The sequence below is a fragment of the Carcharodon carcharias genome, chromosome 6, assembly GCF_017639515.1.
Source record: "Carcharodon carcharias isolate sCarCar2 chromosome 6, sCarCar2.pri, whole genome shotgun sequence".
In the NCBI taxonomy this organism is placed as follows: Eukaryota; Metazoa; Chordata; class Chondrichthyes; order Lamniformes; family Lamnidae; genus Carcharodon; species Carcharodon carcharias.
In genome coordinates, this window is record NC_054472.1 from 34,272,716 (window position 1) to 34,344,804 (window position 72,089).

The window sequence follows — 72,089 nt, forward strand, 5'->3', positions numbered from 1 at the left end:
TCTGCAGGACAACAAAGACTGAGAGAAATTTAACAGCCACTTAGACAAACATAAACTAATAAAGGAGAACCACCTTGGATTTGTTGAAGACAAATAGTATTTAACTAACTTGATTGAATTTTTTGGTGAGGTAACAGACCAGGTTAATGGAGGCAATGCATTTCATTTTAAGCAGGTTGTCCTTCAAAAGACAGTTGATAAAGTACTGCATATTAGGATTATTAGCAAAATTGAAACTCATGGAATAAAAGGGACAGTAGTAGTATAGGGAACATTACTGGTTTTGATGTACATCAATGATTTGACTTGAGGATATGGTACGCAATTTCAAATGTTGCAAATGGCATGAAAATTGGAATTGGAGTAAACAGTGATAGTAATATAGTAATATAATAATAATAGAAGATAGTAATGCCCAGCAATGTGGAAAATTGCCCAATATGTCCTGTCCTGCCTGCCAATTTCTGCCCCATCAGTCTACTCTCGATCATCAGTGATGGAAGGGATCATCGACAATGCTATCAAAGGACACTTAATTAGCAATAGCCTGCTCACTGATGCTCAGTTTGGGTTCTACCAGGGCCACTCAGCTCCTGACCTCGTTACAACCTTGATCCAAACATAGACAAAAGAGCTGAGCTCTAGAGGTGAGGTGAGAGTGATTGCCCTTGACATCAAGGCAATATTTGACCAAATATGGCACCAAGGGACCCTAGCAATACTGGAGTCAATGGGAATCGGGGAAAACTCTCCACTGATTGGAATCATACCTAGCACAAAGAAAATGGTTGTAGTTGTTGGAGGTCAATCATCTCAGTCTCAAGCATTCACTGCAGGAGCTCCTCAGGGTAATGTTCTACGTCCAACAATCTTCAGCTGCTTCATTAATTACCTTCCTTCCACCATAAGATCAGAAGTGGGGATCTTCGCAGATGATTGCTCCATCCACTACTCCTCAGGTCCTGAAGCAGTCCATGCCCATGTGCAGCAAGACCTGAACAATATTCAGGCTTGGACTGATAAGTGGCAGGTAACATTTGCAACACACAAGTACCAGGAAATGACCATCTCAATAAGAGAGGATCTAACCATCACCCCTTGACATACAATGGTATTACCACCACTGACAACAACATGGGGATTTACCATTGATCAAATACCAAACTGGATTAGCCATATAAATACTGTTGCCACAAGAGCAGGTCAGAGGCTATGAATCCTGCAGCAAGTAACTCACCTCCTGACTCCCCAAGACTGGCCCACCATCTACAAGGCACAAGTCAGGAGTGTGATGGAATACTCTCCGTTTGCCTGGGTGAGTGCAGCTCCAACAACACTCGAGAAGCTTGACACCATCCGGCTCAAAGCAGCCCAATTGATTGGCATCCTATCAACCACCTTTGACGTCCACTCCTTCCACCACCGATGCACAGTGGCAGCAGTGTGTACCATCTACAAGGTGCACTGCTGCAACTCACCAAGGCTCCTTTGATAGCATCTTCCAAACCCACAACTTCTATAACCGAAAAGGACAAGGGCAGTAGATGCATGGGAACACTGCCACCTGCAAGATCTCCTCCTAGCCACGCACCATCCCGACTTGAAACTATATTACCATTCCTTCACTGCAAACCCATCTCTAACGGCAATATCTCTGCCTACAGTACATGGACCGCAGCAGTTCAAGAAGGCGGCTCACCACCACCTTCTCAAGGGCAATTCGGGGTGGGTAATTAATGCTAATCTAGCCAGCAAAGCCTACATCCCATTAATGAATATATATTTTAAAAAGGCCTCCAAATGGCTGTATGGAGGTTGGTGGAAAAGATGGAAGTATGGCAGTTGTAACTCAAAGCTGAAAAATATAAGGTGATACATTTAATAGGATAAATGAAAGATAGACAGTACAAGGCAAATGACACAATTTTAAAGCGGGTGCCTAAACAAACAGAACATACTAAGATAAGAAATAGGAGCAGGGTTGGGCCATTCAGCCCCTCAAGCCTGCTCCATCAGTCAATAAGTTCAGAGTTGAGCTGATGTCATCTGAACTCAACTTTCCTGCCTGCCTCGCATAACCCATGACTCCCTTGCCCATCAAAAATTTGTCTAACTCAGCCTTGAATATATTCAGTGACCCAGCCTTCTCTCTGGGGGACCGAATTCCAAAGGCAAACAACCCTCTCAGAGAAGAAATTCCTCCCATTTCTGTGTCAAATGGAAACAGTGCCCACTAGTTCTAGATCTCCACACAAGGGGAAACATCCCCTCAGCATTTACCCTCTCAAGCCCACTCAGGATCTTATATGGTTCAATAAGATCACCTCTCATTCCCCTAAACTCCAACCTACTCAATCTTTCCTCATAAGACAAATCCCTCATCCCAGGAATTGTGGATATTTATACGCAAATTTTCGAAGGTGGCAGAACAGGGTAACAAAGCAATTAATAAAGCATATGAGATCTTGGGCTATAAAATTAGAAACATAGAGTACAAAAGCCAAGAAATTTTTCTAAGCATGTACGAATCATACGTTTGTCTGCAGCTTAAGTATTGTGTCCAATTCTGGGCATCACAATTTAGGAAGAACGTTAATGTCTGGAGAGGCTACTGGAGAGATTTATTTGAATTGTTCAGGAGAAGAGAAATTACAACAAAAAACTGCGGATGCTGGAAATCTAAAACAAAAACAGAATTACCTGGAAAAACTCAGCAGGTGTGGCAGCATCGGCGGAGAAGAGCAAAGTTGACGTTTCGAGTCCTCATGATGCTTCAACAGAATTGAGTAAAATTAGGAGAGGGGTGAAATATAAGCTGGTTTTAGGTGGGGTGACCCCCCCCACCCCACCTTAAACCAGCTTATATTTCACCCCTCTCCTAATTTTACTCAATTCTGTTGAAGCGTCATGAGGACTCGAAACGTCAACTTTGCTCTTCTCCGCCGATGCTGCCAGACCTGCTGAGTTTTTCCAGGTAATTCTGTTTTTGTGTTGAAGAGAGATTACAGTTATGTGGATAAACTGGAGAAGTTGGGCTTGTTCTACTTACAGCAGAGAAGATGAAAAATAGATTTGATAGATGTGTTCAAAATCATGAAGGATTTAGTTAGAGCAAATAAAAATAAACTGTTTCCATTAGCCATAGGGCTAATATTCAAAGGATACAGATTTAAGGTGATGGCAAAAGAACTTGAGGCGAAATGGGGAAAAAAAACTTTCTAGAATTGGGTGTTAGTGTTTGGAACATACTGCATGATAGGGTAGTAGATACAGATTCAATATTAGCCTTCAAAAGATAATTGGATAAATACTTGAAGGGTAAAAAAAAAATTGCAGTGATATGGGGAAAGAAAGTAGACCAGCTGGATTGCTCTTCAAAGAGTTGGCACAAACTCTATGGGCAGAGTTTTACATGCTGTGGGCAGGCATGCGCCCCACCCAATGGGGTGTAAAATATCGCTTAATGACATTGGGCAAGCATCCCAACGTCATCGCACACTCGTACAATATTTCGGTTAGCGGGCACGTGCAAGAGTTGGCAGTGTGCCCGCCAACAATTAAGAGGCCTATTAAGACCATTAAAGCTTCAATTAACGTGGATTTTTCGCTGCCTGTCTAACGTTATGGTTGGCATTCTTGAGGAAATCTCATCCAAGGGCGGGATGAGAGTTCCAATGTTAATTTTAAAAAGATACAAATGTTTGCACAGAATTTTTATGATCTATATGTTCAGATGAGTCCTACATGGGGACATTTTTTTCAGAATTTCATATTGCTTCTTTTAGGATTTAAAATTCTTCAGCTCCCTGAGGCAGCTTTCTGCCTTCATGGAGCTATCATTGCACGCTCCTCCATCGCCCACGCTGATGTCAGCACTTGTCCTCTTCCCACCCCACCCCGGCTGCGCTGAGCTTCTCAGCGCACCTTTCACGCTGGCTGGCCATTAACTGGCCCGTCAGCATGAAATTGCGGTCAGGGGCTGATTGCAGGTGGCAGCCCGTTTCCTGGCCACTCCTGGGCCCACCCACCGCACCCACGACGACCCGAAAATCCTGCCCTATGTACCAAATAGCCTCCTTCTGTGCTGTACTACACTGTGATTCTAAGAAATTAGCTAAGCAGCAGACGGTGACATCACAAGCGAGTAAACATTATGGTGGGAAATTGAACCTCGGATCTTCAGAGATAATTAGAGTACGGCAGCAGAGTCAAAAGCAAGAGAGAGAGCACTCTCAGTTGTATTGAGTGATATTGGGGTGCAGGGTCCTCATGTGGGTGTTCACCGTCGACCTCAGTGTCACTGCTGGCATGGTCCATGTCTTTGGGAGTCAGTGCGATGGCATGCTCCTCAAAGTGAGTGAGGGGCCTAATGTGGGCCATTCCACCCCCAATTTGGGACCTCTCCCTGATGTTGTGACCAGCTTCTCCTGCATGAAAACAGATGGAGAAACTGTGCGCAGGATGCATGGCACTGCGTGGAATGTTTGTGTGATGAGCGGAACCATTGACGGAATAAGAACTTGAGCTCCAGATTATATGAGCCTGCTGGATGTGTGAGGGTGTGTGTGAGAGTTTGTGGTATTGACCCTTATGGTGTGAGATCCCTGTGGATGTGTGATTGGTTTGGGAGTCTGTGAGTTGAGAGTAATGAGGTGGTTGCCTTACCCTGGTGGAATGGATAAGATCATTCACCCTCTTCCTGCACTGGATGGCTGACCTCCTCTATGATCTGGTGGCACTAACTGCAGCTGCTTCCACCTCCTAGGCTGGCTTGGTGACTTGGTGGACCTACTGCAGCCAGAGTGGAGGTAGAAGATGTTGTGGCAGCCTTCCACTGCATCTAGCAGACACTCCAAAAAGGCATCACTAAATTTTCAGGCTGCCATCTTCTTTGCTTTCGGGGCCATCTGTCACCTGGAGCAGTCTTGGTCTGTAGACATGAAGTTGGCTGTGCTTCGATGCACTTTAAATATAGCACCAGGAGCGAGGAAGCACTGAGGTCACGGTGTGGTGGACAAATCTGAACCCACTCACCAGCGATCCAGCGTCTTTCCCATGAATGCATTATTAATGAGGCGGGAGTAGCCAGAAAGGGAACGATTGTGTGTGAAAATCCGCCCCCAGTGGGTAAAACATCATTTTTCACACCCACTACCGGTATGGGATTATTCCACCCCTAGTCTAACTTCTGAAACTTTTATAGCCAAAGATAGCTACTTTACATACCTATTTCTTTCAATACTTATAACCTTCCAACATTTGCCTCAGAAAGTCTTCCTACCAATTTTTCTTGACTATGAACGCTGATAAGTAGAAGGAAGCTGATCAGTATCTTAGATCATTTTACTCCCCTGAGGCAGTGTGGTACTGGATAATGACACTAGTGACCTTTGATTTCATCTAACTTCTATCGCAATGCAATTTCTGTGACTACAACATAATGTTAAACAAATGGCTGGAAACACCAGAACATCCATATTAAGCAAGTAGTGCTATGATTTTTATACTGGACTACAGAGGCTTAGCTAGATCCTAAAGGAACTTCCTCTAAGCTTATTTTGATTACCTTATGGATGTTACATGTCTATTTTGGATAGTAACACTCATTATGAAAGATATTCTTAGGTTTTTTTATGTTTGAAACTGCTTATTTCTGCATTGCTGTCATTTATTTCCACCGTGCTAGGTTGAGTATTTACAATGCTACCTCCCGCCCACTCCAGAGAGACAAAATAATGAGCCACCTCCCCATTGCCCAGCATAACTTTGGAAGAGCCGCAGATCACCACCAAACGTTTGCCACAATTACAGGAAACTGTGACTGAGTAAAAACTACCTAAAACTTCACCAGCTAATCACAGACATATTTAATTGTTTAAAGAAGACCAATTTTAAAAAAATACAAGAAAAAACGCTGATCAAAAAATGGCTGACATGGTTCACCTGATGTCTGCTACTGTAAGTTGGCCACTTCTTTGGAATGTTTCCATGTGAATTGCACTACAGAACTGTTGCAAGGAGTTTCACACCTTCGGTGGGTGGTGTGAAGGTCCACTTCCAACAAGGTCTCTCTCAAAAAGTATGCATTAAAAATGCAAAGTGCTGGACTTTAATCAACTGTCATTCTATCAAGACAATGGGAACTGCTAACCAGCCAGATACTCATCAGACATTCAAAACCTCCTGTGGAGGACAAAATAACTCCATCTCCTGTTGATTTCTACCTTGAAATGTGTCAAATGTTTCGAAGATGAAAGGATCAAAAAAATGCGATTACTTGGTCTGCAACAATGACTGCAAAGCATGCAATTCAAATTCCTTTTTCGCACTATACAGACAGGAGTTCTAAAAACGGGCTTTGCTAAGCAGAATCAAAAAGAAAGAAAAAGAAACATCACAGTCATCTAAAAGCACTGATGAAGGAGAGCAATAACAATTTCACTCTCTCTCTCTTTTTCTCTCTTACTTGCTCTGAATCTGAGAGAGTCTTCAACAAAGTACAGACCTGAACCAAGTCAATACCAGAATTCTACAGGAAACCAACTAACCTCAAATGGCCAAAACATTCAACAACCTATGTCTCAAAGACAAGCAAAGTAGTTAATCATATGTTCGTTTACTTTTTTTGGACTCTAACCTTCTTACTTCTGATATCTGTGTGCGCATATTGTTGCGCCATAATTATTTGTTCTCGGGTTTAATAACTAATAAACTTGCTCTTTCTTTGAAGAAAGAAAACCTGGTTTGATTAGCTCCTTATTAACAAATAAATAAATTTGGCTTGGATAAGGCATTTACAGGGAAAAGAAATTTTAAAAACCTTTGTTGCGACCATCCAAGGGGGCTGAACAGAAGGGGAGCCAGCTCACTCCTCCTCACCCTGTTGTAACACCTTAAAAAAAAACATACTTCTGGGATTTCCATGGCCCTTCCACTGAAGTTATGGCAGACAATTTGGAGATCCTCGGGGAAATTCACCCGAACATGTTTTCAGTCGTCAGATATTTGCCTGTTAATCACCAGTTGAGGGTGCATTCCATTCCATCCCACTTCTTTCCTACTCTGAGGTAGTGAGGCCTGAAAATGCCTCAGTCAGTTTCACAGTGAATGGAAGCTGCTACAGTTACTCACTGAGACTGCAACGATTGGTTAGAAATTACTATGACCGATACTAATGTACGAATCCTTAATGACATTCTTCTGTTTGCTATTTTAACAGAAAGATAAACATGATTATTTTAAATGAATTATTACCTTCATTGAAGTAGCAGTCAAAGGGATGTCACCAATAGATAATAGCTATTTCTATGGAAAATAAATTGAAGTTCCATGTACACCCTTAAAATGCTGTAAATTACAAAGCAGAGGGAAATTTTATAAGTTAACATTTTTCATCAGACCCACATGATTTAACCTACCTTTCTCTGTTTCTCAAAATTTTTATTTCACCTGTCCACTATCCTCTTATATCTGGGAAGACTTGCATCGAGATAGGCAGATTAGCTTGAGTGCAGGCAGGTGGGCAAACAAGGGCAATGAACCCTTTCCAGCCTCAGTGGAAACAAGACAAAGGAATGAAATTTCCCTTGCTTCAAATAACCTTTTATTCAGCTAGGAAAGCTGGACTCAAGAAAATTAAAATGTGTTTTAGATAATTAAGAAGATACTGATGACAGATGTTTTAAACACACTTTTCCCACTACACAAAGGGTTATTATTTGGCAGAGCTCCCGTTGCTTTACTGCATGGTGGACCAGGCATTTATTACAGAGAAGATTAATTGTTTGAACAATGGCAAGGGCATTGTGAAGGAGACTGATGATGGTGAAGATCGTCTTGTCAATTTTTGAAAGGTACATTGCAAAACCAGTTATATTTCGCTAGATATTAACTAAATCCTGACAATTTGGGAAGCTATTATGTTCTTACAGTTAATAATAAAAAGGCATTTTGTGATATGCTGATGAGGTTTGTTGTGTTGTTCTATTGATTTTAAAGGCTGAGCACACTGAAGGATCCTGCTTTTCATTCAGAATGCCTTAAACAGTGAATCCAAATCCTGTTGAATCATATATCCTGAAGAAGCTTTGAACAGATTTTATGCAATGGGCTGTATTTACTTCCTGAGATAAGTCCATTAAGGTACACTTTATATGAACTTATTTTTCTCTAACATGTCACAGCGTCACTAGTTGCTGGATCATGCTTATCTCTGGTAAGTATTATTCCCTTTTATTTGATTATTTCTTAATAAATCTTTTCTAATACTTTAAGCTTTGATTTATGTTACATTGATATACATAGATTTTAAACCCAAGGTTGCTCATCCATATATCATTGAGAAACTAAAGGCACATTTGGCACTAAAGTAGATTTTGAAGATCTGTTTGAAAATGTTTTATAATCTTTGCTGTAAAGTGCCATTTTAGAGTAGCAGAGTGTAGTCCGTGCCAATAACACTGCCTGTAAAAAATACATCATCCCCAACCAATCCAAACATCCTTTTTAGTAGCTTGCTATCCTATATTAGTGTTACAAAAACAAAATCATAATCTACATTTCAAGGGACAGAATGAACCATTCTAATAGATGGTGATAAATTTATTTTATTAACAATTTAGCCTGGATATTCCAATCAGGCATAAGCCTGGCCAGCAATAGGGTGATGTTTGCTTCCTACTGAAGTGTTGGCCACGATAATCACCATACTCAGCCACATTATGATATTCTGGGAGAAATCTAGGTAATAGAAATAGGATTGAGAGCTCACCTGTTTGGGAAGTATGAAATAGTGTGCTGCTGCAGCAATTAATGGCCTGCAGCATTTGCTTGCAATGCAACTCATTGCAAATAGACTTTAATAAATTGAGAGAGTGGAATCCTTCCTTGTTAATGTAGATTGTGCTTTGAGCAGAAGAGACCATGGGGCCAAGTGGGCAAAGTCAATTAATTCTTGAAAATTTGGGGATCTTGCAATTTGACAAAACTGCATTTCCCTCTTAAGTCACCACCAGTAATCATTCAGGAAGAAGATGAAGTCATTTTCTCTAGTAATTCATGTATTATTTGCTTAATGCACCTGTGCACATCAGACTGACGTGTGTTTCTTTCAGTCTGTTAAACAACATAATTAAGTGTGAGGTGTAGGATGAATAAGGAGGCCAAATATGCCTTGGAAAATAAGAGTATAGGTGCGGTAGATGTGCAAAAGAATCTAGGGGTACAGATTCACAAATCATTAGATATATAAACAAACCATCAACCATGCAAACAAAGCACTGGGGTTCTTTTATAGAAGAATGGAATTCAAAAGCAGAGGAACTATATAAAATTTAGACATAGGGCAGAATCTTGCCCTCAGATGGCGGGCGGGTCCCACTGGCTTGGCGGCCAGCCAACCCCTGCCACTGAAACGGGGCCTGCCACCATTTTAACTGGGCGGGCCAATTAAGGCCCGCCCAGTGGCATCCCCAACGGGAAGTGCTAGCACTTCCTGTTCCGGTGGGGGAGGGATTCCCCATCTGTCAAAGTGCAATCTTTCGCGCATGCGCACAAAAGAGGGCACTGCTCCCTGAGGCACAGCCCTGTCTCAGGGAGAATATTGAAAGTGGAAAAAAATGTTAAAAACAGAAACATTAAAAAATGATTAACTTGTCCCCCTCATTTGACAATGTCACACGAGTTGGGACATGTTAATAAATATCACAGAAACTTTATCAATTTTTTTAAAAACGGACATGAAACTTCATCCCACCAGTGGATGAAGTTTCATGAATAAGGTTGGCCGGGCAAGTCTTTAATTACTTTAATTATCCTGTCAATGGCCTCAATTGTCATTTTCCCCTCGGCGACCGGGCCCCGCCCCCAAATTGCCGAGGTGAAGATCCTGGCCATAATCTTGGTTAGACAGGATTTCGAGTACCATGCACAGTTCTGGTCTTGATATTATGAGAAAAGCATATAGAAGCACTGACGAAAGTACAAAAAAGGTTTACAAGGATAAATAAAAGAACCATGAGGGCACAACACTCAGTAAAGACTGAACAGGCTGGAACTCTTTTCTTTGGAAAAGAGAAGGCTAAGTGATGACCTAATAAATTTGAAATGGTTGGATACAGTAGGCAGAGAGAAGATATTCCAACTTGTAGGGAAGTCCAAAACCAGGGGCCATGAATATAAGATAGTCACTGGTACATCCAATAAGGAATTCAGGAGATGTTTCTTTACTCAATGAAGAGAATGTGAAACCTGCTTTACCACATAGTGTGAGTCATACAAATACCATCATTTTATTTGATAAGTACATGAGGGAAGGAAAGAATGATAGGATATGTGGATAAAATGAGATGTTGTAAGTTGGGAGAAGGCTGATGTGAAGCATAAACACCAGCTTAGGTCAACTGGGCTGACTGGTGTAAAATTCTATGTAAGAAACATTTGATATTATGGCATAAGTTCCATCTAATTTTGATGGAAATTGTTTGGGTAACTGCTGAAAAGGCACTTACCTCATGGATCATTCCCTTCTTGTCTGCCTTCAGTTATCAGGTTTCCAGAGCTCTGGGAAAACTAGCCAACAGCAATTGTATCCGTGGCTTAGTTTAATGGTTGGTGATAAGGTTTACAGCCACCTCCTCAAAACACAAGGGCTTTCATAATATTAACTGTCGTATGTTATCCTCTAAAGTTATGGAAGTTCATTTTAAAAATCTTCTGTGCAATTACTTGGTACAATGAGCAAGCAAGTACCAAGGTATTTTAAAATAAGTTGGTGCAAGGAAACTGAACTCAGAAGATTGCTCAGGTCTACTTTTCTCAGTCAGCAACTTCAGCACTCTGCAAATCTTATATCACTTAACCCAGTGATGTAATTACATAGCCCTATTTGGCAGGCTGCAGAGAAAACCCATTTCCTGCTCCTGACTCAGTACAATGCAAGGCCATTAAGGCCACTAGACTGCAGGAGGATGGTAATTTTTCATCTGTATACCAGAACCCAGTTAGTGTAAATATCCTACGGCAAGCAGCTCAAAACTATCCTATCAGAGTAAATATAAAGGAACATATTTCCAAATCAATTAATCCCTTCCCACCTGCAACCTTTCCCCCTCTCATGAAAGCAATAATGTGTGCTGGATTGTGGTGCTGTGGGCAATAGGCATTCTCTGGTACTGTGCCCAAATGTCTGTTCCCTATGTAGGCTGCTCAACTAGAGGCATTGTAACTGTGCCTGAACCTGTAACTTCAAATGTAGCAGGAGTCACTGTATAGAGATTAGGAGTGGGAGTGCTGACAATTTCCCTCTCTGTATCCCAAAGGGTGCTTCAGACAATTGTATTTACACTAATGTCTCTGTTTCCAATCAGCAAGTTCAGCACACAAATTGAACCTGGAACATTTCTGGCCTATGTGCACTTAACAAGTGAGACACTGGGGGAGAGATTGATTCATTTTTATAATGTTCACTGTTACTTTAAGGGACTCTTCTTGAGAGCATATTTCCTATTAATTATAAGCTAACATGCAGGAACAGCAAGCAATTAAGAAGGCAGGTGGTATATTGGCCTTTATTTCAAGAGGATTTGAGTGTAGAATTAAAGACGCCTTACTGCAATTATATAGAGACTTGGTGAGACCATACCTGGGGTATTGTGTACAGTTTTTATATCCTTACCTAAGGAAAGATATACTTGCCATAGAGGGACTGCAACGAAGGTTCACCAAACTGATGTGCCCATTATGTCCATGGCATCTTTGTCAATCTCTCCTTAGCCCCCACCTATCGCTGGCCTTCTATCCAACTTCGCCAGCTCCACCCCCCTTAAATAGTATAAATTCCATCATATTTCTACTTCTCTTTAGCCCTAAAAAAGAGTCATATGGACTCGAAACATTAACTCTATTTTTCTCTCTCCACAAATGCTGTCAGACCTGCTGAATTTTTCCAAAATTTTCTGTTTATATTTCACCAACCTTATTCCTGGGATAGAGGATTGTCCTACATGGGAAGAATAAATAGACTGAACCTTTATTCTCTGGAGTTTAGGAGAATGAGAGGTGATCTCTTTCAAACATACAAAATTCTTTCAGGTCATGACAGGGTAGATGCTGGAAGGATGTTTCCCCTGGCTGGGGTGTCTGGAACCAGGGGACACAGTCTTTGGATAAGGGGCAAGCCATTTAGGACTGAGGTGAGGAGGAATTTCTTCACTCAGAGGGTGGTGAATCTTTGGAATTCTTAGCCCAGAGGGCTGTGGAGGCTCAGTCACTGAGTATGTTCAAGACTGAGATCGACTGATTTCCTCATATTAAAAACATCAAGGGATATGAAGATACTGCCTGAAAATAGTGTTAAGTAGAAGATCAGCCATGATCTCATTGAATGGCAGAGCAGGCTCAAAGGGCATTTTACTTTGTATTCATTCATGGGATGTGGGCTAGGCCAGCATTTATTGCCCATCCTCTGAAGGACATTAGTGAACCAGATGGGTTTTTACAACTTTTAATTCCAGATTTTTATTGAATTCAAACTTCACCATCTGCTGTGGTGGGATTCAAGGCCAAATCCCCAGAGAATTACCCTGGGTCTATGGAATACTAATCAGTGGCAATATCACTATGCCACTGCCTCCCCTTTGAATGGCCTACTGCTATTTCTTATGTCCAGTGGGGCCTCTCAGGGGAGAGTGATTGGGAATTTGCAGATAGTGCAATTTAGGAATGTTAGTGGGTGAAAAATCAGATGTGTCTCCACAACCTTCTGTGAAGCACTCAGTGGAAGTGTTCCTTGCCAGTAGTAGTGTGGAATTGAGCCACATAAAAATACTGCCCGGAATTAGCCACCTTAGAAGTACACTCTATATCTGACACTGTTTGAAGAGATAATCTACTGGACAATATAATATTGGAAATGTTGCAATCCTTTCAGTTATAAATGTTTAATCGTTGTAACAGAAATTCCATGGTAGCACCAATAGAACTTTTACTCTTGATCACTGCAGTCAAAAAGCAGCTTTTAAAACTTCTGCAACTTCTTCAAAACCCCAGGAATTCCTGGAACCTGCCCTGCTCGTGCAAGTGCAGTGGAATGGGTATTTGCCTGCTAAAGTGACAGGCTGGAGACAACCTCTCAAATCCCAGGGGACAGAATCGTTTGCATAGCTGAGGGAGGTCACCAGTGCCTGTGAGGATAATCACCAGCGTTACCAAGATCTGCCATTGTAAGTCAGAGCAGCTCATAGTCACTTCATCTGAGGTACCTCCAGGTCCTTTTGGGTTTGAGTATAAAACTTGGCTTTTTGTGATAAAAGGAGCCTTTCTACTGTCAGGCAAAGTAATTGACGTTAACATAAAAGCAAAATACTGCGGATGCTGGAAATCTGAAACAAAAACAAAAATAAAAATAACTGGAAAAACTCAGCAGGTCTGACAGCATTTGTGGAGAGGAATATAGTTAACAGTTCAAATCTGTCTGACTCTTCATCAGAAGTTCATTCATCAGTTCTGATGAAGAGTCATACGGCCTCGAAACGTTAACTATATTCCTCTCCGCAGATGCTGTCAGACCTGCTGAGTTTTTCCAGCTAATTTTATTTTTGTTTGTGTTTCAAAGTAATTGATTCCTTTGCTGCAAATTCTGCTGAGGTCTTTTCATGGCATAAAAAGGATCTACTGGGAACTGTCCTATAACAAAGAAAAAAGGGTAGAATTCTGGCTGAACCAGATTCCAAACGCAGGTCAGCATCCTTTGGGAATTTTTGGGATAAGCGTGCTTATTCTGTTGTTTGTATACCATCAGTGGGATGGTTTTATTCTCTCCTTTTCTGTGTATTATTAGGGGACAAATTCTGTAGCAAATCTCTGCTACATTGATGTAAAGATTGTCACTCTTGTTGAGCACTTTTCTGACCATGATTTTGATTTGTTTTATTTTGTGTAACATTAAACATGCAATTAAAAGTCAGATAATGAAACAGTAATATCACTGGGCTGTCAGGCCATTCTTATTACACTTTTATTACAGCAGTGAAACTGTGAGAAATTTGTCCATTATTCCAATGCCTGGCAGAACAAACTCACTTCTTTTTCATCAGAATATGTAACTGCTCAACATCTGCTGCATTTATAGACTTGAAGTATCACAAAAATCTGCTGGGGTGGCTCCTTGACACTGTTCTGTCTTGAGACAAGTTGCTGCCATGGTTGATGGAAGCGCAATTCACGGAGGTGGGCAGCCGATTATTCCAGTTAGGGTCTCCAAGCAAGGACAATTAACCCATGCTGATAGAACTTTCTGTTGTCGGACTGGACCCTGCTGGATCAGGAGCTTGAGGAGGTGGCCTCCCAGCAGGAGGTCAGTGTTTCCTTGTGTGGCAGGGGTCTAGAAGTGGGTTTGGCAAATTGTTTACTCTCTCAAAGTATGCTACTCAAGTTTGTAGTTTCTTAAAACCATTGCTCTTTATTTACAGCAAGTATTTACACATTTGGACCTCTACATGAGTTTGGAGTTTCTCCTCCTTCCAAGACCTCTCTTTCTTCTTAGTCATGTGATCTGATATCATTCTTCCATCAGCATCATGTTCACCCTTTACTGTACAGAGGGCCAGCAGAGCCTCCTCTCAAATATCCAAAGATGGAGCAGCAAGACTTAACAGAAGGCGGTGGTGTAGTGATATTGTCACTGGACTAGTAATCCAGAGACCCAGGGTAATGCTCTGGAAAATTGGGTTTGAATCCCACGATAGCAGATGGTGAAATTTAAATTCAATAAAATCAGGAATTGGAAGTCTCATGATGACCACAAAACCATTATTGGTTGTTGTAAAAACCCATCTGGTTTACTAATATCCTTTAGGGAAGGAAATTTGCTGTCCATACCTGGTCTGGCCCAAATGTGATTCCAGATCCACAAGAATGTGATTAACTCTTAAGTGCCCTCTGAAATAGCCTAACGAGACACTCAGTTGTAGCAAACTGCTAAAATGTCCAAAAGGAATGAAACTGGATTGACCTAGACGCCAGGAACAACAGCAAACTCAGCCCTGTCAATCCTCCAAAGTCCTCTTTACTAACATCTGGGCTAGTGCCAAAATTGGGAGAGCTGTCTCATAGACTCGTCAAGCAACAACATAGTTGTACTCATGGAATTACACCTGACAAATAATGTCCCGACACCACCATCAGCATCCTGAGTATGTCTTGTCCTACCATCGACTCCAGAAGACTCATAGCATCAGGTCAAAGATGGCCAAGGAAACAACCTGCTGATTGGCATGTACCATAACCAACACTCCCACCCACCACACCCTCGCCACCACCCTCCCAGCACCCAACCTCAGCTGATGAATCAGTGTTCCTCCATGGTGAATACCGCTCTCCACGGTGTTGTGTGGCACTACCTGACAATATTCCGGCAATAGTATTGAAGACTTGGACTCCAGAACTTGCTGCACCCCGAGTCAAGCTGTTCCAGTACAGCTACAACACTGGCATCTACCCGGCTGTTTGGAAAATTGCCCAGGCATGTCCTGTTCACAAAAAGCAGGACAAATCCAACCCGGCCAGTTATCATCCCGTCAGTCCACCCTGATCATCAGTTAAGTAATGGAAAGGGTCATCAGCAGTGCTATCAAGCAGCACTTTTGGACAATAATTTGCTCACTGATGCCCAGTTTAGGTTCTGCCAGGGCCACACAGCTCCTGACCTCATTACAGCCTTGGTTCAAACATGGACAAGAGAGCTGAACACCCGAGATGAAGGGAGAGTGATTGCCCTTGCCATCAAAGCCGCATTTGACCAAGTGTGGTTTCAAGGAGCCCTAGCAAAACTGGAATCAATGGGAGTTGGGGGAAATCTATCTGCTGGTTGGAGTCATACTGAGCAAAAAGGAAGATGATTTTGGTTGTTGGAGGTGAGTCATCTCAGTTCCAGGAGATCACTGCAGGAGTATCCTCAGCCCAACCATCTTCAGATGCTTCATCAATGACCTCCCATCATAAGATCAGAAGTGGGGGTGTTTGCTGATGATTGCACAATGTGCAGCACCATTCACGACTCCTCAGATACTGAAGAGTCTATGTCCAAATGCAGCAAGATCTGAACAATATCCAGGCTTGGGCTGACAAGTGGCAAGTAGCATTCATGCCACACAGGTGTCAGGAAATGACCATATCCGACAAGAGATAATCCAACCATCACCCCTTGATGTTCAATGGCATGACCATCACTGAATCCCCCCACTATCAACATCCTGGGGGTTACCATTGACCAGAAACTGAACTGGACTAGCCGTATAAATACAGTGGCTACAAGAGCTGGTCAGATGCTAGGAATCATGTGACGAGTAACTTACTTCCTGACACTCCAAGGCCTGTCCATCATCTACAAGGCACAAGTCAGGAGTACGATGGAATACTCCCCACTTGCCTGAATGAGTGCAGCTGCCACAACACTCAAGAAGGCTGACACCATCCAGGACAAAGCAGCCCACTTAGTTGGCACCAGATCCAGAAACATTCACTCCCTCCACCACCAATGCACAGTAGCAGCAGTGTGTACCATCTACAAGATGCACTGCAGGAATTCACCAAGGCTCCTTCGACAGCACTTTCCAAACCCATGTCCACTATCACCTAGAAGGACAAGGGCAGCAGACAAATGGGAACACTGTTACCTGTAAGTTACCCTCCAAGTCACTCATCATACTGACTTGGAAATATATTGCCGTTCCTTCACTGTTATTGGGTAAAAATTCTGGAACTCCCCTCCTAACAGCACTGTGGGTGTACCCATACCACATGGATTGCAGTGGTTCAAGAAGGCAGCTCACCATCAGCTTCTCAAGGGCACCTAGAGGTGGGCAATAAATGCTGGCCCAGCCAGCAAAGCCAATATCCCATGAATGAATTAAAAAAAACTACCACCATGCTATGTGGGGTAGATTTTGAACAGATCCAGCAACTCAAGACCGGGCATCCATGAGGCACTGTGTACCATCAGCACCAGCAGAATTGTACTCAAACACAATCCGTAGCCTCATGATTGGCATATCCCCCACTCTACCATATCCACAAAGACAGGAGATCAACCCTGGTTCAATGAAAAGTGTAGAAGGGCATGCCAGGAACAGCACCAGGCATACCTAAAAATGAGGTGACAACCTAGTGAAGCTACAACACAGGACTACTTGCGTGTCAAACACCATAAGCAGCAAGTGATAGACAGAATTAAGCAATCCCATAACCAATAGATCAGATCTAAGCTCTGCAGTCCTGCCACATCCAGTCATGAATGGTGATGGACAATTAAACAACTCACTGGAGGAGGAGGAGGGTCCAAAAATATTCCCATCTTCAGTGATGGGGGAGCCCAGCACATCAATGCAAAATATAAGGCTGAAGCAATTCCAAGAATCTTCAACCAGAAGTACGAAGTGGATGATCCATCTCAGCCTCCTCCGGAGGTCCCCAGCATCACAGATGCCAGTCTTCAGCCAACTTGAGTCACTCCACGTGATATCAAGAAACAGCTGAAGGCACTGGATACTGCAAAGGCTATGGACCCGAACAATATTCCGGCAATAGTAGTGAAGAGTTGTCCTTCAGAATACTCCGTGCCCTAGCCAAGCTGCTCCAGTACAGTTAAAGTATTGGCATCTACCCAGATATGTAGAAAATTGCACAGGTATGTCCTGTACTCAAAAAGCAGGACAAATCAACTCAGCTAATTCCTGCCCCATCAGTCTACTCTCGATCATCAGTCAAGTGATGGAAGGGGTCATCAACAGTGCTATCAAGCAGCACTTGCTTAGCAATAACCTGCTCCCTGACACTCAGTTTGAAATCGCCAGGGCTACTCAGCTGCTGACCTCATTACAGCCTTGGTTCAAACATGGACAAAAGAGCTGAACTCAAGAAGTGAGCTGAGAGTGGCAACCCTTGGCATCAAGGCAGTATTTAACCGAGTGTGGCATCAAGAAGACCTAGCACAACTGGAGTCAATGGGAATCAGGGGCAAAACTCCCTGCTGTTGGAGTCATACCTAGCACAACGAAGATAGTTGTGGTTGTTGAAGGTTAATCATTTCAGTTCCAGGACATCACTGCAGGAGTTCCTCAGGGTAGTATCCTAGGCACAACCATCTTCAATTGCTTTATTAATGACCTTCTTTCCATCATAATGTCAGAAGTGGGGATGTTCGCTGATGATTGCACAATGCTCAGCATCATTCACGACTCCTCAGGTACTGAAGCAGTCCATATCCAAATGCATCAAGACCTGGACAATATCTAGGCTTGAGCTGACAAATGGCAAGTAACATGTGCACCACGCAAGTGCCAGGCAATCACCTTCCCCAACAAGAGTGAATCTCACCATCACCTCCTGACATTCAATGACATTATCATCGCTGAATCCCCCACTATCAACATCCTGGGGGTTACGATTGATCAGAAACTGAACTAGACTAGCGTTATAAATACTATGGCTACAAAAGCAGGTCAGAGGCTCAGAATCCTGTGGCATGTAACTCACCTCCTGACTCCCCAAAGTCTCCCCATCTACAAGGCACAAGTCAGAGGTGTGACGGAATACTCCCCACTTGCCTGGATGAGTGCAGCTCCAACAACACTCAAGAAGCTTGACACCATCCAGGGCAAAGCAATCTCCTTGATTGGCACCCCATCCACAAATATTCACTTCCTGCACTACAGATGCACAGTGGCAGCGGTGTATACCATCTACAAGATGCACTGTAGGAATTCACCAAGGCTCCTTCAACAGCACCTTCCAAACCCCAACCACTACCATCTAATCTAGAAGGACAAGAGCAGCAGACAAATGGGAACCCTGCCACCTGGAAGTTACTCTTCCAGCCATTCACCATCCTGACTTTCCTTCATTGTCACTGAGCCAAAATCCTGGAACTCCATCCCTCACTGTACTGTGGATGTACCTGCACCAAATGGACTGCAGCAGTTCAAGAAGGCAGCTCACCACCACCTTCTCAAGGGCAATAAGTGCAGCCTAACCAGAGACGAACGAATAAAAAAGAATTGAAATGGCTGCATCCTGGGAAGAAATTCCCCCTAACACCTCTTTTTTTTAACATATTTCACAGCCATCCAAGAAACTGTTGTTTTCAGGTCCCCATAAGCTCAGGTGCCTTCTAGCAATGCCTACTTCTCTTGGTGGGGCTGTCATTGGCCAGTGCTGTAAGCCCTCTCATTGGGCCTCCCCACAATGCTGCCACCATTCTTCATTGGATGGTGAATGAGGAAGCTGCATGTTTATTACCCACCTCCCATAAGATTGTGATGCCTTGTGGTCAGGACCTCAAAATTGTCTCAACCCTCATTTATTGGCTATATTGGCCAGATTACTGCCCTGTATATCAAACATGTGGCTCATCAAGTGCCTCCAATATGCAAATGCCTTGTTTCCATGTTAGGTCTTTGATACGGTGATAGCACATAAGGAGGTGTGTGAAGGAAAATATTTATGGAAAATGTTGGAGTGCGAAGAGCTTAGTGCTGCCTCCTGGGCACGATGCTAAGCAACTCAAGCTCCTAGAGTGATGTTAGTGTAAATAGCAGTGCATGGAATCAAGGAGCTGGCATTACAGTTCTAGATACCTCCTTCTACCAGAGCTGCCGTCTTCAAGCCTTTCTTTCTCTGTTCCAAAAGAGTCTTTCTGTTCCATAATTCCAGCAGGATCACTTGTATATCTGCATTTGCAGATCTGGGGGTTCTATGTTCCAGAGATCCATGTTGTAGGTTTTGTGATCAACATGAAAACTTTTTTGAAGAAGGCTCCTGCAAAGTGTTTAAAGCCTGCAGCACCATGCTTTTCCGATCAGAAGTTTTACAATGCTTGGATTTTACCCATATTATCTCAATTCAAGTCACGTCAGAGATTTCAGCCGGGTCCTGCTTGGACTGTCAGTTTTGACCCAATACACTCCCAGCAAAAATTGTACCATCCCCCTCCTCAGGAAAATGTTAAGTGAAAGTACACCATTTTTGATATGTTAGCACTAGAGGGGATCACTAAAAATTGGCTTCCATCATTTTCTCTTCTTACCTGTCTGGCTTCTTATCCACACTGTTGCGTAGACAACACAGAACAGACCAGCTAGTTTGTGCTGGTGTTTATACTCCTTATAAGGCCCATTCCATCCATGTCACCTCAATCGTTCTGTAATTAAAGTAACTGTGTGCAGGGATCATTCTGCCGCTCTGTGGTACAGCTTTTTACAGCTCCAATGCACTGAACCACTGCACAACGCAGATTGTACAATCATATATTTGTATGAAATTCAAAGCTTCTTATCAGGGAGACCTCTGCAACAAACCATATTCTTAATCTAACTGTTCCTATTCCGTAATCACTGAGAAGAGTATGTGTACTAATCCTTATTAGTAATAAGATTTTAAAGACATACTATGAATCCCAATATTTCCTGCTGTTCCTCACTATGTGCTTTGTTCAGACCACAGGCAAAGATTTAGACATAAGCCGGCATTACATTTGTCACAGCTAGTTTAATTATGTAAAAACACAGTGAACCATGTAAAGCTTCTTTACAGTCCTCAGCAAACTTACAGTATCACAGATATTCAGTCATAGCCATGCATACCATTAGAGCCCATTACTGCATTCTTCCATTGGATAGTTTATGCAGCTATCTGTTTGCTGTTACACTGCCATAAAGGTTTTTCTGAAAATGGTCCCTGCATCTTATGATGGCTCCTATGATCTTTTTCCAGTTTACAGTCATCACCATCTGAGAATACTGATCTTCAGCTATGTGATACAGATACTGTGTCTATCATAACCTTCCCCACCTTACACTGTCTGTTACTGGGGAGGGGGGATGATTTTATAGAGTTGACTGGGGGTGTTCTCTGCTGCCAGCTGGAGAGCCGACAAGATACCCTCCTTGCTCCTTTGGGGAAGGTCTGCATATGAGCCAATCAAGTGATTTAACAGGCCATTGGCAGGTACATGGGGCTGCCAGCCAATTAGATGTCAGCAGCTCCTTTGCTCAGCAGCGCCAATTGGGAAGTGGTGGCTGCTACCAGAATGACAACCACCAGAGTCCCAGGATCACGAAACGACCAAGGCCAGAGGTAAGTGATTGCAGAATGGATTTTGCGGGTGGAGCTCACAAGGGGAGTGGGTGCAAAGAGGGTCAGCAGCAACAGCAGGGTGTGGCTCCCAGTGGCATCCCCCTTCCCAATGTCCAGTCCCTTCATCAAGCACTGAGTGCCTTTGAATGAGGGACCAGCCCTGGGAACCTGCAAGCAATCCTGCATGGCAGTAGGTCTGCATGCTTCTGGTTTAATACCAAAGGTGGCAGGACAAGGCCCTTAAGTGAGGATTAATTGCTCACTTAAGGGCCTCCATTTGAGATGGGGCAGGAAGGGCATTTAATTGGGCAGGATGGTGAAATGGGTCTTACAGCTATAATTTTAAATTAATATCAAAAAATGAAAACCCTTAACTGCAAATCAGATAAAGGATGGGTGTCAGAGACATACAAGGCTGTAGTAAAATTGAAGGGGGTTCTAGGGTCTTCAGAATCTGAAAGAAGGAAAGCCTTTAGCTATAACAGCACTTATCCTGACATCTGTATTTGATGGCATTGCTTTTATTTACAACTTCTAGATAGGGATTGGATTTAAAGAATTAGTTTGTGAGGTAGATGGATGAACAGGGAATGTCAATAGAAGTGATGTTGAGCGTGGAAGTTCAAAGCACTGTGTGACAGGCATGGCACTTAATATCGGACCTGGAAACTTTTCTGATCTGCTCCAATGGCTCAGTGAGTAAATGCACCATGTGGTATGTGAACCATTTGGACCAGGATGTTTTGGACATTGGAATAAGTCCTCATTCCAACATTCAAACACATGAAGGAGTCACTGCATAGTATGGTCAGCTATGCACTAGACAAACTCATTCAGACATTCACACATGCCACCCTGTGGTCTCTCTGAGTGAGATTACCAATTAATGCTGAATAAAATCCTGACCCCTATTGCCCAAGTTAATCTCACATAGGGCTCATGCAGCTAAAGTGAGCTTTCCTCTGATTGTATTGCAGTCCAGATTCCAAAGGTGAAAGCTGAAGGCCTCATGCACAATGCTGTGAAGTCCTCTAAATATATCCTTCAAATAGAAGAAAAAGATGGTTCCATACACTAAATAGAGAGAATAGACTGTCTACCTGTTGATTTTGATCTAAAAATCTCCAGGCCAATACTCATGAATTAAGGTTCAGTACAAAGATGAAATAAAGGAACATACTTATTTTAGGCTTGCTCTGTAAACAATAAAATTATTGATTGGTGCCTTCTGATTCATATGCATGACTCATTTATGCTTCTATTTTGATGTTCATAACATGCTATCTATCGTTTCCCTTCCACAGATAGTGGGAGCATCCTTTATACAAGTACAGTTCAGTAGTGCACAGCTCCATCTGTTTTGGGATAGAGGTACCTCCAGGACAACATTCAGAAGCAAAAGGAACTGTGGTGCCTGCTGCAGCCCAGCATAAACTTATTAAGGCAGATGATGGATCAACAGAGGCAGAAGCTCCGAGCTGCTGCCAACTTACTTGGCAGGTAGGTTACGTCTTAAGCAGCTGGCTCATCAATGCTCCTGTAAGGAAGAATGATGACCAATACAGAAGCATGGTTGCAAGTCAGCTGAACTGTAGCCAGGGGAAAAGGAAGAAGTCTGAGTGAACCATCACTCAGAGGAACATAACATAAATACCCTAATGCTAATCACCATTTAAAAAAAAATGTGATAACTTATTCTTATTATTAAAAGTTATGCTCCAGTAAATTTCTATATTTTGACGGAAAATATTCTAAAGGAATTTTCATGAAGTGTGTGTAACTGCATGTGGGTGTGTGTATATTTGTGGGTGTTTTCAAGTGTATGTGGGTGTGCCAATATTTGTGTGTCCATATGTGTATGTGTGGGTGCATTTATGTGGGTGGTGTGTATTTTGGTGGGTGATGTGTTTATATGTAGGTGGTGTGTATCTATGGGTGGTGTATATTTTTGTGGGTGATGTATATGTGTGGATGGTGTATAGGTGTGGCTGCCGTGTATATGTGTGGGTGCCGTGTATATGTGTGCATGGGGTGGATGTGTGGGAGCATTGTATATGTGTGGGTGCTGTGTATATGTGAGTGGTGTGTATATGTGTGGGTGCTGTGTGTTTGTGTGGATGGTGTGTACGTGTGGGTGCTGTGTATATTTGTGGGTGGTGTGTATGTGTGGGTGGTGTGTATATATGTGGATGGTGTGTATATGTGTGGGTGCTGTGTATATGTGTGGGCGGTGTATATGTGTGCATGGTGTGTATGTGTGGGAGCATTGTATATGTGTGGGTGCTGTGTATATGTGGGTGGTGCGCACATGTGTGGGTGGTGTATATACATGTGGATGGTGTGTATGTGTGGGTGCCGTGTATGTGTGGGTGGTGTGTATATGTGTGGGTGCTGTGTATATTTGTGGGTGGTGTGTATGTGTGGGTGGTGTGTATATGTGTGGATGGTGTGTATATGTGTGGGTGATGTGTATATATGTGGGTGGTGTGTACATGTAGGTGCTGTGTATATTTGTGGGTGGTGTGTGTATGTGTGAATGGTCTGTAAATGTGTGAGTGGTGTGTATATGCGTGGGTGGTGTTATATGTGTGGGTACTGTGTATATGTGGCCAGTCTTTCCAGTGGTGGCTCAGCTGCCTTAACAGTGCCATTGGGAGTGATGGTCATGCTGGGGCTGCACCTGGAGGAGGACTTGATGTTAGGGTCAGTGGGAACCTGATCCAGTTGGGCAGGCCAGGCCAGGGGGAGAAGTGGAGGTTTGCGGAGAGCAGGCAGCGGCAATGCTGCAGGGATGGCCATTGGCGTTGATGTTTCCCTCCATGTCCTAAAGAGGGCCCACACCATGAGCCCACTGGGAGAGTTGCATGATGTAGTGGAGGACCACACCGCCACCCCACGCTGCTGATAGAATGCAGCAGTGGTAGGGGGAGGCCGTTACTTGGCTACTTAAATGGTTCAACTCAGCTCCAGGTGGGTGGGAAAACCCATTGCCCCTGGTGCTTTGAACCAAAAAGCATCTGCTTCAACAGTGAGCAGCAATTCAGTCAAGGGGAAGACATGTTTTTAAGGCGATGACTCGCTCCCACATTGGGCTTTAGACCTCATTATAATACTTTCGATGAGCTGCAGTACCTGTTAGGCCTCCAGAGGCAGCTCACTGAGTTCAAAAGGGTCAGTTTTGGATTGCTTGCTTGAGTTCTCTGAATGGAGCAAGCCCTGAAATGATTCCTAAAACAAGCATTAGGCCTCTGATTTATATATGCAAAGTGCCTAGTACCAGTTTTAGGTGACCACTAGGTACTGTGTTATGGGTTTGATTGATGTCTCAATGACGAGATCTCGAGACATGTATGTTTGTGCATGAACCATTTATTGTTAATCATTAACTACAGATCCCAGTTAATGTCATGCATGGTGCTGCTACCATGCAAGTAGGCTGCTTCTAGAATGTTCTTTCTAGACTGTTCTCTCAATCTATTAGCATGTGACTCTACACATCATACCATGGATGGTGCTATTCTCCAGTCCCACATTAACCTTTGCTCTGCAAAGCACCTTTACATTACAATGCAGGCACACACATCATACAGCACTAGGGGATGCATGAAAAATCGTCTAACCCAACTTGAGATCAGATCAAGTTCAGCTTATTTTATGGATCTTGGAGACACCATGAAATTGTTTTTTTTTTTCTCTATTCGGCCTTCATAAACAGGCACAACAGAGAATAATTTCTCCATGAAGGCACTGAAAAGAGGCCCAACTTAGCAACTCAGGCTTTCTAATTCAGGTAAGCCCTGTCTGCATGCTGTTGGTTATGAAATAGGCAATAAACAACTTCTTGGCCACATTTGTCTAAGGGTGAACTAGTTTTTTATGCATGCATTAGGGTGAATTCAAAGCAACACAAAGCTTTATTGTGATGTAGTCACTGTTAAATTGTTTAGCATTTCTTAAGTAAATCCTCCAGGATTAGCCCTACAGTAGCAATTCCATTTGTTAAAGGATAATTATAAATCTTATGTTTTTGAAATAATAAACGCACCCTCATCCTGCAATAGCTGACCTCCTAACCTGAGCCTCCATTTTTATCCTATTTCCAGTCAGCTACTTTACAGCACTTAATTTCTGTCAAAGGTTTCCTGTGCAGTGGGATTAATGGCTCTGGCTGAATACAGAAAAGTCAAGCCTCAGTGTACAGCCTTGGATATAGTGAAACAAAAATCTCTGATAAGGAGTTGTGCAGCTTATAAGTGCTGCTATTATTTTCTTAAAATAATGGCAGGCTAATTCTGCGAATGAATGCTGAACAGTAAGTATTCTTTTAAAACTCAGCTCGATTTGGGTATCTGTTCATACAAGCAGTTACACTTGAGGTTATAATTTGTGAAGGGCTCACATTCCTGTCGATTGAGGTGAATTGACGAATGTGCATTTGGTAGTTAGATAATTGATTAGAAAGATTTACTGTCACATAAAAGGAATTAGTGGGTTTGAGGTTTTCAAACTATGGTCAGAATCTTGTACTGGGACAAAAAAGAGCATGTGGGCACACCTAATTGTGTGGGAGGTGAAATGCAGATTCCTGATGGTGAGATGAAACTAGGGAATTAAGGATGCAGTGGATTGAAAGCGGTTTGAGCTTCCCAGCGGCAAGTGGCAGGAACCTATTTTTAATGCATGGTGACTTTCTGGTACCTCCCTGACTCCTGGAGGAACTGGGGCATCTGCAGGGAGATCGAGGTACTTTGTCTAGCCACCACCAAATAGAACCCATGGACCGAGTGACAGAATGCAGGCCTCAGTCCGTATATGGGAGCTACTGAGTGTTCTGCTGGACCTGTCTTTCCATGGTGCTTGTCAGCCTCTCCATGGAGGAAGCCATGCACTTTCATGCTAGAACCATGGCAGAACTCAGGACCTGGACGGACTCTTGCACCTTTCTCTTCAGGCTGTGCATGGCCTCGGGCTTCTCCACCAGATGTTCCCCTGCCTGTCTCTGCATCTTTATCAGGAGTGGAATCTTCTGATCCCGCCAGCAGCAGGAAGCTTGGTGGGCAGGGGATCTTAATTTGGCTTGAGGCCAAAAATCAGTTTCCCAATGGCAGGATGAGCTTTAGAAATTAGGCTCTCGGGGTTCTAAAGACAGGTTAAAGGCGGGTCAAGCTTCCTAATGAGCAATGAGTGGAAGCCCTTTTGCATGCATTAGCATGTCATGCATGCTTACTAAAGGGCCAGCTCACTGGAATTAAGCTCCCTCCTCCAAATTAAGTTCCCTGTCAGCAAAAAATTAGAATGTTCACTTTTATGACTGTACAAAAGTGGCAAACACCTGGCAAGGTAGACTTCTTCCATGATTAATGGTGAGATGCCGCTGCTTTGTCCTCTTTGGAGATTGTCTGTAAATGCCAGCTTATGCTTGAGACCAGATGGTAGCAGTGCACTTTGCGTGGAGGATAACCAAGGAATGAAAAAGCGTTAATGAGGAAGGGTGAAGCAATGGCCGGGCAAAGGTGGAAGAGATAGTGGCATTTGGACCTTCGACCCCATGAGGTAATGGTGGGGAAAGGTGACTTCCACCACCACCCCCCCCACCATGAGAATTGGCGAGCTCCTGACAGATACATATTTAATGAGCTGAACAGTGCAAGATCATGCATCGCCAGCCATCCCGTCCCTGGAAATCATTGCCACTTCTGTGCTCACCACCGAACTTAGGCTTCAGAGCAGAGGTTAACGGCCCAGCTTTCTTAAGGCCATTTCAGAGGCATGTTAACAGAATGGGGCTCAGCATGGGCCTGATCTCCAACAGTCTTACCACTGCCATGGCTGTTACATTCTTCATCGTCTGCAGGGCTGTGTCCATGATATGCTCAACAGATTGTGACACCAAGTCTAATCATGTAAAGCTGAGGTGATAGTCCCTGCACTGTTGAAGGGTGCAGGGGAATGATGTGATGATGGATCCTCTGAGTGTTCCATTTCATCATCCTCGGGGCTGGATGTCATGCATGCTGCAGGCAGCTTTCATCATCTCGTGACCATGAACACTTGCAATGGAGGTAACAAAAAATTAGCTGACGGTTATGCACATTCCCTCTCCCCATCAATGTATCATATTTGTACCTGTACGCCCAGTCTGAATTCCAGGCTGGACACATCCTCACCCTGAAGCACTGAAATGCCACTATCTCCATCGGCAAGGATTAGCACTGTCCTCCCCTACCAGTTCCACAGCCTCTTCTTATGCAGGGATCAGGGTTCTGATTTCTGGGATGCCTCCCCAACCCCCGACTTTGCCTGCTCCCTGGTGTTATGCTCTTTTTTGTCCTACAGGCAGAAAAAAGGATTGTGGCATTGCCTCCTTGGTGACCATTCAGGTCTATGACAGTTCCTGTCACCTCCCTAGTAAGTGTTCCACAAATGCACTCTCCAGCAACTAGTACAGCTTTCGCAGCATGAACTGGCTCCCACATTTTAGTCCACATATTCCATCTGGTACTGAGGGCGAGAACACAATCTCCTGCCTGGCATCTCTCTTCACTCTCACAATTGCATTGTTTGATGCATTTATGAGTGTCACTTTGTAGTGGCTACACCGTGCCATTTAACCTTACAGAATACTTGGAGGTCATTGACCCTTCTGTCCTGGACCCAGTTGCGTTTGTGGATCCCACAGCAGCTAACCTCCACTGTGACTTCTGTCCAGGCTGCCTTGGTCAGACAGGAGGGCCTCCTGCTGCTATCACTGAAAAATAGCACCTGCTGCACTTCCCGGATGGCCTGGAGGAGAATCTGCAGTGAGGTATCGCTGAACCCCGGGGCCACTTGTTGCCTATTCTGAGACATCGCTCCAGAATTGCAAGTCCAGATGGAGAGATAAGCAGATGGTAGCAACAGTTGAGGTTATCCAGGTCGGGCGGGGAATATCAAAAGGTTCTAGCAGTAGTCTCAGGGCATCCACTCACACAGCCAAACTGATGTTGCTGGATTGCAAGGAATGAATGCCTGTCTGGGTGCCTTTTGAATTTGGTGCCTAGACCTTTGACCCCATGAGGTAATGGTGGAATTGTCGACTTCCTGCCCATCCCTGCTGTGCGATTGGCTGGGTTAGACATCCATGGATATCTAACTGGCTGCCACTGCATGATCGCACATGCTGTCCTGCCTATGAGCGGAAGTTCTGCACACTTCCAATCCCACCATCAGGATACTCAAAAAGCTACAACAAGATTCTGGCTTGTGAGTTTGTTTCATTGTTTTCAACATATCTGACTCGTACACCTAGCTTTCTTAGCGGAGGTAGTAATTAACTGGCCCTTGTTCTTTGGTCTTTTTAGTGGTGATTCTGTCAGTGGCTGGGGTATATAATTATCAACTTCCTCTGTTTATGTCAACCTTTCATTCTCCATAGCTGCAGCCTCTACAGAACTTTCTCTTCTCCTAAAGTATCCTTCAACAGAGACCTCTCCTTTCTTTTCCTGTGCAATCTCCACTAAGATCCTGTCTTCAATCTCCATTTGTGCCAGTCTTTCTCCTCATAGCAAGCCTGGAACCTTTAATTCTTTTCTTCACATTAATTTTTTTGTTGGTTCCTGTTGTGAAAAACACGTTGGCCCATAACTTCCAAGATCCAGGGCATCTGGGGGGTACCCTGTTGAGGAACCCCACCCCCACCAGATGTCCCCAGGTAAGGGTTGCACGCCAATAGTCCAGGAAGTTCAAACTTCAGTTGGTCAATTGCCCTGCACTGGGAACCATCCAAAAGTATGATATAAATCACAAACTTAAAATGGTTTTGACTGTCTTACACTAATGGTTACCCAGGAAAAGTTAGAAGAATTAAAACCACTTTGAACTTATGGGTAACTATAGTACCGACCCACACACTCCCACTAACCTGCCTCCCAACCCACCAACAACACAAACCCCCTCCCCCAATGACCTCTCTTCCAACCCCCCCAAACCACCTGATGCCCCCCCCCAACCCCTGACAAATCTGACCACCTCCAAATCCTACCCACTTAGCTTTCAAACCTACCTTCTCCCTGGCTTCTAAAGTGACTTGACCTTTAAACCTATATGCTTTATGGCAGCTAATGCTGTAAAAAAGAGGGTGTGGCTTCCTTTCCTCCGACTTCCCTGCCCTCGGCAGAAGGCCTCGGGAACCCGCTGCACTACACAGTACTCACTCAGCCTGAGTCAGAAGGTCGGGTAAGAAAGGAGCAGCTGGAATTCAAGGGAGCAAACTAAGAGCAGAGCGACAAGCCAACTCTGATTGCCACTCCACAGAAGTTATTGTATTTTTAGTTTCCACTTTGCGGTGAGTTTAAATAAAATGTTGTTTATTTGTGTACAAGAGGACAATTTGCATGGCTCTGCTTCTAGTGAAGACTGGAAGATAGGGCACAAACTTCAACTCAAATGATTCTCTGATCCACACACCTCTCAGGTGAGGCTCTGTAATGAGCCTCACACAATTCTCCCTTAATTTTTTAAAAAATTTAAATGCTAGCTTGCCCTTTTACAATTGGATTCAGGGATAAGGTAACTGAAAGTTAAACAAGCTGGTAAATGAATGACTACCGCTTTGAGTAAACCTGCTTATTAGTGGGATGCCTGTGTTATGTTGTATATGGTCTGGGGTGCTGATTATTAACTTGACTGTCTCTTTCTCATGACCAGCTAGGAATTTAAGGAGCCTCCCACCTTCTTACAAACTCTCTCATAGACAGCGATGTCAACTATTTCTCAATATTTTACTTGTTCTGTCCCCAACAAAATGACGGGACGTCCCACTCTAGAAGCTCAGCTTAATTATGTTTTAAGTGTCTAAAGCACTTCATAATTATAGCATTGTATCATGTGAGATTTGTATATTTTAATGATTTACACAGCAACCTTGCTCTGTGTCACTGTTCGCAACTTATTTTGAGACAGATAATTTAAGTTTCATTTAAATAAAAATTAAAAAGCTTTCATTTTTCTTTCTCCTTCCCTACTTTATACTGAATGTTGGAGGTGAAATTGGTGTTCTGCAGTAGTACAAAAATGGATGCTAACAGATCAACAACCCTTTTATACTCCGTGGAAAGGAAGATCAGACAGGGTGTAAATTGAGCTGCTGATTCGCTATCACCTATTTTGATCCCATTTTTACTTTAGTACCTTCAGCTGAGGCAAATAACCTCCTCTGAGGTCTGCAGTAATGTTGTTATATCACTGGCTGGTAGAAATTGTCTGAGAAAGGCTAAGTTGTAAAGGATGTATTTGGATTATGGAAACCCTTCCGTATATGGGTTGAATGCTACCCTCTTCTTCATTGACAAAATCAGGGCAACCATCACACGGAACAACACCTCACCCAGTTGGGAAAAGTCGGCAAGATGCAATTCTCAGCACATCGATTTAAGCTCGACATATGCAGAAATGACATTGCAGTGAGAATTATTAGCATTGCATTTCTGCAAGGAAATATGAAGCATACACTAAAAATCATTGAGCTCCCACAGTGGTTTTGTGATATTGGCATCCAGTAACATCTTCTGAAAAATGTGTAGGCATGCAAATATTGGCTTTGGGGAGGGTCAGTTTTGGCTTTGATGTCCCACTTATAGCCAATTGTCCCTTTTAAAGTTGACACAGATAGTTTACCCGCCTGGATAGGGTGATGAAGAATTGAATGGAATGTCTTCTTAGCATGAACAAAGCAAAAGAAAGGAAACAATCGAATAAAATGTCTCATACAATATTACATTTTGGAATAAAGCTAAATGGGGAAGGGGGAAGAAAAATAATGTATTTACAATTAATTCAGACCTGTTAATAGCAAATGTGAACCACAGACTTTAAAAGATCTTTAGTTTGTTTAAACTAGCACTTAATTCATTGATTATGTAATATGTCAGGATAATAACAGTGAAATGTTTAAAAGGAAAAAGCTGATTGGCTTGAACTACGGATATTGAGAGATGGAGAACAGATGTTTCAATAGTGGTAATAAAGAAGTGCCAGTGAGGCATGCTTTGGAGCTGAACAGTTGATCAATTGCACTAACTTCATAACTTCACATCTCTCTTTTCCCTGAATATCAAAGGAGGCATAATGCAAATCAGTAAACCAGCTGTCATCACCTGAATATTTTATGGAGAGCTCATCCATGTATGTTACAATATCCCATTTAGCAGGCTGCATCGCAAAACTGTCAAAATTCAATTAAATTATACATGGGGGAGAGGGACTAATCCTTTATTGATCAGGCAGGAAGCATCACAATGCATGATATAAATGCAAGCATTCATTCTAATTATTAAATGAATGTTCTTGGCCTTTCCCAAAGTTCTTTACAATTTTAATTTAAAATATTACACACGGTACTAGACAAAAAAATAGGAATTGTGTTTTATGAAAACTCAATTCTTAAATTCAGGCATTAATTGCACTCTAAACATTGGATAACAGATCATACCATCAGGTTCCCCTTGATGAGTACGATAAGTGGATCAGAATAGATAAAACAAGAGTAACAAAGCTATATTTTTGGCCAGCTGATCATGTTTAAGAAAAATCTACAGCCAACCTATTGGGATTTCATTTGCCTTATGAGGGGTGCAGGTTCTCTTTCCATAGGAACACATGCCACTTGTCTACCTTCAGAAAGTTTAGATACAGGCTGACAGTGGTAAGGATTTGAGGTCCTCATTTGGATCCAACAAGTTTAACTGGTTAACCTGGGCTGCATCCCATGCTTGTCAACCAGGATCTCTCTAGCTGCTGGGGCACTGGCTAGCAGGAATATGTGGAGCAGCATAGGAAGTATCCCAATCCACCATAATGGGTGTCACATCTTCAGATTAGCATGCCAGTCTGGCTGGTCAGTCATCACAATACCCTGGAGCACTGCAGACCTGGTTCATATCAAATTGCAGACTCTGTCACAGAGGGATGGCTTAGTTCAAGCTTTCAGTACTAGCATTTCAACTTGGAAATACCTTGATCTCAATAAGACTCTGCTTGTCAATCTCCAAGAGTGAGTTAGTCATTGGACAACTGGCAATTGCAGATTTTAGCCCTTGTGTGAACAGTAGATAATAGGAGCATTGCGTCGATGACATGGTAAGTCACATGACGCATTATCAAATGTATGAATGGAGTAGCTCCACCTTCCTGACCACAGTGTGGGTACCAGACGTATCCTATTAAATGGTATTTCTATCACTTGGTTGTACAGAGCTTCAGCAGCAGTTGCTTGTTTCTTCACAGGCCAAGTTATGAATGGATGTTATGTGTTCTCTGGTAACCTTGCCAAGTAGTTGCTGTTAATAAATCCATATTAATCATTTAACAACTTGAGCTGGAATTTGCCGCTCCCGTTGGCAGCGGGTCATGGCAGGCATGAGTGGACAAAATAGCGAAGAGGCCAAAAATTGGTTTTATGCCTTCATGAAACCAGTCAGCGATCGTCTGCTCCACCCACCAATGGTGGGCTGCATTTCTGAGAACTTAATTCCATCTTATCATTGTGGCCGCATACAAGGACCACCCCGCCTCCCCCCACAACGCCAAATTTACTTCCCACATCGGTGTGACTTCAGAATGGTGTGAGATACAACTGGCTTAAAAAGGCATGCACCCAGCGAACTAAACTTCGAGGGGAACTCAGAGATGAGTGCACACAACCCTGCACAGCGCTCATGAGGATCGCCCGTAGAATCTCAAGAAGAAGAACTGCACGCTTGGCTGGTGGGGGCTAAAGGGGGTGGTGGAGATGAACAAGCAAGTCGCTTTTTCCCAGCTGGCTTTCAATGCGGTGCCGGGTCAAGGGCTCCAGTGTGGGTGAGGCCATTGGGGTGGGGGGGGCAGGGTGCCGGGGTGGCGGGGGGGCAGATTGGTGGGTGCTGGGTAGAGGTGAGGGAAACGGCCACGTACATGGAAAAGCTTGTCAAAAGTGAGCATTCTTCTACAGCTGAGACCGTTTAGCAGCAACTCCATTGACATGCTTGGAGTCAGGCCTCTGAAACACTTCTGCCCACTCAATCAACGCAAATGTATGAATGTGCCGCCAAATGCTCCAGAACTTTTCACCCCTTGGGCGCAGATTGCAAATTAATGTGCATTTTAGGGGACAGCAGATCAAGTGGATGACTGGGCAAGTCATAGAACCACAGTCACTGGTGGAGGCCCTCACAGAGGTGAGTGCATTTTCGGACAGACAATGAGCGCACCACACATTGCCTCTCCAAGTGGTGACTAGTACTCTCCTGCGTGCTCGAAGGGGCCCTGAGACTTAATCAAGAGAGGTTCTTAGGACACGTACACTAACCCATGTGTCTGTCTGTTTGATCCTGCAGGAGGAGAACATCAGGATCATAGAGCCTGGTGATTTAGTGCCTTATGGCTTACAGGGAGCAGAGAAGAAGAGGAGCCCGACGGAGTCACCTGGCTTGCAAATGGGAGCAACACCACCCTCAAGATGAAGGGGCAGCAGGGCCTGCTGCTCACACAGCTGAAGATCCACAGTGAGCTGTCTCTCGTAGGCATCTCACTAGACCCAGGGTCTATAGACGGCGCCTGTCATTCTTGCAGATGACAAAGAACCAATGTTGCTGAAGACTGCACGTCTAGGCAACTGGTCGGTCACATATGCAACCAGCTGCAGAATTTGGCTCCACGGGAACATACGGGGCATCCACTGCCAGTGGGCATATAAGTGACAGCAGCACTGAATTTTTACACCAGTGGCTCTTTCCAGGGCTCCACAGGCAAGCCTCCACTTACAAGTGTATCCAGGTGATCACGGGCCCCATCTTTGTGAAGGCACACAACATTTTGCATTTCACCCAGGATCAGGAAAGCCAGGAAGCAAGAACTCTGGGATTTGTGCAGAACTCAGGTTTTTCAAAGATGCAGGGTGCCATTGACTGCACTCACATAGCACTTAGATCTCCGTGGCAACAAGCAGTCAACTACATCAACCGCAAGGACTTCAACTGGTCTGAAACCACCACAAATCCATCTTACAGATCTGCGCACGAGCAAGCATCCATGACTTCTGCATCCTTAGCAGGTCTCAGATCCCTGACATCTTCCAGGGTCCATAGAGGCTGCAGGTTTTGATCCTCAAGGACAAGAGCTAGCTGCAGAGGACGTGGCCGATGATGTCCATGCAGCGGCCTTGGACTGCAGCAGAGCGACGGTATAACAGTCCCCAGAGGGTGTCATGCATCACTGTATCTTGCTGCATGCTACACAACCTGGTGCTGCAACGAGGGGAGGACCTGGCTGAGGAGGAGATGGAAGAGCTGCATGTTCCCCCGATGAGGAGGACATCGAAGAAGATGAGGGTGATGAGGTCCTCGAAGGCAAGGGTGTCGGCAATGAGGCCATCGCACTGGCCAGGTGAGGCAGGCGTGCTCGTGAGGCCTTAAAAGTCACAGGATTCATGGAGGATGATAATGATGAGATGCAGTGACATCCTCACACTGCATCTGTGAATGTTTGACTCCAGTGTGGGTGATGGCAGCACACATACCCTCAGTGCTCAGGCTCCTGTCATGGAGATGCAGCAGAGGCCCTGATAGTCGTTTGATTGCAGGAGGATGATGATGACATATAGTGAGGACGCTCCATAGATCTTCACATTGCCTCTGTGAATGTCTGACTCCTGTCTGGCCAATGGAAGCTCGCTTGTGCTCTGTGATCAGCGTCATATCATAGAGATGGAACCATGAAACCTTAATCTGGTTTTTTGGCAGCCTTCAACACCTGACCCCTTCAGGACCACACGGCTAAAGGATACAGATGGAGATAGGGGGCCAGCCCCACCTCAAAGGTGCTGGGAGCACACAGAGAGAATGACAGAACTCTCTGACACCTGCCCACAATATTCTGGCAGCAATCGTGGTACAGGCAAAACTAATGTGTCCAGTGAGTGTGAAGCTGGTCTGAAGGTTACACACTGCACAGGGAAGAGGCCCTGGACTGAGACATTTGCCTTTAGCTTGTGCAGGAACCAAGGTTTCACATCTGAGTGACACGAACACTGCTCATCTTAACAAGAAGCCATGGGCAGGGAGTCAGTCTTGGAAGTTTACTTACAATAGTGAACATTATGTACAAGTGATTAACACCCATGTCCAGGCTGTTCAACTTTATCTTCTTCACCTTCCTAACACTGCTGCTACGTCTTGGTGTTTCTCCAACATACACAGTGGAGGTGGAGACAGCCTGTTGACTGCTACGCCCTGTCTGTGATGATTTTGGGTGGGCGTCCTCTGGAGGGCCGAGACCCGGAGGGACCTGTTCTGCTTGGGTGTCCTGCTGTGGGCTATTTTATTCCCCTAGGCCTGTGGAGCTGGAGATGGGGTCACATGAAGAGAGGACTTGGATCAGCCAGACACTCCCGAAGTCACATGGCTGGATGGCCCAGGAATGTCGAGCTGCTGGTGCTTCTCCCCATGTGTGCTCAATGGTCTCTAGCTGACTCCTTGAGGAGAAGGGGAAGCTGAAGTGTGATCGGGCTGCCCCACACCCCTCTCGCGTTGACACTGTTGGAGGCCAACTGTGGCATCAGTGGTGGAGTTCAGCCTGCAGAGCAGTGCAGGACTGATGTCCTGGACCAACATCTCCATGGCAGCCACCATCCAGCCAGTGTTGACCTCGGTGCATTGGCATGCAGGTGCTATCACCCCTTGCAATCTGAGGAGTGCATCAGGCATCCCTTCCTGATGTTCCCACGATTGTCTTGTCAGCTCCAACAGCGGCTCATCATCTGACTGGGACTCAGCAGATTCCTTCTCTCCAGCAGTCCTCCGAGTGCCGACCAAGGATGTCCCTACCTTCACCTGCTGTGGAACAGATTGTGTGCTGTCTGCGCCAGATTGTGATCCTGAGGCTACTCTACATCTAGGTCCCACTGAGGCGTGTGTCGCTGCGCTGGTGGACGGTGTGGGTGAGCACTGTGACAGGTCTTCAACAGTGCTGACCTTGGGGTCCTCATCTGAGGCGCTCTCGGCATTGGGGTTGGATGAAGGTTTCCTGAGGGCAACGTGGCAGATGTGCCTTGGAGAGAAAATGGAGATTAGTGCTTGGCAGCCTCATTACACACAAATAGTGGACTCAAGTTAGTGTTGACAGTGGTATGATGCAGTGCAGGATCCTCACGTGGATGCTTGTCACTAAGCTTACTGTCACCCCAGAGCAGTCCATATCCTCTCCGGTCAGCTCCAATGTGCGACTCTCGAAAAGAGTGACGACCTTGATGTCCAGCAGCCTGCCTCCGGTCTGAGACCTTTCCTGTTGATTGTGCATGATCTTGTGCTGCATAATGATAGATGGAGAGAGCATGAGCAAGGCGCTTGCCAGGCCAAATGAGAAGGATGCCAGGCAAGCGTTGGTGCTGAGTGGAGCCATGGACAGGATAAGGAGTGAGGTCAGATGGAGATGTGGGGGTGTGTGTGAGAGAGTGAGTGATGATGTCCCTTGAGCTGGTAGTGAGTGAGATGCCAGTGAATGTGTGATGGGATTGTGAACAGATGCGTTGAGATTGATGAGATCGTTGACTTACCCTTGTAGTACGGATGAGAATATTCATCCTTTTTCTGCACTGGATGGTTGACCTCTTGTTTGCAGCATTGGCACTGACCACCTCTGCCATCACCTCCCAAGCCAGATTGGTGAGTCTGATGGGCCAGGGCAGGAATAGAGGACAATATGGTGGTCCTCCACAGGGCCAGAAGCCATCCCAGGGATGTATCACTGAATCTCGGAGCTGCAATCCTCTTAGCTTTTGGGGTCATGTCTTCGCTGGGGCAGCCCTGGGCTGCAAGCATTGAGAAGTGTGCACGCGGCTACAGTTTAAATATGGTGCCCAGAATGAGGAAGCGGCGAGGTAACAGAGTGGCGGGCCAATCGGAGGCCAGCCGCTAGTGATCCTGCCTATTTCCCATGACTGCATAATTTATGAGGCAAGAAGGGGGTGATACGGCACGAAAATCCGCCATTGCAGCCGAGGGCTAAAATGTCTGTTCTCACGCTCACTACCACACAGTGCAAAACTGGGACAATTCCACCCTTAGTTATTTCTGTTGAGTCCATGATATTATAATGAATAAATCATTTTTATATAGTTTTGAATCATTTGCATAAAAAATTTAGATGAATTTAAAATATTCTTGCATTGGCATAACTGAGGCAACGTTCCCTGTATACTTTAAGTTCTAAAGAGCTTCTGAAGTGCCTGATAGGGGCATAAAGCTGCAATAAGCGCTTAGCCTGTGTTTAGAAAAAGACACTATCTTAGTGAAGGAGTTGAAACGTGCTCAGAATGAGTGCCTGGAGGATCACTAAGGGGCTGATTGATAATTAAGTCTGCTGCTAACATTATTAAAGAGGTCATTTTGCTGGTTGATGCCTCAGTTAATGGCCTCTTCTAACAGTGACCAGCTGAACAAGAGTAAACATGTTGTTGAAGGTGCTGTTCACAACCAGGCTCTGCTTTCAATGCTCACACTTTTGTTGATTGAGATTATACGATTACACTTCTTTTGAAAAGGAGTTTTGAGACATATCAGGAGGCTTTCTGGGATACTTCGTCAAGACTTCCCTAACACTCCATCACCATCTTTCCCAGAAATTCTCTCAGAGCTTCACCTGTTTGAGTTGGTCCAAGTCAAGTGGAATGCCATCGCCCCTAAGGCCTCGCACCTCATTCAACACAACAAGCATCACACCACCTCGGCCAGGGAGATCCAGAGTGCCGTCTGCCTTGTGCTGCCAGGGGGATTTGCCAAAAACGCTGTCTTTGAATGCACGAGAGAGGTCACCAAATACGCCAACTCCATTTAGGTCAATCATTCTAAAGGTTATAAAGAGTGAGTGCTGTGCTATTCTACCTGGTGAATAGATTATAGAATGGGAGCACTTGGTTAATGGTAGCTTGATCTGCATGAAGAATTGGAGGAGGAGATGTGGTCAGGCAGAGCAGCATCAGCTGCTGCAGGAGGGAGGGAAAAGAAGGCGTGGAGGGCCCTCAGCAGGATGCCCTATCCACCGAGGGTATTCATAGGACTGAACTTCTACATTCACATGGTCAAAGAGGCTTGCTTTTATAAGAAGGTTGTAATATCTGTGGCCTCGCAGAATGATGACTCAGGCATCAGAGCATTGCCTGTGGTAGTTAACATCGCACTTAATTTTTGTGCTACTTGTAGGAAATGGTGTTTTAAGATTATTGAATTAGGTGCCTTTCAGAACCTTTCAGACTGGCACAGGTGAAATCAGTCACATCTCACAATCCTCTGTGCATTTCTGCTTAAGGGAGCTCTCGGTGTCTCTAAGCACTCTGAAGATTGCTTTTATGTTATTCTCTATTGCCAGAGATGGCCAAAGGCAGAGAGCTCTAGGATTCAACAGGATTATGTATTCCCCATGGCCCAAGGAGCCATTGAGTGCACAGTTGTGATTTCACAAGCTGTTCATTTAAACTCTGAGGAGCTCAAGAGCAGGAATAGATTCCATTCATACAGATGCAGCACATCATGCAGGTGAAAGTTTGCTATCCACAGAGCTGTCGTGATGCATATATAATGAGACAGTCATCCATCTCACTGATTTTTGAATCCGAACGCAATGTGCATGACTGGCAATAAGGTGACATGGGATATCCTGTGATGCCACGGCTCATGACCTAATGAGAAACCCCAGGCACAGGCTGAGCACTCATACAATGAGAGTCACTCAGCCACCAGGAATATCTTTGAGCAGACCATTGGGGTTTTTGAAGCAGAGGCTTAGATGCCTTGAGCAGTCAGGAGATGCCCTGCAGTACTCAGCTGAGAAGGTGTTAGATTTCTGGTGACGTGCTGCATTCTCCGTAATCTAATGATCATTAGACACCGGCCATTACCCCTGGCAATTATACCAGAACATTTTATTGAGGTGCTGGAAGAGGAGGAAGAAGAAGAGAAGGACACCAGAGGTTTCCAAGTAGATGGCCTGCCACCTTGAGGGACACTCGACCCTATCTAATTAAAGAATGTTTTTGAGAAACGTGCTCCACAATCAGATTCTGGAGCCACATGATGTACCTTTCATGACTTAGAATACATCATCTGCACTCAATCGTTTCAACACTTTTTCCATGAAGACCACAATAAAAAAAATACAATACACCATAACCCAATTGCCATGATCACTAGATATATATGTATATAATACAAGCAATGTGAACAAGACACAAAATACTGTCCTTACAAATATTAATGGGTACTTTCCCTCAGTGGCTCTTGTGTAATCTAGTGCTTCTTTGGAGTACAGCTGCAATGGCAACAGCAGGCAAGATGGGTGGCTCTGAGAATCTGAGGAGGGCATTTCAAACATCCTCCTGGGATGCCCTTAGACCAAGTGGGCTACAATAATCTCAAACTATACGATCTCAGAATGGGTTTCATTGAGGGGGAAAAGGGTGAGTCATCAATAATGCTTTAAGTTTAACTAAGGTTGACTTTGTAAGGATGAGGCAGGAATTTACCTTAGTAGACTGGGCAGAATTATTAATGAAAATAACTGTCAATGAAATATGAAGGGAGGGATGTATCTGGTAGAATTAAAGATCAGTACAAACCTTTAATGGGTAAGGACTCTACTTATGTAATTAAACAAACTTGGTAACAAGGGAAGTGAAAGATAGTAGAACTAAAAGAAAGAGCTTTTACAAATTTAAAGAACAATAGAGATCCTGAGGACTCGGAAAAGATATAGCAAACAGCAAAAAAGGATATTATGTAAGGAGTAAGAGTTGCAAAAAGACAACATGAGAAAATATTTGCAAAGCTAATGAAGGATAACACTAAGTATTTATCGTGGCAGTGTGGGTCCCAGCTGATTCCAGTTTCCCCAATGCTTCAAATTTAAATTTATCACAATTCACTGTCCTCCAGCCTTGCAACTCATCAGAACTCTTTGTTTCTCCAGCTTTGGTCCCTTATGCATCCCTTACCACTTGTTTCACCACAATAGGCTATGCTTAAACTCCTCAAGGCCCAAGGTCTGGAATTCCCTTCATAAACCTTTCTGCCTCTTCAGCTCTTTTCCCCCTTAATGGCCCTCCTTAAAACCTAGCTCTTTGACCATGCTTTTCAGCATTCCTCTTAAACTTTCAAAAGCTATTTGATTAGGTAGCACATATTAAGCTTGAAAGCAACATTGAAGCCTTTGGGATAAAAGATCCAGTAGCAGCTTGGATATAAAATTGGTTAAGAGATAGAAAACAGAGAGCTGTGGTGAATAGCTGTTTTGTCAGACTGGAGGGAGGTATAGATGTTCAGTGTAGGTAACATTGCTGTTTTTTGATATATATTAATGACCTAGACCTGAGGGTAGAAGGCACAATTTTCAAATTTGAAGATGACATGAAACTTGGTAAGTGTATTAAACATTGAGGAAGATAGCAATAGACTTCAAGAGGATATAGTCAGGCTGGTGCTATGCGTGGACACATAACAGATGACATTTAATACAGAAAAATGTGAGGTAGTATATTGTTGGTAAGAAGAATGAGGACAGACAAATCATATTAAATGGCACAATTTTAAAGGAGGAAGCGATCTAGGGATGTTGTGTACAAATCTTTAAGGTGGTAGGGCAGGTTAACAAAGCAGCTAATAAAGCATATGGGATCCTAGGATTCATATATGGTGGTATTGTGTTTTATACCTCCGAAGTTGTTGTGTGTGTGTTTATTACAAGAGCTTTTAAAATGTATGCAGTACGCATAATTCCAGTTTGGTTTCTGTTTGTCTTTTCCTATGACCACACCCACAGGCTTAACAAATGACACACAGCACAGACAACAGTCAACAGACACACACAATCAAACGCCAAACAACTGAACACAATAGTTGGCATAGAGTACAAATATATGCTAAACATATATAGTATACGACTTCAGTCCCAATTGGAGTATTGTGTCCAATTCTGGGCTTTACACTTTAAGAAGGATGCAAAGATTTTGGAGAGATTGCAGAAGAGACTTACTAGAATAATTCAAGTAATGAAGAACTGCAGTTATGGTGTTAGACTAGAAAAGTTGGAGCTGCCTCCTAAGAGCAGGGGAGGTGAAGAGGAGATTGATCTATCAAGAGATTGATGTCTCATGTGAACTTAAAGTTGGAACAGGATATAAGAGAAGCCTTCTTTCTCATTCACTGTATTGCTGTTGGGTACCTTGGCTGTTTAGTTGACTGCAGCAGTCAGATGGCTTTTGATGATGTCTCGTGGAGTCTCTCATTAGAATTCTGCTGCTATGTTCTATAAGCAGGGAGCAAAGCCTTAACCATATGACCTCATTTCAAGTAGTGCCAAGTCATCATCCAAATAAGGCAGTATGTCAATTTGATAAGCTATCTGAACTAAAAGGAAAATACTGTGGATGCTGGGGATCTGAAATAAAAACAGAAAGTGCTGGAAAAAACTCAGCAGGTCTGGCAGCACCTGTGGAGAGAGAAACAGTCTTCAGGCAGAATTTTCCCATCCTGCCCATGGAGGGTTTCATGTCTGACAGGAGTGGAAAATCTAGCGGCAGGTTAAAAAGTCAGAAATCCACCAACGTAAAAACAGTTTGCCATTCTTCTGATGGTGTGTTTATGGTGGGTCAGTTATCCCACCGACTAGTGGCGTGAACACCATTTGCATTCAATAACATCTCACAAATGCTCACTGAAACAGCTTCTCACTGAAATCTTGTCACACCTTCCAATCTTGCATCATGCCAGTGGGATATTACACTGGCCTAAAACCCATTTGAAGAGATGTGGCATGCACAAGTTGGACCTCAGTTCACTCATAACTTCGAGGTGAGTGGAACATACATAGCCTACCGGTCATAGCACTGCACCGGCCTTGTTGCGATGAACGCCACACTGCTGGAGCTGTAGGTTGGTCGTTCCTGCTCTTTGCCTACACTGTCCTGAGGAACATCACTGTGCTGTGGTACTCATGCAGGTCTCCACTTTCAGGCAGTGACCAGTACTGTGGCTGGGGTTGGGGAGCACCGGTGTCTTCTACTCCCAGTAGCGGAGACCGTTGTCCACAAGGACACCACCGTGCAGTAGTAGTCAGGCAGAACTCACTTTCAGAAACTAACACTTCAACCGGGGGAGTTGTTGATGAACACAATGGGGACAATAGGGGAAGGAAGGCTATGGAATGGCTGTGGGAGGAAGGGTGTGGGCCTTTCTGGGGTCGCCCTCCAACTTCTTGTTGCCGCAGGAGTGAACAGGAGTCTGCTTAGAAAGAAAGGATGAAGGCCTCCGTGGGATGAAAGCCACTGAAAGCCAATGTCTTTGTTAGCACTGTTAAAGGGCTACTCAGAATTCAGTGGTTTCATATCATATTCGCTGCATTTCAGGAATTTCGGAAATATTGAATTTGGGAATGCAGGCAATAGTGAAGGAAGCACAGCTGTATCATATATGTCATTCCATCAATGAAGGCCTGTCAAGCATTCACCAGATCTGGCATTCCCAGGGGGCCAAAGGGCATCCACTCATTGACCGTAAGCAACTGATTGGTCATTAATATGCCACATCAGAGATTGGGGCACAGAATTAGGTTGGGTCACTCATCTCAATTAAATATTACTATCCAACGCAGGGCTCAAGATGTTACATATCTGCAATGCCATCTTGGGCACCTCGATGCTTGTGTTAGTGTCTCAGGGACAAGATGGCATCAGCCACCATGCAAGTAGGGCAGGAACAGCCATGGACCCTTACAGTCTCCAAACGTGTCATTTTCTGAGCTTCACTTTCTTGCCCCTTGAATCAATAATGTCTTCAATTCACCCTTTCAGAGAGAAGGCAAAAGCACATATGGATCCAGGCTCAATGCTGCCTTTGTCAGAGTCCTAACGCAATGAAGGAGAGAGAGGCGACTCCGCGCACAGCTCCAACAGGAGGCCACACCTGAGGGACATGGTCAAGTAGAGCCAAAGCATGAACAGGACAATCAGGACCAGAGACCAACACAATGAGGGTGAATCACCAGACCTAGGGTTTATCATTCAAGAGTGTCCTATTTACAAGTGAGTGAGAGGTAATGCTGAGGATGTCTGGATTTGTCCCGAGCTCTGGTACATCACATATGCCACATTCTTTGTGAAGACCTGACGCCACGGGGGGTTGGAGGGTATCCCCTCCCAGTGGCTTTGAAGGTGGCTGCAGCACTCAATTTCTTGAACTCTAGTTCTTTCCAAGGATTAACAGGTGACCTATGCAGCACCTCTCAGTCTGCAACATATCAATGCATAAAGGAGGCCACAGACGCCCATTACAGGAAGGCCATCATTATGTCAGGTTTGCTTTGGACGAAGATAGCCAGGCTGCAAGATTCATGAACTTTGCTGCCATCTCAGGCTTCCCAAGAGTGTCGGGTGCAATAGACTGCACCCATGTGGGTATTCGGGCTCCATGGCATCAGACCCAGATGTTTAAAAACTGCAAGGACTATCATTCTACCAACGTACAACTGGTGTGTGATCACCGGAAGCACATACTGCATGTTTGTGCATGGTACACTGGGAGTTGTCATAATTCCTACATCCTCAATCACTCCCAGGTGCCTGAGATTTTTGAGAGGCTATTACATCTGCAGGAAAGGCTGCTTGGGAATAAGGGATACCCACCGAAACGCTAGCTAATGACACTGGTGCATCGCCCTCAGAGTCATTCTGAGGAGAGATATAACGTTGCTCACAGCTCCACAAGCTCCCTTATAGAGCAGACCATAGAGCTTCTGAAGATGCAATTCAAATGCTTAGATTGCTCACTACACTACTCTCCCGACAGTGTTTCCCTCATCATTGCAGTGTGTTCCGCCCTTCACAATCTGCAATGGAAAGAGGTGAACTCCTGCCAAAGGATGAACTGGAGGAAGATGAAAGCTCATCAGAGGATGAAGATCTGGAGGCCCAGAAACCTCAGGAGGCTGCTGACCGTCAGTTTAAGTTCGATCATACCATGAGGAAGGAAGATGCGGGAGACATGCCCGTGATACATTAATTGCTGACAGGTTCCAGGAAGACTAAATTCAGGTGAGGCAATATGGCAAAATCACTCCTAGTCCTCAATGCCATTCTTTTTCATCTCAGGGGCTATTCACCTACTTGCAGCGAGAGCGAGTCCTGCATTCACACTTGCGTGCTCTGGCTGCATGAATCACCAGGCCATGATCTCTGCTTTGGTCCTAGGTGTCCTGTGAGTGAGCTCACTCTGGGAACTGGGAGTCCACTTAGGAACAAGAGTGATGCGAGAGAAGACTTGACAACATCGCCACCATCAAATGATGCAAGCACTGCTGCGACTGAGTTGTGGACATGCCTAGGGATCTCCTCCTCCCGTGCATGTCTTGGCTTCTGCCACTACCAATGAGGAGATACAAATGCCACTAGATTATCAGTGCTGATGAGCTGCCCTTACTCACTGGTGCTCCTTGAGGAAGAAGGGTGAGAAACGCTTACATCATACACTTTCAATAAAGATTTAAACACATTTCCCTGACATCACACAAGGATGCGAAGACTAGTTCAACTGAGGATGACATCACAGGAATGTGAATCTCACACTGGGCCATTATCACTGTGTAGCTGGATGGCTAAACCTCGACACAAGAAGATTCCAGTGTACAAAATCACAATGCCTTCAGTTGCCCCAAACATTCACATGACCATCAAATGTATTCACAAAAATGCAATTTCTTTACATGTATAGCAAACCCTTGGCCCAAAAGTGACATCAATTTTTCTTAACTTTCCTAACTCTATCGTTACACCTGGGTAGGTGTAGCATCAACATCTGCAGCAGAGGTGGAGGCAGCCTGCTGACTGCTATATCCTGATGGCTGCAATGGCCTGGGCGGAGGTCCTCTGGTGGCCCGAGGCCTGAAGGGCCTTGGCCTGATAAGGGTCACCTGCTCAGCGGCAGAAGTGCCCTCGGAGGCCTGAGAAGCTGGAGTGGTTGGGGTCACAGGCAGAGGGGTCTTTGAGCGGCTTCACATCTTTGGAGTGTCCTGAGAGGAGGCCCCCAGGGTGTCCAGTTGATGCTTATCCTCCCTGTGGGTGCTGAAGGGCCCCGCCCTGACACCTGCAGGATATGGTGCACCTGGAGGGAGGTCAAGGTGCCTTGTCCCCATTGTTATGGCATAGCCAATGGTAAATGCTGAGCTACTCAAATCCCAAAGAGAAACTTGAAACAACTGCCAGAGTGATTTGCAATGTGTATAACTTTCGAGATGCAGGCCTTGAATTTAGTAGTAATAAGACCACCGAGTCTTGTAGGTTTCTTACAACATGAAATGAAACCTTTATTAATAGAAGATGTGACTTTAAGCACACACATAGATCTACGAAATACTACTATGATAACTTCTAAATCCCCTACTTAATCAAACTCCCAGTTACACTTTTATTAAGGCAACAATAAGACACATAGATTTTGAAAGACCCAGGCAAAGAAAACGATACCTTGAACCATCCAATTTAAAGTGAGTTTTCTTAATTTTAGTTCTTTGTAGACAGTAGCTTCAGGCTTAGATGCTGGAGACTTTTCATACTTGTTTTAGATCTTAAAATGCCTGCCTTTACACACAGCCTTCTCTCCCTTATACATATTTTACCCTTTGAATGCAAATTCCCATTGTTTCACTATGTCTTTGGATTTTACCTCACTAATAATAAAAATAATCTATCATAGTACCAATTTCACCGGTAATCATCAGAAAGAATGGATCAGTTGATACGTTGCCAATTAGTACGTTGCCTTTCAGCACTGCCTCGGCAAATTTATCCAAGACTAGAAATACCAACTAAGGAGATTCTAGGTTCAGTCCCCAATTTCCGTTGAATTAATTGATCCCAGCAGAAGGCTGGTAAGGGTGCTGCATTTAACTTTAGCATCTTGGGTTAGAGTGGAAAGTATCAGCCCAGGTTCCTGTATGCGGATATTGGGAAAGGTCAAGATTGGGGTTGACCCTGTTGTTTCATATAATTACATTGTTTCTTAAAATACACTATCGAAGGCTCAGATATGAATGGTCAGTTGGGTGAGATACTGGAGGGTATCTAGCACGTTGGAACCATTCAACTCCTTCAGGACAGGAAAGCAAGAGAGAAAGTCAGCAAGAAAAGAGAACATAAACATTGTGCGGAATTTATCTCAGGTGGCGAGTTGGCTGACCTCCAAAACAAAAACTGGTGGCACCCCAGCTGACCTGATATCTCCAGGAGTCCTGATGGAATAAAGTGCCTAATTGGCAGGGGAAACCCTGCCACCAGGGCTCCCTGCTCCTGTGGGAACATTAAGTTGCCGTATCATCGATTGTGGAGCGGATATCCTGCCTTCAAGAACTGCTGGCCAATCAAAGGCCGGGAGCTCTCCGGTGCTGACTGCTCCACTGGGAGCAATGGCAAGTGCTGGTATTGCACTAGGACCTACTCTAGGCATTGTCCTAGAGCCCTGGAAGAAAGGTAAATGAGGCAGGATGGAGGTCCCTGTGAGGGTGGTTGGGGGTGCAAAAGAAAGGGAAAGGGAGTGGCTTCCCACAACCCTTCCCCCTCCACACCTTCCCAATACTGATCCCTCCATTGGGCTTGAGAATGAGGAACACACTACCGGGACCTGATAGGATTTGCTGTGCAGTTGGCCCACATGGCGAGTTCACCGCCTGCCACTGGTAGATTATCAGCAGCAGTGGATTGAAGCCCGCCATCCACTTTTCCATCCTGGACTTTATTGGCAGCAGTTGAAAACATGGTGAGGTCTCCACTCTACACTTTTGCGTCCAATTACATGATCCCCCTTGCCTCCGAACTTGTCTCCGGAAGGGTTGGAGTGAGGGCATTGAATTGTACCATTGTCTAACTTGCTGCAATTTTATAAACAATGGGCCAGCTCCTGACACTGGTTGGTCTTCCGCACTGAGGCACTAAAATATGTATGCAGTCCAGCTACTCTCGGTATCATAAAAGCAGTCATTGAGTGATATAGCATGTCCTTTCTTCGCTATATGATAATTTAATGACCCTTAAGACTAAAGTACCATTCAAAAAAGTTGCTAATGCTTTTTTTATTGCTTTCCTTAGTGACATTGAAGGGGCTATTAGGCTGAAAAGCAAGTCAGGTTCACATTGCTGACACTTTATGATATATAGTCCAGCCATATTATCCATACGAATAGGTGGATTTTCCACAAACTGCACTGATAAAGTATCTTGTGAGGTAAAATTCAATGCAGTTTCATCATTTTTATGTTAAAGGAAAATATTTGCCCACTGATCATGTGGAGAGGCATTCATACAAGAGTTTCCTGCTTCAGTTCATTTCAACATCCATTGAAGTAGCGATTAGTATAGCTATTATACTGTACTATTCAATGATTTTACAAAATGTTAATGGCAGAAGTTTTCAGCAACAGGTAAATAAGAATCAGTGGTTTGCGCACATAATTGCCTCTCGGATACCTTGGCTATGTGGCTTGATTTTTAATCATCAGTAGGGCTGGTTCCGGGATGGTGGGAGCAGAAAGTCACCACTGGCCACTATGCCGGTGACACACTTTGTCCCGTCTCTGAGCCATTTTCAAACTGGTAAGTTCGAGGGTGAAATAGCTGCCTGTCTGCTAGTGGTGGGTAATCAATAAAGGCAATTAGGGGGGCGATTAAGTCCCCTCACCCATAACAAAGGGAATTTTCTAGTGGCAGGTGGGCCCTCTGCAGTGGCCCCTCCAGAATGGTGGTCTTGCAGGTGTGGACATTTTTATTTTAAAAAATGTTGTAAGTGCTGAGGCAGGACCTCTATCTTGATGCACCCTCTGCCTCTCCCCTACCTGCATCAGCAAGCTGCTGCTCAATCAGTTCCAAAGAGCCTCTTATTTGTATTATAAGGGTCTGGCAAATATAGGGTTCACATGGGGCTATATACAGTACCATTCACACAGTGATGCAAAAGAGCACATGACCTGCACCCAGTGTTCAGTATAGTGTTGGACTGAGCCATGTACACAAGCAAACATGGAGACAACTCTTAGTTTGAACCCATTCCTGTAGTTAATGAATACATACTTTTACCCTACTTAAGACTACAAAGACTTCATTATGACCTACTGAATGGTATCCAACACCCTACAACATGGTGGGAGCGATGACATCCAAACACATATCTCTGCAGAGACTGGAATACATCAGGGCCACCTGGGTATCAAAAAGTGCTGGGCACAGACCTAATCGCTGTATGGTGGTCAGGCATTTCTAGGGAGATTGAGGATACCATAGCAAACTTTCTGGTGTGCACGTTGCATAGGTAAGTCCAAAGAGAGCCCCTCATCAACTCAACAATCCCCTACCAGGCCATTGGAGAGGCTGGGCATCAACTTATTTGTCTTCAATAGCAAATTGTTCCTCGTGTGGTTGGTGACTTATCCAGATCTTTTGAGATGAACCAACTATATACAACTACCACAGTGGCAGTAACTAAGGAACTGAAAGAGATGTTTGTGAGCCACAACATCCCAGACAAGATCATGTCCAATAACAACCCACAAAGCTTTCAAGTACTTTACACACTATGCCACCACATCCAGCTTCAACCACTGTACCAGCTCCCCAAGATATCCACAGTCAAATGGGGAGGATGATAGAGGGGTCCACACAATAAAAGCTCTCCTAAAAAAGAATGATGACTTTCCCATTGCACTGCTAAACTACACGGCCACCCCGTTACAATGCGGTTGGGCCCTATCCAAACTCCTGATGGGCAGGAAACTTCACACACAATTTCCAATCCTAGGGAAAAAAACTAATACCAGGGTTGGTAACCAAGGATTCCCATGACATCCAAGACTGAGAACAGTCCTATAGGCAGAAGCAGAGTTCCACCTACAACAAAAGGTACAGTACCAGACACTTTCCACAACTACAAAAAGATGACAAGATCTGGATTAAAGGCCTCGAGAGAGAGGTCATCAGGAAGGACAATGATCAACTTCAGCCCTACCTGGTTGACATCCCAGAGGATACAGTCAGAAGAATCAAGAGGAGTCTCCTCCTCATCCTTAGACAGCGCATTCCCTCTGTACAGCAGAGAAACATCAAGGAGCATACGCAAATACCAGCACAACATCTAAATCAACAGAGTTTACCTACAATGACAGAGCCTACCATTCCACTGACAGTAGTGTGAACAAGGTATGGAAGGGTTATAAGGCCTCCAGATCAGAACCTATGAACTCAGAGACTCAAAGCAGAAGATGAGGTAGTAATAAAGGTGTAAATAAATGGGATAAACTAGAATAACTTGAAATAAAATGGCTAAAGACTTTGAAGGAGGTGTAATATAAGGGTCTGGCACATATAGGGTGGGCATAGAACTGAGTACAGTACCACCCACATAGTGACGTATGAGAACACATGACCCACACAGTGTTGAACAGAGCCATGTGTACAGCAAGGATAGGGACAGCTCCTAGCTTCAATCCTTTACTGTATATATGTACATAATTGTTGTAGTTAATAGATACATACTGTTAACCTACTTAAGACTACAAAAACTTTATTAAGAGCTACTGAATGGTATCCAACACCCTATAACACTATTGGCCCTACAGCATTGCAAGCCCAGCTCCCATCCTTAATTGGACAGCAAGCTTGCCCTCTGGCCAGTAATTGGCCATTCCTTTGAAAATTGCCTCAGGTGATGATTCCGACAGTTTGGTTTGGGGCCCTTTTTGATCCCAGTGTTAGGATCCTGACCCCAAAACAAAAATCCTGCCCCATGCCTCATGTTCTTGTACCAATTTTCAAGAATGCCTGATGTTTTTCTACCGGCAGCTGGCGCACAGAACCAGGACATATCACCAATGTACCCTCCAATTTTTGTTTGGAGTGGGCAGGTGATTTAATTAAATGCATGGTTGCTTTAAATTTATTTGCTTGTAACTTAAAGGGGTTGACTTGTGCATGGCCCACGTGGATACTGTTTGGTTGCTGCAAAGCTGTGCAGCTGTGCAGCTTACTGGGAACATTGAATGGCGCACAGATAGAGAATGAGATATACAATTTCACAAAGGCTGACCAGCAAGTCCTCTTCAATGAAATATTTGGGTACAGTAGCAGAGTAAAGAAGGTCTTGTGGTGCAGTGGTAGTGGACCTGCAACTGAGCCAGAAGCTCAGGGTTCAAGACCCGCTTCAGGCCATGGTGGTCAAGGAAAGTGCGTTCATAACATGGCCAAACAGATTGGGTATCAACTCTTAAAACCTAAGGACCTAAGGTTGGGAGAGGTTCCCGGTCAGTCATGTGATGGGGAGGAAATTGGAGCCTCAACCATCATTATCCATAGCTCTGGACTACAACATGCATGTAAAAGTGCATATTGCCACAGCAACTCGGTCTCCTTGGGGAGCTGATTGGCTCAGTTGGCCAGATGGTGAGTCTGGATCAGATCAGTGCCAACAGCACAGGGTTTGAACCCTGTCCCGGCTGGGGTGAATTAGGGAGCTGCCTCCTTGTTTTACCGATGGTGGAGGTCGTGGTGTTATGGGTCAGCCAGGGAAGTGAAAGAGAAGAACTAGCAGAGTAATCATGTTACTGGTCTAATAATCCAGAGATAAAAGCAAAATACTGTGGATGCTGGAAATCTGAAATAAAATCAGAAAGTGCTAGAAAAACTCAGCAGATCTGACAGCATCTGTGGAGAAAGAAACAGGGTTAACGTTTCAGGTCCATATGACTTCTTCAGCTCAAGAAGAGTCGTATGGACTCGAAACATTAACTCTGTTTCTCTCTGCACAGATGCGGAGTGTTTCTAGCATTTTCCAGCATTTTCTGTTTTTAGTTCTAATAATCGAGAAGCCTGGCCTAATAATCCAGAGATGTAACTTCAAGTCCACCATTGCAATTTGTGAATTTAAATTCAGTTAATTAAATAAATTTGCAGTGAAATGCTAGAATCAATAGTTTTGAAACCATTGAATTATCTGGTTCACTGATGCCCTTTAGGGAAGGAAACCTGCCATCTGATCAATATGTAACTCTCATATGGATCACTCAGCATCAACCTAGTCAGTCAATCCTGAAATCTGGTACTTCCAGTCCAGTCGATCCTAACAAGTCCTCATCAATAATATCAGTGGACCTGTGCCAAATTTGGAAGAGCTTTTCCATAGAGATGTCATACAACAGGTTGACCTAGGCACATTAACAGGATCATATCTAACAGCTAACATCCCAGATTCCTCCATCATCATTCCTGGGTATATGCTGCCCACTGGCAGGACAGGCCCAATGGAAGTGGTGGTATTGTGGTATACAGTTAGGAGGGATTGTTCCTGGGAGATCTCAACATTGACTCTGGGCCCCAAGAGGTCTCCTGGCATCAGGGCCAGGAAGTCTCTTGCTGATTACCACCTACTGTCTTCCTTCAGCTAATGAATTAATACCCCTCTGTGTGGAGCACCAGTTGGAGAAGCACTGACGGTATCAAGGATGGGGGACTTGCATGTCCACTACCAAGAGTGGCTTGGTAGCACCACTAGTGATGGAGCTGCCAAGTGCCAAAAGACATAGCTGCCATACTGATCTTGCATCAGGTGATAAGAAAACCAACAACAAGGAAAAATCCACTGACTTCGCCCAAACCAACTTGCCTATCCATGACAAAATTTGTTGGAGTGACTTCAAAACAGACCTTACAGGGACAAGGTCCTGACTTTACACTGAGAATACCCTCCGCCATCTTGCATGGGACTATGACCATGCTAAATAGAATCAATTCAGATCTAGCATCTCAAAACTAGGCAGCCATGAGATTCTCTGGACTATCAACAGCCGTAGAAATGAATTCCACCAAAATCTGCTATCTTACTTAGAATGGAATAGAATCACAGAATGGTTACAAGACAGAATGAGCCTCTATGGCCCATCTAGCCCATGCATATCCCTCTCTCTACCATTACATAAAATGACGGGATCGAGCCTGGTTCATGTGGATTGTAAGAGAGCATGTCAGGAGCAGCATCCGGCATACTGAAAAATGAGCTGCCAGCCTGGTTAAGCTGCAACACAGGACTGCAAGCAGCAGTGTGTACCATTTACCAGATGAATTATAGCAACTAACCAAGACTCCTTTGACAACACCTTCCAAACCCATGAACTCTACCACCTAGACAAACAAGGGAGCACGCACAAGGGTACACCACCTGAAATATCCCCTCCAAAACACACACGTCCTGACTTGGAACAATATTGCTATTTCTTGGCTGTCACTGGGTCAAATTCCTGAAAGTTTTGTGGGTGTACCTACACCACATTAGCTGCAGTGGTTCAAAAGGCAGCTCACCACCACCTTCTGAAGAACAACTGGTGGTGAGCAATAAATTTGGGCCTTGCCGGCGATGCCAACATCACATGAATGAATAAATATAAAATATAAATTTATGTTGGCAATATCCACTGTATTTACTTTATTAACACAGTTTACTTCCTCAAAGAGCTTCATTAACTTCCTTAATTCATACTAATGACTTAACAGTAGGAGTAATTTTAGTACACTGGATATTAAACAACACCAAAAGATTATTTCCATTTTTTCGTCAAATCACATTATCTGAATAAGGAGTTAAATTCTATTAAGTGAATATACAAACATGTGACTTAAGAGCAGGAGTAAAGTCATTGGGCCTCTTGAGCCTGCTCTGCCATTCAATAAGATCATGGCTGATTGTGACCTCAATGCCACTATCCTGCCTACCTCAGAAACCCTTTGATTGCTTTGTTGGTCAAGGATCTACCTACCTCTGTCTTAAAAGTATTTGAAGACACCGCCTCTAACTCTCTCTGAGGAAGAGAGTTCCACAGACTCATGACCCCCGAGAGAAAAATATTTCTCCCCATCTCGGTCTTAAATAGGAGAATCCTTATTTTTAAACTGTGTCCTTAGTTCTAGTCTCTCCCACAACATTTCGCTTCTAACTGCCGTGTGCGCCCACCACCAATTTACCTGGCAATTAAGCTTATTAAGGAGGAAATTGTAATCAATTTTATATTGCCCGATCACTTCTATGGTTGGGGGACGGACCAATCGGCCAGACGGCCTTCACATTTTTGCTAAAACCTCCATCCGGGGGGTATGAAATATCCAGGCTGAAATATAATAGAGATATCTGGGGACTGATGTTTTTTGAGTTCTGCTGTTAGTTGCTTAAATGTGCTGCATAGACACAATTTGCTGCATTTTTTCTTGTCATTTAATGTGTACACCCTCCCCCACAACGGCAGCGTTGAGGATTTCTCAGCACACATTTCACACTAGCTGGCCTTTAATTGGCAGCCAGTGTGAAATTGCACTCGGGGGCCGTTCGCGGCTGGGAGTACACTTCATGTCCGCTTCTGATCCCACCGATCGCGCTTGTCCAACAAGCTTAAGATGCAGGCCCGTGTTTCAGTAAGATTACCTCTCATTCTCCTAAACTCCACTAGATACAGGTCTTTCCAACTTTTCCGCATAAAATAATCCCCCATCCCAGGAATCAGTCGAGTGAACCTTCTCTGAACACCACCTAATGCAATTATGTTCCTTCTTGAATAAGGAGACCAAAGCTATACACAGTACTCCAGACATGGTCTCACCAATGCCCTGTAAAACTGTGGCAAAATATCCCTACTTTTATATTCCATTTCCCTTGCAATAAATGGCAACACTCCATTTGCCTTCTTAATCACTTGCTGTACCTGTATACTATTTTTTTGTGATTCATGTACCAGGACAACCAGATCTCTCTGTACTTCAGAGTTGTCACTTGGTAGTATAGAACTTAAGTATCACTGATAAAAGAGACATGTCAAAGATTTTCGTCTTGCACTCATCAGGACATTGGCAAGATTAACAAATGTAAAGGGAACTACAATTTATAGTTGATGAGAAGAGACTGCTGATTTGTTGGCAAGTGGACTCAGATTGGTAGAAGCGTTGCCTTGGAAAATACACCAATTAATTGATGACTGACAGTTAGCTGCTAAACTTTGTTTAACTTCAAACCAGGCAGATTGACTTTGACTGATCAAGGCATTGCCCTGAGCAGTGAACCAGAGCATGGCTGTCACCTATTTTGTTCAGTTGAAACAGACGCAATGCCTGTACATGTTCTTTCTGTCTGCAAAGAACAGGGCCCTATGTTAATATATGTAGCTTCCAGCAAACTTAAGTGTGCCACACAGTGAGCCCGACTTATAATCTTAAATTAGTTGTCAGCGTAATTCTTAGAACACTCAGGATTGTTAAGCAAATATTGTCTAATCACTGAATCACATCTAATGTTGGACACTGTGTTTTGAGTTTTCCAAGCACGGGCTGGTTGGGTATGAACAGTACCTTGCCTGTGTGCGAACAATGGAAGAAACATGCTGTTTGATACGATCCACCAGTCTTTGGGAGGTACGGGCTACATACCTAGCATCACACTGACATTCAAATTCATATACCACATTGCTCATTTGTGAGATAGGCAGAACATCTCTTTGGCTTTACAGCAGCATCCCGTTAGTGGCAAACACTATTCGTGTTGCTGCTGCATAGTAGCAGTGCGAACCAGCTAGCTTCACCTGTTGCTCAAATTTTTGAGATACCTTACGCAGCCAGGGAAACCTGAGGTAGACTGGGCACTTTTCAGGACCAAAAGTGACATCCTTAGGCTCATTTATGAGTTTCAACAATATAAAACAAATAATGATCTGATCAGGGTAGCCATTATTTCGCAGGGTGGCTTGATGCACTCTATTTCAACCTCAAGCTTGCATGGTGAGCAAATGTCTTGGGCCTTATTTAAAAGGTTGCTCATTAGGCCAATCTTGTAGGAAGTGGAACTGTTGAAATCCCAACACATATTTTGACTAGTGAAGGTAGGCTTGCAGTAGACAGTAGTTGAGAACCCTCTGGCAGATTTCTCCACTTGCCAACCAGTCAGCACTCTCTTCTTATCAAGTATGAATTGTTGGTCCCTTTACAGTTGGTAATCTTGTGAATGTCCTGATGAGTGCAAGATGAAAAGTTTTGACAAATCCTCTTTTTTCAGCAATACCTCAGAGATCTCCAATCTCTCTCCATTTAGATAATATGCTGCTTTTCTATTCTTCCTGTTAAAGTAGACAAGCTCACATTTTCCTGCATTATACTCCATCTGCCAAATTTTCACCTACACATTTAACCATCTGTATCCCTTTGCAGACCATTTGGAAAAAGAAAAACACTGTGAACGGAACAACCCTTTTCTTAATGAGTCTAACAGATTAGTTTAGAGAAAATGACAGTTTGGGCTATACTTTCAAAACAAGGGCTGAGATTTTCTGGTCCCACCCACAGCGATTCCTGCCATAGACGGGAATAGAAAATTTGGAGAGACAGTCAAAAGTCTCAACTTAATGTACAAAGTTTAAATATATTCCTTCTATTCCATCACCTTTATCTATCCTTTCTGTCACTTATTGACCTTCCATTTTGAAAACTGTATGAACTACTCTTTATTTATAGGGCAGGATTTACCCCCCATTGGGGGTGAAGTTGAATGGCAGGTGCACCTCCAATTGGCGGCCCCAAATGGGGGCACAGCGCCATTTTACATGAGCGGGTCAATTATGACTCACCCAACGCGAGTCCACGCAGAAGCACTATGTGTTCCCTGTGTGGCCAGGGGGGAATTCCCTAAATCAAGAGTGTGCTCTTTCGTGCATGTGCAGGAAAGAGTGCACTCATCTCCCTGAGGCTAAGTGCTGCCTCGGGGAGATCGGCGGAGATCGGCTGTTCTGTGACAAAAATTAAAAAATAGAGAAAAAGAAAATCCTGTCATGTCCCCTCATGTGACACTGTCACATGAGTTGGGACATATCCATAATTTTTATACAAACTTCAATCAAATTTTTTGAAACCTACGTGAAACCTCATCCCGCCCTTGGATGAGGTTTCATGCTTTTTATAATTCCCGCCGGGGCTCCTGGCCTTCCCACCAACCTTCAGGTTGGATGGGCAGGTCCATTAATTAGCTAAATGACTCTGTCAATGGCCTCAATTGGCCATTGACAGGTTGGCGGGTGCACAGCTGATTTTGCTGCACCCCCGCCTACCGGAAAATTTAAATCGGGCGTGGTGACATCAGGGGTTCCGCCCATCACCGCGCATCATTTTACACATCAGCGAGTGGGCCCCGCCCCCCTGCTCACCGACGGGAAAATCCTGCCCATAGTTTCCGTTTCTAGAGGTGTTTCGATTACGTCCTTGAGTAAGGATCTCATTCTCTTTCCTGCCACCAACATTAAGCTAATTGGTCTAGAGTTCTCTGTACTTGTTCTGTCTTCCTTTTAAAATATAGGAATCACATTGACTCTCTGCAGTCTTCTGTCAATAACCCTTTTTCTAACGAATATGTATGTATTAGTGCCTCTGCTATCTGTTCCCGAATTTATTTTAATACGCATGGAGGTAGGCACTGAAATAAAATGAATGTCAGAAATGAACAGCAGATTGGACAAAGGGAAAATGCTGGATTAATGTTTGGGATGAAACCTTTTATGAAACCTCTTGTTGGGAGGTGCCCTTCAGAAAATATGTTAAGCCTTAATTTATTGAGAAAAACTACCAGTTTTATCTTCTTGTCTTACAAATTATCTCAGAACACAGGTGCTAAGAGTTTATAGACTTCATAATGTACATATAATATGTGAATGGTTTCAGTTTATATCAATGCCAAGCAACACTCCTGATGCAGTGTGATCGACCATTCAATTCAAAAGCTGAAGTGCATGGGGGTGGTTATTGTTATTCCGAAAATATTTATCAAATGCGCTGAAGTATCTAACTGATGATTAGATTCTATATCTACTCCTTATTAAAGTATGTGATTCATGCTAACTAAAGCAAATTTAATTGGAGCCTATACATGCCTGTTTATATTGCTCTGGCGAAGGATCTAATGCATTTGTTTTGAAAATGATAACTATCCAAGGCAACATTTACAAATCTTGAGAATTATCTGGATTTTCTAGTGCATTTTGAATTGCTCTGTGATTGTCGTTGGCTGTCCCTTGATCCAAAGGTGGTGTACTTCTGCCTTGGGTCTTCATGTAACTGAACAGGCCAATTCTCAACACACAGAGCTTCGGGGACACGAGCCAGGACATGCCACAAGGTAGCAGGATCTGGATGTGCTTCTGTTTCTTTCCTTCCCTACAGTTGCTTTGTCTCATTTAAGGCATTTGAGTTCAAAGTGTGATGCAACTTGATGGACAAGCTGTCGCCATTCTGGGCAATTGGCAGGAAGCTCCTCCCAGCCATTAAGGGCAATGCTGCCACACTTCAAGGAGAGCTTCAGAGCGTTTTTGAAGTGTTTTCTTTATCTTCTTCCCCTGAGCTTTTGCCATTTGAGAGTTGAGAGTGCAAGACCCAGCGAGGGGACACTTTTCAGCCATGCAGGCCTGAGGGTGGGCCTGACACACTGACGCATAAAATGATGTGCGGCGACGTCGAGGCAAGCGTCCCGACATCACCACGCGCTATCGTGATATTTTGTTGGGCAGGCACACTATGAGATCCGATGCACGTCCACCATTAGTTAATGGGCCACTTAAGGCCCTTGAGGCATTACTACTCGGCGATTTTTCGGAGCCCATGCGATCTTCAGAGCATCGCCTGGGTGCAACGGGCAGGCAGGTAGGCCACATTTTTAAAAACCTTATCCACGGGCAGGATAAGAGGGATGAGTGGGCTTGCGAGTGGTGTCTGGTAGACATTTAATGTTTAAACTTACTCCCACTCACTTGTGTGAACAGGAGAACTTCAAATCTCTTTACACAGGAATAACAGGCTTCAGGTCAGGACTCTTGAGTAACATCATTCTTGGGACCTTGCTGGTTTCAGGCAGCCTTCCCTTACCTTGGGAATGGGAGTGGTGCTCTCCACTGGAGGCACCTCCTCTGAGGAGGAAGGGAGGGCAGAAGGGAGAGGAGGCCAGGAATCTATACTCATTCTCCAGGGGAGCCATCTTTGGGAGAACAGGCGCAGTCACAAGGAGTGCAGGGCAAACAGGAAATGCAAGGTGAAAGGGGCCGCAGAAGACGCCACTATCCTGCTGCCATGTTTACAGGTGGCGAAACCTGTGGGTGGACACCCCATGCCAGTGGTGTTGAAGGTCACGGCTGCCCTCAACTTCTATGCCTCCGGATCTTTCCAGGGGTCGGTGGGTGATCTTTGTGGAGTCTCCCAGTCAGCTGTCCACACTTCTGTCAAGCAAGGTGACAGATGCTCAGTTCAGGATGCATTGACTTTCATTCACTACCGCTGGGACGAGGTCAGCCAGGCGGAGCAAGCCAGAGGCTTCGCAGCGATTGCTGGCTTCCCCCGCGTCCAGGGTGCAATCAACTGCACACGTGGTCATCAAAGCGCCAGTGGGTGAGCCCGGTGCTTCGTCAACAGGAAGGGCTTCCACTCCATGAACGTACAGATAGTGTGTGCCCATAGGATGCAGATTCTGCAATTCTGTGGAAGGTACCCAGGCAGCTCCCACGACGTCTACATCCTCAGACACTCCCAGGTGCTGAGGTTCTTCAGAGCTCCAGCTCGATAGATGGATGGCTGCAGGGAGACAAGGACTATCCCCTCAGAAGGTGGCTTATGACACCTCTCCACCATCCAAGAACGGAGGCTGAGCAACAGTACAATAGGAGCCACGCCTCCACAAGTGCTGTGGTAGAGAGAACTATCGGTCTTCTCAAGATACACTTCCAATGCCTGGACCATTCAGGGGACTCACTGCAATACCCCCCAGATCGTGTGTCAATGATAGTGGTTGCATGCTGTGCTCTCCACAATCTGGCGCTGGAAAGGGTGGAAGATGATGTAGATGCAGATGCTCTGGCTGCACACAATGAGTCCAGCAGTGAGTCTGAGGACGAGCACGCTCAGGAGAACGCTGAGAGGATAGGTGCCAATCTGGGAAACTTCCAGGGAGGTAGGGACACCCGGGAGGCTATAATCCAATGAACCTTCAGCTTGCCCACCATAAATGGACTTTCAACACATGCCAGGGCTGCAGGCTCCATACTCGATACTTGAGAGCAACATCTGCCTGGTTAGGAACATTAACTATGTGCCTTGCCAATAAAGTTCAATGACAAACAAGTCACTCATAACATCATGGGTTCCCATACACCGGCAGAAGGAAACACCCTGAGCCTTGTTCACAAGTAAAGCATTTAATGAATTCACAAAACAAAATAGAAAAGAAACTTCATTCACAGGTGTTCAGCTGCACACCGACTAATAATCAACTAACACCAGTGAGAAGCCCATGGTGTGCCTAAGGTGCCTTACACTTACCTTTTCGGGTGCTACCTCTAAGTGCTCCCCCTTTCTGGCACCGGCATTGGAGACAGCCTGCTCACTCTGCTGTCCTGATGACCTTGGCGGGCGTCCTCTGACCTGTGGAGTCTGTGACAGCCCCGCCTGGGAGGGAGCGGCCAGTGGCACAGCTGGCATCTCCCCAGTCACTGCAGCCTCACTGGATCCCACAGTCACTGGCAGAGGGGCAGAGAAGCTGCTACCTTCATCTGGAGCACCCTGAGAGGAGCCTGCAGAGAGGACATTCAACTTGTGCGCCAAAGTGAAGTTACTTTGGACCTCCCTGCTCACCATTGATGGATGGGCACTGAACTGGGATAATGGGTGCCCAATCCATCTCCCACACTGACACTGACCAGCTGAGGTCAATGCCGCTGTGAGGGCTTGCAGATCCGAGTGCATCCCCTGGAAGCCCTGTTGTTCTCCTGGAGGAGCCTCTCCCTGAGAGTAGTCACTCTCTCCATGGAGGAAGAATTGCGCTCGGCCATGAGGGTCATTACATTGCTGCATTGTCTCCATCAGGGAGACCATGGCACACATTGCTTCATGTATCTCCGCCAGATCCTCCCGCACACCCTGCTGGACTTCCAGTGTCTGCTGCCTCAGGGACGACTCCAAAGGCACATCATCAACCAAGAAAACTTAAGAAATTCAGATCACAAATGCTTGCACCGGTGAACACATTTTGTCACATTATAATCTGAAAATATATTCACTTTCACTGAAAAATGTGTAATGGCATGTTCCTGGTCCCCAGCAGTCCTCCGACTCCCGGCGCCATGGGGACTCTGTCTCCGCCTGCACCTCAAGCGAGTGTGAAGTGCCCTCACCGCTTTGCACCGAGACATTAGCCGATGATCTAATTACCCAAATGCTGCCTCCATCACATTTGCCACCCACACTGTATCGCCTTCCAAATCAAGGAAGTACTACCACATAGAAAGCCAAGGCTCTGCGTGCATCGGAGAGTGTTTGCACGACACTCCAAAAGGCCCTGCCAGACACACACTTCTTCCACCAGAATCACTCATGGTCTTGCTTTGTGCAACTGAACTGCTAGTGGGGGAGGGGGGAGTGTGGGGTGCAGGGAGAGGACTTGTGAAGCCTCTAAATGAAGCTGAAAGATGCCATTACACATTTTTCAGTGAAAGTGAATATATTTTCAGATTATAATTTGACAAAATGTGTTCACCAGTGCAAACACTTGTGATCTGAATTTCTTAACTTTTCTTGGTTGATCACTCCTAGGTGCTGCACTGACATCCACAGCAGGGGTGGTGACAGTCCGCAATGGTTGCCCTGTTGCCTCTGATGTCCTTGGCGTGCACTCCCTCGAAAGTCAAGGCCTTGAAGGCCCGAACTTACTTTAGCTGCCCTGCTGTGGGCCAGCTGCTCCCTCTATAGTGACAGAGGACAAGCTTCAGGGGGACTCAGAGGGGGGGGCCGGCCTCTGAGATGCCCAGGTGGATGAACAAGGGGTGTCCAGCTGCCACTCCTCCTCCCTTTGAGTGCCCTGGCCTGACTCCTTTAGGGGAAGGAGCACCTGGAAGGACATCAAAGTGCTCCGTTTTCCTCTCGTGTTGCCGCGGTCGGAACTCACCATGGCTACCACAATGGAGTGCAGGTGTGCGTGCATCTCCACGTTCTGCTGGACCAAGGTCTCCATGGTGTCCGCCATCCTCCCCATGGAGACCTCCATTTGCACACATGTGGGCACCACTTCATCAGAGAGCAGGTGGACACAATCATCCGACTCACCTACCACTCTGTTGAGGGCTTCCAATAGCTCTGCGTGACGTGCCCCCGCCTTCTGCTGACTCTCCAAGATGAGTTGGCAGGCCGAATCCAGAGGCTAATCATCTGACTTGGACCTCACAGATGCCTCTTCCCCAGCAGTCCTCCGAGCACCAGGGAGCTGGGCTGAACCTGCCTCCTCCTGCTACGGACACGCGCCTGTGCGGTGACTACTCGATTGTGAACCTGAGCCTGCTCCAGATTTAGGTCCCACCGAGGTGTATGTCTCTGCGCTGGTGCAGGGTGTGGGTAAGCGCTGCGATGGGTCTTCCAAGCTGCTTATTTCCAGCTCTTCAATGGAGGAGCTGTCCTCTTAGCTGGAGGTGAGGACATGGATGGAGCTGAAGGGCAGGCTGGCAGAGGGTATCGGTTGCTTGACACAGCTCCCTCTGAACCAAAGTAGAGATGATTAGTGCATGGCAGCAGAGTCAAAAACAGGAGAGAGAGCATTCACAGTTGCGCTGAGAGAGATGTGGTGCAGAATTCTCACGTGGGTATTCGCCACCAACCTCATCGCTGCCACAGGCACGATCCACATCCTCACCAGTCAGTGCGATGGCACACTCCTCAAAGTGAGTGAGGGGCCTAATGTGGACCACCCCCACTCCCCCCTGCCCCGGGACCTCTCCCTACCTATGTTAGCCAGCTTCTCTTGTGTGAAAACAGATGGAGAGAATGTGAGCAGGATGCATGGCACTGCATGGAATGTTTTGTGGGGTGAGCGGAGCCGTGGATGGGATAAGAATTGAACTCGAGGAGATGAGCCTGATGGAGATGTGAGGATATGTGAGTGTTAGTGGTGTTGTCCCTTGAGGTGTGAGATCCCTGTGGATGTGTGATGGCTATGGAAGAGTTTAGTTGAGAGTGATGAGGTGGTTGACTCATCCTAGTGGAACAGATGAGAGCATTCATCCACTTCCTGCACTGGATGGCTGACCTCCTCTGTGCTCTGATGGTGCTGACCACTGCTGCTATTGCCTCCCAGGCCAGATTAATGACTCTGGTGGAACTGCTGCGGCTAGATCAGGGTAGAGGACATCATGGCTGCCTTCCACTGTGTCCAGCAGGCGCCCCAGGGGGGATTCACTAAATTTGGGGGCTACCATCTTCTTTGTTTTCAGGGCCACCTGTTGCCTGGAGTAGTCCTGGTCTGAATACAAGTAGGCATGCGCTCTTGTGCACTTTAAATATGGCGCCTGGAGTGAGGAAGTGCTGAGGTCATGGTGTGGTGGGCAAATCTGAATGTATTGTGGATGGTGCGTTTCGCAGAAAAGAAAAGCTGCCATTGCTGCCTATGGGTAAAACATCCTTTTTCCTGCCCGCTACAACACTTTATTCAAATATGGGATGATTCCGCCCTCTGATTTGTTGGGGCATCCATTGTTCCCCACTGTGTTGCTATCTCCATGCACCTGCTCTGCCCCAGACAGTGTGTGCAGCACAGGCACTTTTGCCAAAATCTGAACATGTCCCTCAACGAGCTCTAAATGAGCTCTTTACTACATTAATCAATATCATGGCCGTCCTTCTCACTGCCCTGGTGCAAGTCACCCGTGCCAAGAATGGCAATGGGAAACGAGCCAGCTGCCATTGGTTTTTTCACCCCTCCACCCATTTCCATTCCCACCTCAGTGAGGCCTCAAAATTTAGCTCCATAATTCATTTATTTGCAGTTGGTTAACCTCCCTGATAAAATGACAGGTGGATTTGATACAAATGCAGGATTTATGCAATAATTTTGCTCTATCATTTTCAGCCTTAAAGATATTGCATTATTTCATTGAAGTTTGAAAGCACAGGACATAGCCATTGCACCATAAAATTATGATTGTAAACGTTATATGACTAAAATTGGTATTAGCATTTTGGAAAGGACAAATATTAGTGGGTAATTTCTGAGCCTTCTGGGGGTGAGCTGGGATTGAGAATTACCCTAGGCATAGAATTCAGTGCATTGGAATTCAGTGGACTGAAATGTTGTAGATTAATGTGCTCATTAATTACATGTGAAAATAGCAAAGAGACCAGTTGGTTCAAGTTTATCCCTCTCTCCATTTCTAGGTACATATCGATCCCAGCTTCAAGAATCTGTTGCTATTTGGTCTAATTAGGTAAACCAGTCTAAAATCAATAATTATTTATTTAGAGAATCATCATTTGAGACACTAAATATTGTGGATAATTTATAGATTTTCGACTGTTTTGGAGTGATTGGTCAAGAACAATTGAAGTATTGGTTAAGGTAATGCTGGAAATCGGAAATAAAAACTAAATACTAGAACTGCAAACAGGTTCATCACCATCTGCAACAGAAAGACAGATTAGCATTTTGTACCATTCTTAATCAGTTCTGGATTAGGGTTACATCTGAAACATTCAGAGACTTGAGGTATTTCTAGCTTCCCACTTTTGGCAAGGGTCTCTGAAACTGGCAATTCCTCATCCTAGCACTGCCTACTGCAGTCTAGGATATCAGCAATTTAAATTTCCCACTACGATACACCATCCCAGCAAACATCCACCCACTCCATGACACTACTGGCTGCTACTCAATGAAACTACATAAGATCTTATGGGCCAGGATTTTATGGCCCCTCCTGCCTGACGGGATAGTACGGTCCCACCAAACTGAATGGAGATTTAAATGGTTCACCGCATCCGCTGGAGCTGGGGCGGGGTGGGGGGAAGAAGGACATGCTGCAGCAAGGCTGTAAAATCTTGCTCCTGGTGAATTCATATTTCATCACAGCCATAATGGGTTGGACACTGATGCCTAAAGATTATAACCAGGAGATGTTGCCCTTTTGCAATTGAGGCTTGTGACCTGGATCTCATGGGCCTTTCACAATCAGCAAATACAACCTGCATTTATGTAGTGCCTCTAATGTACAAAAATGTCCAAAGGTACTTCAAAGAAGTGCAGTCAGGTAAAATTAAACACCAAGCCAGAGGAGCTAGGAGATATTAGGAAGACTAGTTGAAAGCTTGGTTAAATTAAATAGATCGTATTTCTTAATTCTTAGAGGAGAGGGAAGTGGAGAGGCAGGAAAATTTAGGAAAAGAATTTGGAGCATATGGCCTCCATGGTGAATACTCAGTCATCAAGGGAGGGGCTAAGAGTACACAAGAGACCAGAGTTGGAAGAAAGTAGGTTTCTCAAGTGTTACGAGGCTGGAGAAAGCTTACAGAAATAGTGAGGAGCAAAGCTCTGAAGAAATTTAAACGTGAGGATGCAAATTGTATATTGGATGCATTGGGGTACCAACAGTCATTGTAGGTTTATGAGCATAGGGATGATGGGTTAGTAGGGCTTTATGCAGGATAGGAAATGGGCAGCAGAGTTTTGAATGAGCTGATGTTTGTGGAGGGTATGTGTGGGAGGCCTGCCCAGACAGTGTTGGAAATGTCAAAAGCTAAAAAGGCATGGATGAGGGTTTCACCTGTAGATTAGCTAAGTAAGGATAAGGGCAGGTGAACTTACTAAGGTAATCCTTGTGGTAGAAAGGATAGAGTCAGAAGCTCAGCTTAGGATCAAAAAGTTGTGAAATGTCTCAATCAATAGGAGACAGTAACTGAAGAGATGGAATTAGTTGTAAGGGTATAAAATTTATGGCTGGAGGCCAAAGCTGTTTAACTGGAGGAAATTGTAGCTCATGCAAGACTGGATGTTGGACAAGTATTTTGACAACACAGAGGAAGTGAAGGCGTCAAGACAGTTAGTGAAGAGGTAGAGTTGAATATTAGCATTGTACAAATGGAACATTATCTAACTTCTTCAGATCAAATTGCTAAGGAGCAGCATGTTGATGAAGATCTTAATATGAGGCACAGTATAGATCTTTAGGACACCAGAGGTAACAATGCATGGACGAGAGGAAAACCTATTGCCCTCAATGTGAGTAGACAACAGGATATTGCTGAAGATGCTCTAAGCTATGATTTGATAGATAAGAATTGAACCAAGCAAGAGAAGTCCTTATTGAGTTGAACAATGGCTCAAAGGCACTGGATGAGAGTGCTGTTGTCAACAATGTCAAAAGCTGCTCATAGGCCAAAAGATGTACGAGGAGGAAATGCATCATGATTACAGGCACAGAAGATGCCACTCGTGACCTTAATTAAGACTGTTTCAATGTTGAGACAGGGGTGGAAATTTAGAACTTTTTTTTTCCCCAAATAGGAGAAGGGACCCAGATTCGTAAATCCCGCCCCCTTTCCAACAGATCTGATTTTTGTCAGTACGGGAAAGCGGGCGAGGTGTGACTCTCAGGTAAGAAACCCAAACTTAGCAGGGCCATTTCAACTCGTTGCTGAGCTGTTTGTTTTATTTGCTTGTTTTGGTAAGAATTAGGTATTTAGCGGGTTTTTAAATCTTAGGGTGTGCTTTCATGAACGGAAGCATATTTCTTACACTGAAGACTATAATAGAGGTTTCATTTCAATATGGCTCTTGAGGTATGCCCATGATAGATACTGAGTGAGTTGGCATTGAGGGTGTCAACGCAAAGGATGGTGGGTGGGGTTATGGTTTGGCATGAGCTGGTATTAATTTGGCATGGAGGGTATGAGTGGCCATGTGTGGAATGTGTGGTGGGCATGAGTCGATATGGAAGGTATGAGGGATGTTTGGGTTGGGGCATGAGATGGCATGGGTGGAGCATGGGAGTGGGTCGGAGGCTCATGGGGTTGTTAGGGATGAGAACTAGAGGGCCTACCATTTAACATAAAAACTGGGGCAAAGAACCAGGGCAGGCCTTTTAAATAACCCACCTCAGCACTTGGCAGCCGCTGTGGCTGCCTCCAATCTGCATCTGGGGTAGCAGACCCGACTCCATCCCACACCCACACTCCTGGAGCCAAAAATCACACCTTTTGGGGTATTTTTCCCTAAGCCAGGTGTGGTGGGCTGGGAAATTTCCCAATGCATGCTACCCACCTTGAGAGTGAGAATCTTGTCCTTAATTGGGCAGGTTTAAAAATGAAGCTGCAGTAAAGAGATGCACAGACCTGAGGGGAAACAAAATATTTGGAGAGGACTTTAAAGAAAAGGGTGGTTGGTGTTGGAGCTGTAGTTTTCATGGAAAGATGGCTCAAGAGTGATTTATTGAGGGGCTGGTAGTTACCGTGGAAGAAGAGTTCTACATGTCAGAAATCCCAGGGTAACTATTAACTGAATCAGGAACAGGGACTCAACAAATCTAACATAAGCAAAATAACAGCAATGAAGAAAATAATGACACTGAGGAGTTTGCCAGCTGGTTTCCATCCTCAAGTTTAAAGGAGGTAGGTGAGAACACTGCAGATGCCCCAAATGTGATTGTCCAAAAGTCTTTTGATTCTGAAACCATTCCTTTATATTGGAAAATCATGCATATCACTCTGCTATTTAAGAAAGGTGACAAAGGAAAACCAAGGAATTATAAGCCAGTTAGCCCAACATTTGCTGTTGGGATAAAGGCAAAATACTGTGGATGCTGGAAATCTGAAACAAAACAAAAAATGCTCGAAAAATGCAGGTCTGACAGCATCTGTGGAGAGAAAGACAGAGTTAACGTTTCAAGTCCGTATGACTCTTCTTCATAGCTAAAGAGAAGTAGAAATGTGGTGAAAGATATACTGTTTAAGGGAGGTGGAACAGGCAAAGCTGGATAGAAGGCCAGCAATAAGTGGAGGTGAAGGACAGATTGTGAAAGATGTCATGAACAAATGGTCAAAAGGTTGTTAATAGTGGTGATTCTGGCTAAAGGAGGTGCTAATAGTGATGTTAAGAGTGGAAAGCAGAATGTGATAATGGCAGGACCAGGGTAAGCACTCTGGTAAGTGACAGATGGCCTGAGTGAGGGTGGGGGGAGAAAAAAGGTCACAAAGGCTAAAAGCTGGGGATAAAACAATGAATAAAAATGGAAATAATTTTTTTAAAAATAATAATAATGAAAATAAGTGGGGAAAAATAAATTAAATAAACTTTTAAATATAAATCTTTTTCCCCAATTATTTTCATTATTATTATTTTTTATTAAATTTATTTCCATTTTTATTCATTGTTTTATCCCCAGCTTTTAGCCATTTCGATCTTTTTTTCCCCACCATCACCCCTCCGCCCCCTCCCACCCCCACTAGGGCCAATTGTCACTTTCCAGCGTGCTTACCCTGGTCCTGCCATTAGCCCATTCTGCTTTCCACTCTTAATGCCACCATTAGCACCTCCTTTAGCCAGAACCACCACTATTAACAACTCTTTGACCTTTTGTTCATGACATCTTTCACAATTTCTCCTTTGCCTCCACCTATCGCTGGCCTTCTATCCAGCTTCACCTGTTCCACCTCCCTTAAACAGTCTATATATTTCACCACATTTCTACTTCCATTTAGCTCTAAAGAGTCGTACAGACTCAAAAGATTAACTCTATCTTTCTCTCCACAGAAGCTGTCAGATCTGCTGAGTTTTTCCAGAATCTGCTGTTGGGAAATTGATAGAGTCTATAATTAAGGATGAAGTGGCTGAACACCTTGAAAGTTTTCAGTTAAATCGAGAGAACCAACATGGTTTTGTTAAAAGTATATCATGCCCTACAAACCCAATTGAATTTTCTGAGGAGATGAAGTCGTGGACAGGGGAATGTCTGTGGATGTTATTTATGTGAACTTCCAGAAGACATTTGATAAAGTCCCTTATAAAGATTATACAGGGTATATGGCACTGAAACAGGCCATCTGGCCCAACCAGTCAATTCTGGTGTTTATGATCCACTTGAGTCTACTCCCATTGAACCACCATGTCTTTACAGTGCAGAAGGAGGCCATTCAGCCTATCAAGTCTACACTGGCTCTCTGAAAGAGCATTCTACCCAGTCACACTCCCTTGCCTTATCCCTGTAACTTTGCAGATTTTCAGGTAACAATCCAAATCCCTTTTGAATACCTTAATGGAACCTGCCTCTATCACCATCTCAGGAAGTTCATTCCAGACTCCAACCACTTCTAGGTGAAAAAAATTTTCCTCACATTATTTTTCCCTACTTTTGCCAATTATGTTGAATCTGTGCCCTCTAGTGCTTGATTCTCTCTTGAGTGGGAACAGTTTCTCACTATTAATCCTGTCCATACGCCCCAGGATCTTGAATTCCTCTATCAAGACTCCCCTTGGCCTTATTTTCTCCAAGGAAAACAGTCCCAATCTCTCCTCATTCATCCCTGGAATTATTCTAATCAATCTCCTCTGTACTCTCTCCAGTGCCTTCACATCCTTCCTCAATTTGGTGCCCAGAACTGGGTGCAGTACTCCAGATGAGGCCTAACTAGTATTTTATATAAGTTCAACATGACCTGGTTACTCTTGTACTCAATGCCCCTAATTAATAAAGCTTAAGATACTATATGCTTTATTAACTGCTCTCAACATGCCCATATACATGGTACATATATACCAAGGTCCACCTGTTCCTGCACTGCCTTTAGAATTTCTCCCTTTATTTTGTACTGTCTCTCATTTTTCTTGCAAAAATGAATCACCTCATTTCTCTGCATTGAATTTCATCTGCCACTTGTCTCCCCAATTCACCAACTTGTTTATGTCCTTTTGAAGTTCAAGGCTATTCTCACAGTTGACAATGTTTCCAATCTTTGTATCATCTGCAAATGTTGAAATCATGCCCTGAATACCACAGTCTAGGTCATTAATATGTATCAGGAAGAGCAAGGGTCCCAACATTAACCTCTGGGGAACTCCACTACAAACCTTCCTCCAATCTGAAAAACATTCATTAACCACTACTTTGTTGCCTGTCAGTCAATTTCTCATCCAAGTGCCTTCTTTCCCTTTTATTCCATGAGCTAGAATTTTGTTCACAAGTCTGCTGTGTGGCACTGTAGCAAATGCCTTTTGAAAATCCATATACACCACATCAAAAGTGATGTCATTATCAACCTTTGTTACCTGCTCAAAATACTCCAGCGAATTAGTGTAAACATGATTTTCCCTTAATGAATCCATGCTGGCTTACCTTAATTATCCAGCATATATCTAAGTGACTATTGATTTTATCCCAAACTATAGTTTCCAGAAGCTTCCATACCACAGAGGTCAAACTGATCTGCAGTTGCCGACTTTATCCTTGCAGTCCTTTCTGAACAAGAGTGTAAATTCCACCAGTACCTGCATGGATGACATTTCACCATTGTGTCAGACTATAAACCATTAATGGGTTTATTCAGTGATAAAGCCTTTCCGCCAGTAACCTCAGCAAACATTCAACTTTGGGCTTTGATTTTATCAGCGCATGAGTACACCTTTATCATCATCCTGGCTTGCATATTTGCAAATGCGGGTGCACTCAGTTGTCTCCCATTACCAGATAGCATTGTATATGCTCCAGTGCCACAAGAAGTTTGGCTTGTACTGAATTTCTTGGGCTCTTCATCTGTGCAAGAAGCAAATAAAGAATTGGTGAACCAAGATCTATTTTTGTCGGAAGTCCGAGACCTGGTATTGCAAGAGCAGTCGAATTCACCAGTGTCTGAAGAGATTAGACCATTCCATGCCTGTAAAACAGAATTAAGTTTTCAAGATGGATTTTTGTTGTGGAGATCAAGAGTTGTTGTCCCTTTGCAAAGAAGAGAATCACTCCTGACAGAGCTTCACAATGCACATCCAGGCATATCGAAGATGAAAATGCTTGTGCGAAGCTATGCCTGGTAGCCAGGCATTGACAGCAACATTGAAAGCATGGTCAAGCACTATTTCCATTATCAGCAACAAGTGTTGCCTGTTTTAGCTCCATTGCATCTGTGGGAATGGACCCCGGGTTAGACTACATATTGATTATGTAGGACCATTCTTAGGTACCATATTTTTATTGATCATAGATGCACATTAATTGGATGGATGTGTATGAAGTTAATTCAACGACATCGACTGCAACTATTGAAAAGCCCTGTCAATGTTTTAGTATACATAGCCTACCAGAAGTCATTGTTTCAGATAACGGTCCAGTCTTTATCAGTACAAAATTTCAGAGATTCATGAGTTTAAATGGAATCAGACATATTAAAATAGCACTTTACCATCTCATCACATGGGTTAGCTGAAAGAGCTGTACAAACTTTCAAATCAAGAATGACGAGGTTATCTGATGGTAGTCTGGAAACTCAACTTTCCTGCTTCCTTCTCAATTATCATATGATGCCTCATTCAACTATGGGTTCAATACCATCTGACTTATTGATGAAACACCACCTATAAGATAAAATTTGGTTTTTCCAAACTTAGAGGGGAAGGTAGAGAAGAATCAGAGTGATCAAAAATTGAACACCCGTAGATTTACTGTAAGAGATAGTTTCTGTGCAGAATTTGGGAAGTGGACCTTGTTGGGTTCCTGGTACAATTGTATCAAACTGGTCTTAAAGTGCTTTGTCACTTCTTAACAATTAATATACTCACAGCTATCTGCTTCTGAACTCCAACTTCCTGTATGAAAAACAGAAAAACATTTTATGCCTTATTCTCCACCAGAGGACAATACATCCGGGACTTAGCACATCCTACTGGCAAGTTTTATGTAACAGCTCTTTAACTAAAATGTCCTTTTACAAAAAAAAGATAAACACTAAACGCAAACATCACTTCTCCTCCCCTTTAGCCAGGAACAAATTGGTCAGGTAGTTTGCAGTTTTGCTTTGGTCTAGAGAGGAGTATTGGCTTAGGTATCTGAGTTTGTTTGCTTAAAAATGAAAGGTTCTGCTGTTTCACTTGATACTGTTCATGTTCAACTGTTGCAGTTAAAGGTATTATAGGTTTGTCAGTTGAATCAAGTCAGGTTTCACCAACTGGAGCAGATGTTTCCCAGAAATCTTCTACTGTAACTGGAAATCCCTGGAAATTTGGTTCCTTGGATTTAGCTTCTCTAATCTGGTCAGCGTGTCTCTTCCAAATTCCATAGGAAGATTCAACATCATAAGTCAGTAGTCCTCAATGCTTGATGATTTTTCCCAGGAGCCATTTTTGGTGTTCTACATTAATTTCGGACCCAAACAGACTGATCCTGATTAAACTCAAGCTGGTTTACTTGTGTCATGTGACCTTTTCTGATCAAGTTGCCTTGAGTCAATCTTTCCTTTCAAATCTGGACACAGCAAATCCATTCTGGTATGCAGTCATCTTCCACACATCAGCTGAGCAGGAGATACGCCTGTGGTTGAATATGGAGTGTTACTATTCATCAAAAAATTCTTCAGCTTCAACTTCCAATCCGTTTGCATCCTGCCCTTCAATACGGCCATTTTTAATGTTTGGAGAAAGCGCTCCGCTTCACCGTTTGAGGAAGGATGGTAAGGCAATATGAGAATCTGGATTGATCTCATTGATTTTCAGGAATATTTGAAATTCACATGATATGAGCTGTGTGCCATTGTCAGACACAATCTGCTCCAGCAATCCAAAAGTAATGAATTCATTCTGGAGAGCATCAATGGTCTTTTCTGAAGTAGTCAACTTCATGGAAATAACATATGGCCACTGTGCAGGCATCCACCAAAATCAGGAATGTATGTCCGAGAAGTGGTCCAGCAAAGTCCACATGAAATCTCTGTCATGGGTGGTCAGGCCAAGCCCATGGATGTAATGGGAAAGGTGCAGGAGAAGACTTCATTTCTTGGCATGAAAGACAATCACTGATCATGCCTTCAATGTCTTTATCCAGGTGTGGCCACCATACATGTAGACGAGTTAATGCTTTCATTT